General features: G+C 34.2%; 7 protein-coding genes, 2 long non-coding RNA genes and 2 pseudogenes across 28 annotated transcripts; 6 read left to right on the top strand and 5 right to left on the bottom strand.

Moving 5' to 3' along the window:
* LOC111313043 (pleiotropic drug resistance protein 3-like) overlaps nucleotides 1-9,573 on the top strand; it is a 12,683-nt pseudogene extending 3,110 nt beyond the window's left edge.
* A 3,979-nt stretch (nucleotides 9,574-13,552) lies between these two features.
* On the top strand, nucleotides 13,553-23,100 carry LOC111314033 (pleiotropic drug resistance protein 3-like). Of its 2 annotated transcripts, XM_022915014.2 has the most exons (24): nucleotides 13,553-14,004; nucleotides 14,439-14,562; nucleotides 14,932-15,017; nucleotides 15,152-15,236; nucleotides 15,423-15,582; nucleotides 15,664-15,740; nucleotides 15,844-15,897; nucleotides 15,982-16,072; nucleotides 16,254-16,555; nucleotides 16,634-16,915; nucleotides 17,009-17,322; nucleotides 17,417-17,577; nucleotides 17,657-17,760; nucleotides 17,854-18,007; nucleotides 18,110-18,250; nucleotides 18,392-18,462; nucleotides 18,545-18,877; nucleotides 19,236-19,526; nucleotides 19,975-20,058; nucleotides 20,275-20,408; nucleotides 20,810-21,037; nucleotides 21,949-22,120; nucleotides 22,220-22,474; nucleotides 22,734-23,100. In XM_022915014.2, exons 1-24 carry the CDS (start codon nucleotides 13,613-13,615, stop codon nucleotides 22,998-23,000), a joined length of 4,362 nt encoding a protein of 1,453 aa, XP_022770749.1. In that variant the 5' UTR covers nucleotides 13,553-13,612; the 3' UTR covers nucleotides 23,001-23,100. The 2 variants fall into 2 exon arrangements, with proteins under 2 accessions (XP_022770749.1, XP_089608581.1); XM_089752455.1 differs by having other exon boundaries at nucleotides 17,657-18,007.
* On the bottom strand, nucleotides 14,580-22,026 carry LOC111314035 (uncharacterized). Of its 2 annotated transcripts, XR_016332524.1 has the most exons (8): nucleotides 21,912-22,026; nucleotides 19,225-19,422; nucleotides 18,404-18,844; nucleotides 18,092-18,302; nucleotides 17,646-17,889; nucleotides 17,392-17,505; nucleotides 15,141-15,285; nucleotides 14,580-15,054 (listed from the first exon to the last, which is right to left on the bottom strand). It is a non-coding gene; the product is annotated as an uncharacterized LOC111314035 (long non-coding RNA). The 2 variants fall into 2 exon arrangements; XR_016332525.1 differs by lacking the exons at nucleotides 17,392-17,505; nucleotides 17,646-17,889.
* An 825-nt stretch (nucleotides 23,101-23,925) lies between the features above and the next one.
* LOC111314034 (squamosa promoter-binding-like protein 1) lies at nucleotides 23,926-30,499 on the bottom strand. Of its 2 annotated transcripts, none has more exons than XM_022915015.2 (10): nucleotides 29,312-30,499; nucleotides 28,988-29,169; nucleotides 28,107-28,603; nucleotides 27,547-27,621; nucleotides 27,356-27,463; nucleotides 27,141-27,258; nucleotides 26,874-27,015; nucleotides 26,440-26,590; nucleotides 25,151-25,786; nucleotides 23,926-24,698 (listed from the first exon to the last, which is right to left on the bottom strand). In XM_022915015.2, the coding sequence occupies exons 1-10, from the start codon at nucleotides 29,911-29,913 to the stop codon at nucleotides 24,249-24,251; spliced, it is 2,961 nt and encodes a 986-aa protein (XP_022770750.2). In that variant the 5' UTR covers nucleotides 29,914-30,499; the 3' UTR covers nucleotides 23,926-24,248. The 2 variants fall into 2 exon arrangements, with proteins under 2 accessions (XP_022770750.2, XP_022770751.2); XM_022915016.2 differs by having other exon boundaries at nucleotides 28,107-28,579.
* Nucleotides 30,500-35,195: 4,696 nt separating this feature from the next.
* On the top strand, nucleotides 35,196-39,503 carry LOC111314030 (protein CYTOSOLIC ABA RECEPTOR KINASE 2-like). Its single transcript, XM_022915004.2, has 8 exons — nucleotides 35,196-35,415; nucleotides 36,611-36,739; nucleotides 37,099-37,349; nucleotides 37,443-37,569; nucleotides 37,779-38,052; nucleotides 38,355-38,487; nucleotides 38,584-38,670; nucleotides 39,152-39,503. The coding sequence occupies exons 2-8, from the start codon at nucleotides 36,655-36,657 to the stop codon at nucleotides 39,266-39,268; spliced, it is 1,074 nt and encodes a 357-aa protein (XP_022770739.1). The 5' UTR covers nucleotides 35,196-35,415; nucleotides 36,611-36,654; the 3' UTR covers nucleotides 39,269-39,503.
* A 1,298-nt stretch (nucleotides 39,504-40,801) lies between these two features.
* LOC111314029 (uncharacterized) lies at nucleotides 40,802-48,105 on the bottom strand. 15 transcript variants are annotated; one of them, XR_016332519.1, is made up of 12 exons: nucleotides 48,015-48,105; nucleotides 47,630-47,722; nucleotides 46,584-46,614; nucleotides 44,591-45,927; nucleotides 43,806-44,492; nucleotides 43,627-43,710; nucleotides 43,350-43,425; nucleotides 42,897-43,213; nucleotides 42,556-42,775; nucleotides 41,371-41,397; nucleotides 41,158-41,290; nucleotides 40,802-41,065 (listed from the first exon to the last, which is right to left on the bottom strand). XR_016332519.1 is itself a non-coding variant. In XM_089752461.1 (10 exons), exons 5-10 carry the CDS (start codon nucleotides 45,923-45,925, stop codon nucleotides 42,587-42,589), a joined length of 2,688 nt encoding a protein of 895 aa, XP_089608587.1. In that variant the 5' UTR covers nucleotides 45,926-45,927; nucleotides 46,068-46,194; nucleotides 46,584-46,614; nucleotides 47,630-47,712; nucleotides 48,015-48,105; the 3' UTR covers nucleotides 42,407-42,586. The 15 variants fall into 15 exon arrangements, 7 of the variants coding, with proteins under 7 accessions (XP_089608589.1, XP_089608587.1, XP_089608583.1 ...); XR_016332521.1 differs by having other exon boundaries at nucleotides 44,591-45,903; XR_016332518.1 differs by lacking the exon at nucleotides 40,802-41,065 and adding an exon at nucleotides 42,343-42,380 and having other exon boundaries at nucleotides 41,169-41,290; nucleotides 41,371-42,150; nucleotides 42,506-42,775.
* Nucleotides 48,106-50,466: 2,361 nt separating this feature from the next.
* On the top strand, nucleotides 50,467-52,668 carry LOC111313375 (putative pectinesterase/pectinesterase inhibitor 21). Its single transcript, XM_022914045.2, has 2 exons — nucleotides 50,467-51,630; nucleotides 51,708-52,668. Exons 1-2 carry the CDS (start codon nucleotides 50,661-50,663, stop codon nucleotides 52,403-52,405), a joined length of 1,668 nt encoding a protein of 555 aa, XP_022769780.2. The 5' UTR covers nucleotides 50,467-50,660; the 3' UTR covers nucleotides 52,406-52,668.
* Nucleotides 52,669-54,169: 1,501 nt separating this feature from the next.
* LOC111313042 (peptide chain release factor 1, mitochondrial-like) lies at nucleotides 54,170-56,300 on the top strand (annotated as a pseudogene). Its single transcript, XR_016332367.1, has 8 exons — nucleotides 54,170-54,188; nucleotides 54,299-54,347; nucleotides 54,452-54,530; nucleotides 54,710-54,784; nucleotides 54,857-54,932; nucleotides 55,166-55,283; nucleotides 55,787-55,878; nucleotides 55,962-56,300. The product of XR_016332367.1 is annotated as a peptide chain release factor 1, mitochondrial-like (transcript).
* A 1,602-nt stretch (nucleotides 56,301-57,902) lies between these two features.
* LOC111313374 (protein RADIALIS-like 3) lies at nucleotides 57,903-60,360 on the top strand. 2 transcript variants are annotated; one of them, XM_089752958.1, is made up of 2 exons: nucleotides 57,903-59,034; nucleotides 59,883-60,360. In XM_089752958.1, exons 1-2 carry the CDS (start codon nucleotides 58,748-58,750, stop codon nucleotides 59,923-59,925), a joined length of 330 nt encoding a protein of 109 aa, XP_089609084.1. In that variant the 5' UTR covers nucleotides 57,903-58,747; the 3' UTR covers nucleotides 59,926-60,360. The 2 variants fall into 2 exon arrangements, with proteins under 2 accessions (XP_089609084.1, XP_022769779.1); XM_022914044.2 differs by having other exon boundaries at nucleotides 57,920-59,034; nucleotides 59,898-60,355.
* Nucleotides 60,361-61,140: 780 nt separating this feature from the next.
* On the bottom strand, nucleotides 61,141-62,451 carry LOC149512102 (uncharacterized). The gene is made up of 2 exons (XR_016332753.1): nucleotides 62,001-62,451; nucleotides 61,141-61,334 (listed from the first exon to the last, which is right to left on the bottom strand). It is a non-coding gene; the product is annotated as an uncharacterized LOC149512102 (long non-coding RNA).
* A 777-nt stretch (nucleotides 62,452-63,228) lies between these two features.
* Nucleotides 63,229-66,143, bottom strand: LOC111313373 (uncharacterized). Its single transcript, XM_022914043.2, has 4 exons — nucleotides 65,677-66,143; nucleotides 64,805-65,385; nucleotides 63,722-64,234; nucleotides 63,229-63,634 (listed from the first exon to the last, which is right to left on the bottom strand). The coding sequence occupies exons 1-4, from the start codon at nucleotides 65,924-65,926 to the stop codon at nucleotides 63,509-63,511; spliced, it is 1,470 nt and encodes a 489-aa protein (XP_022769778.2). The 5' UTR covers nucleotides 65,927-66,143; the 3' UTR covers nucleotides 63,229-63,508.
* Between the last annotated feature and the right edge of the window lie 2,689 nt (nucleotides 66,144-68,832).

Raw genomic sequence — 68,832 nt, 5'->3', positions numbered from 1 at the left:
CTGCTGTGCAATGGAATTGCAGAGTTGCCATTTTCTGGTTCAAGGCTTCCCATATTTTACAAGCAAAGAGATTTCTACTTCTATCCAGCAAGGGCTTATTCAATTTCTTCAACAATTCTGAAGATTCCACTTTCATTGCTGGATGCTGTTCTTTGGACATTTCTCACATATTACGTTATTGGTTACAGTCCTGAACCAGGAAGGTATGTTTTTTAAGGACAAGTATTCGCCATTATGTTATATGCAAATACTAAACTCTATCCTTAATTTCTAAGCCCCGGTGCTGCTGTCAGGTTTTTCCGTCAACTCCTACTGCTTTTCCTTGTTCATCAAGTGTCGACATCACTATTCCGTTTCATTGCTTCAGTAATTCGAAACCAATCCGTTGCAGCAGACTTTAGTCAATTTACTATATTGGTACTATTTTTATTTGGTGGCTTCCTAATTCCAGGACGTAAGGCCTCTCTTTTTTGCTTATAATAAGAAATTCTGAAATGCCAAGCATTCATGCCAATATAATTTATTAACCTCTCCTCACTGCAGCATCTTTACCTGGTTGGGTAAAATGGGGCTTCTGGCTTTCCCCAATCACGTATGCTGAAATAGGAGTCTCAGTAAATGAATTTCTTGCCCCAAGGTGGCAAAAGGTGAAAGCAAACTATTAATCTCTTTCCTTCAAATGAATTTATGATCAATGTATCTTTACTTTCTCACAGTCCATGTTTGCTGGTGCTGGACATTGAAACTTGCAGGTTTCATCTTCAAATGTTACTTTAGGGCAGCAAATCTTAAGGAATCGTGGCTTAGATTATAGTGACTACGTTTATTGGATATCAGTTGGAGCTTTAATAGGATTCTGGATAGTTTTTAACTTCGGATTCACCATTGCACTAAGTTATTTAAAGCGTAAGTTGTAACATGCATGCAGATATAAGAACAATAAATGATTCAAGCACCAAACTGGATATGTGAAAAACTGAATTCTGTGCAGCTCCAGGAAGATCTCGGGCTATTATTTCTTACAAAAGGTTTCATCATATGAAGGACAAAGCAGATTCAAGCAATGTAGTTCATCAGGAAAAGGAATTGTCTCCTGTTGCAGCTGTGAAAACTGTTAGAGAAACAAAAACTATGGAGATGGTTTTACCTTTTGAGCCCATAACTATATCATTTGAGAATGTGCAATACTCTGTTGATACTCCCCAGGTAGCAAATGTTATTCATTAGTCCCCATTGCATTCCTCATAATTTTGAATATGTAAGATTCTTTTTCAAATGTCTTGCTATATCTTTGCAGAAACTGAGAGAGCAAGGGTTCCAGCAAAAAAAACTACAGCTCCTTCAAGATATTACGGGTGCATTTAAGCCTGGAATTCTTACAGCTTTGATGGGCGCTAGTGGAGCTGGGAAAACAACCCTGATGGATGTTCTTTCTGGAAGAAAAACTGGTGGTCATATTGAGGGGGAAATAAAAATTGGAGGATACCCAAAGATGCAAGAGACATATGCCAGAATATCTGCTTACTGTGAGCAAACTGATATACATTCTCCCCAAATTACAATTGAGGGATCTGTAATGTACTCAGCTTGGTTACGCTTGCCAGAAGAGGTTGACAAGCACAAAAGATTGGTATGAAGTTCTCCAACTTTACATTTAGGAAGAACTTGATGACGTCTATTAGACTTTTTAGACCAAACTTGATAACAATATGGTAACCTTGGGTGAATAGAAATACAGTTCTTATTCATGGCATCAAACATTTGATTACAAATGTTTCTTTATTTACTGATAAGAAGATCTAATTTAATTGGATATCCTTTAAAGGAAGCCTATAAAAACTAAAGAAGCAGCAAGGAGGAAGTTGTAGTCATGTAAAGTTAGCCTAAAGTACCTTTGACTTGAAGAAATACTAGAATTATGGCCTGTGATAATGAAAGGGAATTGCTTCATCAGAATATTTCATTTTTCTTCCTTATTCTAACAGGAATTTGTGGCAGGGGTTCTTCAAATGATTGAGCTTGATGAAATTAAAGACGCTATAGTTGGAATCCCTGGTGTTAGTGGAATATCACCTGAATAGCGTAAGCGGCTAACTATAGCAGTAGAGCTCATTTCTAATTGTTAGAAGATGTGTTTAGGACTGTTAATGTGGATTCATGAATGTTGCTTAGTTGAATGTTTCATGTTATTCCTATTTTTTTGGTGTTGATTATTTTTTTTTGTTATTCATGCTGGTGGTCATGGCTTAATCTTAGGATTATGATTTTAGTGGGTAGTTATTAATTAGGTTTTAAATTGTAATGTTTCTGATGTTAAGAAATGTAACAGTGAGTAAAGTTTTCTTTGCTTCAAAAATAACAATATTTGGTATCAGAGTTATCTTCTTAAGGGATCTATGTGTGAAATTGATGCGTCATGGAAGCTGAAGCCAGTTTCTCCACAATTGTTCCGGCGGTGTTCGACGGAGACAACTACCAGATTTGAGCAGTACGTATGGAGACATACTTGGAAGCTTTAGATCTTTGGGAAGTAGTGAAAAAAGACTATGAAATTCCTGCACTTCCAAACAATCCCATCATGGCACAGATTAAAGCATAGAAAGAAAATAAGACAAAGAAATCAAAGGCAAAGGCCTGCTTGTTTGCTGCAGTTTCATTCATCATCTTCACTCATATCATGTCTCTGAAGTCAGCAAAAGAGATATTGGATTATCTCAAGAATGAATATGAAAGAGATGAAAGAATTAAAGGGATGCAAGTCCTTAACTTGATTAGGGAATTTGAACTTCAAAGAATGAAGGACTCTGAGACAATTAAAGATTACTCTAATAGGCTTCTGAGTATCGCAAACAAAGTAAGACTTCTTGGATCTAAATTTACTGACTCAAGAATTGTAGAAAAAATTTTTGTTACAGTACCTAAAAGATATGAAGCAACCATCACTGCCTTGGAGAATACAAAGGATCTGTCAAAAATTTTCTTAGCAGAATTGCTTAACGCTTTGCAAGTACAAGAACAAAGAAGACTGATGAGGGAAGATACAACAATTGAAGGAGCTTTGGTAATTAAGCATAAAAAAGTGGCCAAAAACAAAAGAAAAAAGATTTTGAAGGAAATGGGGCAAGTACTGCATCAACCAATGTAAAAGGAAAGAATGAAAATAAGAAAAAATCCTATTCATCTTACCAACATTATGGAAAGAAGGGTCATCTTCCATTTAGATGCTGGAGAAGACCTGATGCTAAATGCACTAAATGTAATCAGATGGGGCATGAAGCTGTTATCTGTAAAAAGAAAAATCTACAACATGGTGAAGATGCAAAGATTGTTGATCAAGAGGAGTAAGATCACCTATTCATAGCTACATGTTTCTCTGGCATCAAATCAAGTGAGAGTTGACTTATAGATAGTGGTTGTACTAACCATATGACACATGACAAGGATCTATTCAGGGAACTAAGCAACGCAAACTCATCGAAAGTTCGAGTTGGTAATGGTAAGTACATAACCGTGAAATGAAAAAGGAAAAGTTGTAATTTCAACTTGTTCAGGTACAAAGTTCATTTTTGATGTATTATATGTCCCTAAAATTGATCAAAACTTGTTAAGTATTGGACAACTAATTTAAAAGGGTTATAGAGTTGTGTTCGAAGATAAAAGTTGCTTGATTAAAGATGCAGTTGGCCAAGATATTTTCAAAGTAAAAATGAAAGGGAAAAGCTTTGCTCTAAATCTATTAGAGGATGAGCAAACTACTTTCTCAATAAAAAAAAATATCACTGAAGTATGGCACAAGAGGCTCAGACACTATCATCATCAGGGGCTGCTGCAGATGAAATCCAAGAAGATGGTAAATGATTTTCTAAAACTTGATGATCATATTCCAAACTGTAAAGCATGTCAGTTTGGAAAGCAAAATAGGAAACCATTTTCCAAGACAACATGGAGAGCATCAAAGAAGTTACAATTAATTCATACTGACATTGCAGGCCCACAAAGAATGCCTTCTCTGAAAGGTAGTCTTTATTATGTTACATTCAGTGATGATTTCACCCGTATGTGTTGGATATTCTTTTTAAAGTACAAGTCAGAGGTGGCTCAAGTCTTTTGGAACTTTAAAGCTAGAGTTGAGAACGAGAGTGGCTATAGAATTCAAACTCTTAGATCAGACAATGGCAAAGAGTACACCTCTGAAGCATTCACTCGTTTTTGTGAAGAAGCAGGCATCCAACATCAATTAACCACTCTATACACTCCACAACAAAATGGAGTAAGTGAAAGACGAAATAGATTCATATTGGAGATGACAAGATGTATGCTACATGAAAAGAACCTGCTAAAGCAATTTTGGGCTGAAGCAGTAAATACTACTATTTTTTTACAAAACAGGCTTCCCACAAGAGCAGTGAAGGATCAAACACCCTTTGAGGCATGGTATGGTTATAAACCATCTCTGAATTTTTTAAAAATATTTGGATGTTTGTGCTTTACTTATGTTCCACAGACCAAGAAAGATAAATTAGATAAAAGAGTACTTCCAGGCATCTTCATTGGCTACAGTTCAGTTACAAAAGCTTATAAAGTTTTCCAACTACAAACTAGAAAAATTATTATAAGCAGGAATGTGCACTTTATGAAAGATGAAAAGTGGAACTGGGATGATGCAAAAAAGATGGATCTAACCTTAAAAGAGCACAAGCTCAAGTTTTCTAGCATTAAAGACTGGGAGAATGAAATGGTGGATGACAGTTTTATCAGAGGTACAAGACTACTTTCTAATGTTTATCAAAGATGTAATATTGCTGTGTGTGAACCTATAAATTATGAAAAGGCCAAGACAGATCAAAATTGGATTGTTGCAATGAAAGATGAGCTATTCATGATTGAAAGGAATGAAACATGGGTGTTGGTTGATCGACCCCAAAACAGAAAAGTAATTGGAGTCAAATGGGGGTACAGAACCAAGCTTAATGCTGATGGCTCAATCAACAAGTATAAAGCTAGACTTGTGGTCAAAAGATATGGTCAAATACTCGGTGTGAACTACTCAGATACCTTCGCACCAGTCGCTAGACTCGACACCATCAGGTTCTTACTCACCTTTGCAGCACGAAAGAATTGGAAAGTGCACCAATTAGATGTCAAGTTAACATTTTTGAATGGTTTTCTACAGGAGAAGATTTATGTAGAACAACCAGAAGGCTATGTCAAGGAATGAGAAGAATACAAGGTTTATCTTCTTAAAAAAGCACTTTACGGATTGAAGCAAGCTCCAAGAGCTTGGTATAGAAAGTTTGATGAACATTTACAGAACTTGAGATTTGTCAAAAGTTTATCTGAATCAACATTATATGTCAAGCACAATGGAGCTGACATTCTTATCATCTCACTATATGTGGATGACTTACTTGTGACAGGAAATAACACAAGTATTGTGGAGAAGTTTAAGCAAGAGATGATGGAGTTTTTTGAAATGACAGATCTTGGATTGATGACCTTTTTTCTTGAAATGAAAATCAAACAGAATGAACATGAAGTCTTCATCTATCAGAAAAAATATGCCAAAGAGATTTTGAAGAAGTTTAAACTCGAAGAATGTAAAGAAATGAGGACAGTCAAAGGAAAAGCTCTGTAAACAAAATGGAACAGAGAACATTGATCAAGCATATTTCAGAAGCCTGATTGGTTGCTTAATATTTCTCACAGCAACTCAACCTGCATTTTGAATGCTGTAAGCATTTTGTCTCGGTTTATGCATTGTGCAAGTGAATGGCATCTCAAGGCTGCAAAAAGGGTGCTTAGATATGTGAAAGGCACAAGTGATTTTGGCATTAAATACACAAAGAGCAAAGAGTTCAAGCTGGTTGGTTTCTCAGACAGTGATTGGAGAGGTTCCATTGATGATATGAAGAGCATTTCAGGCTATTGTTTCACACTTGGTTCTGGTGTTTTCTCATGGAGCTCGAAAAAACAAGAAATTGTAGCTCAATCCACAGCTAAAGCAGAGTTTATTGCTGCAATAGCTGCTGTTAATCAAGCTTTGTGGCTAAGAAAGATTTTAATCGATCTTAACTTAGAGCAAGAGAAAAGCACGAAGATTCTTGTTGACAACCAAGCTGCTATTGCTATCTCTCAAAATCCTATGTTTCATGGGAAAACTAAACATTTTAATATTAAATTATTCTTCTTAAGGGAAGTACAGAAAGATGGAGCTGTTGTTCTTGTCTATTGCAAAACAAAAGATCAGGTTGTAGATGTTTTCACCAAGCCACTGACAGTTAGCAAGTTTGAATTTCTGAGGATAAAACTTGGTGTTTGCAGCTCCTAAAGCAAGGAGGAGTGTTAGAAGATGTGTTTAGGACTACTAATGTGGATTTATGAATGTTACTTAGTTGAATGTTTCATGTTGTTCCTGTTTTTTTGGTGTTGGTTATTTTTTTTTGTTATTCATGTTGGTGGTCATGGCTTAATTTTAGGAATATGAATTTAGTGGGTAGTTATTAATTAGACTTTAAATTGTACTGTTTCTGATGTTAAGAAATGTAACAGTGAGTAAAGTTTTCTTTGCTTCAAAAATAACAACACTAATCCATCCATAATATTTATGGATGAACCCACCTCTGGATTAGATGCTAGAGCAGCTGCAATTGTCATGCGTGCTGTGAAGAATATTGTTAATACAAATAGAACAATTGTATGCACCATTCATCAACCAAGTATTGACATATTTGAGTCATTTGATGAGGTAAATATTATAACACATTCATACAGTACATGACAGTCATTTCCTGCAATGAAAATTGCATCAAAGCTGACCAACGAATTGATTTTTCTCTTTATATTGTTTTATATAACATCAATGCATCCTACAGCTCATTTTGATGAAAAAAGGACTGATAATATATTCTGGGGAGCTTAGTCAGCATTCAAGTAGACTTATATTTTGAGGTAAGCTTGAAAACATCAATAGGCGAGTTCTGTTTTATGGCCTCATTTGCATATTTACTGCCTTTCATTTTAGTATGTTCTTTCCGTCGTTAGTTAGAAAAATCATAATATTGCAATAAGAATGATCCCAATGAACAAAATTTAGAAACAAGGCTTCCTTAATGCAACCTGCATACCTTCAACTCATAAGAAACTATGATAAATTTAAAATCCATTCGACAGGGTATACCAGGGGTAGCAAGAATAAAAGAAAACCACAATCCAGCAAGATGGATGTTAGAGGTTACTACCTTCTGCTGAAGCTCAACTTGGAGTAGATTTCGCCCATCTCTACAAAGAATCTCATCTATACAGGTAGGTGCCATGTAAATTAGTCCGAAGCACACTTTAATTGATCTATCAGAGACCTGTGATCACATCTTAGAGTAAAATACAATACCCTAACAAAATTGTTTGTGCTGCACGTTTGTCTATGATACCAAGTAAATAGTATATCTTACTTTATCTAACTTTTTATGTAGGAGAAACAAAGAGCTGAGTCATCCTGCAGAGGGCTCAAAGCAACTACAGTTTCACACACGCTTTCCGCGAAATGGATGGGAACAACTCAAAGCATGTGTATGGAAGCAACATTTGTCCTACTGGAGAAGTCCTGGATATAACTTGTCAAGGTTGATATTACTTGCAGCATCTTCTTTCTTATATGCAGTGCTTCTTGCGCAGAAAGGGCAGAAACTGTAAGCTGCTTACTTCACTATAGCAGATAAGACTTGCTTCATTTATGGCATCAACAAAATTCATGTCACAGGGTTGACAGAGTTCGTGTACCATTGTACTCGAACTCATAAATGAGGGTCACAGCTATTTCTTACAAACTATTGCGAGACATATTCCATGATGAATTGTGCCAGTGGAAACTACTTAAAAATTTTTGAGTGAGGAGCCAACCATTTAGAGTACATTTATTATAGAACTTACCTGACTAAAATTCAATTCAAGTAGGAATCTGCACCCCCAAATTTTATAAACGCCAAGTTCGTGGGAATTCTATAGTTTTACCTTCAAATATACTGAAATTCTTATCCTCTTTCTAGGGATGATGAACAGGACCTTTTCAACATAATAGGATCGCTGTTTGACATTGTGATAAGCATAGGAATAAGCAACGGTGCATCGGTTCTTCCAATCGTGGCTGCTCAGCGTACTGTTGTGTACCGAGAGAGGTTTGCAGGAATGTACTCCTCCTGGGCATATTCGTTGGCACAGGTCAAAATATTTTCTATAGCATTTCTGAGGATTCCAAGAGCTCTATAATAAATCCTGAATCTCTAGTTGTTCTAAATACATAAACTTGCACTTTTATTTTTAACAGGTGATTGTTGAAGTTCCATATGTGTTGCTTGAAGCAGCTTTGTTCTTGTCTATTTCATATCCACTTGTCAACTTCTATGAATCAGTTCACAAAGTATTTTGGTACTTCTACGTCATGCTATGTACTCTGCTCAACTTCAAATATTTTGGCATGATGCTTGTCCCTTTGACTCCAACTCATCAAATGGCCGCAATATGCGCCAGTTTCGCTTACCCATTGATGAGTTTGTTCTGTGGATACCTCATGCCAGGGCCTGTAAGCCAACTCTATCTTTTTCTCTCTCGCCATGATAAAATTCCAGTTACTATTTCTCACGAAAATTCATCAACTAGGCCTGTGAATCAGAATAAAGACATATATATTCGAATAACTTGTAATCATAGAGCCTAGAATAGTAAACCTGGAAGCATGATATAGAAGAATTTCGAAATAGATTTTCATTTTTTTTCCTCCGTGGGAATTATTCTTTTTCTCTTGTTACAATGAAAAATACTTGATTGATCAGCATATATAGATGGTAATCTACATGTTGCTTTTCACCGTTGCAGAAATTACCTAAATGGTGGGGTTGGATCTACTGGATATCTCCAATGTCATGGTCCCGAAAGCTTTCCTTACTTCACAATATGGAGATATAAACCAGGAAATGATTGCATTTGGAGAGCGGAAACCAGTGAGCGCCTTCTTAGAAAGCTACTATGGATACAAACATCAGGATTTACCCATCATAGCCATTGTTCTTATTGCTTATCCAATTTTCTTTGCATCCATTTTTGCTTTTTGTATAGCTAAGCTAAATGTTCAAAGGAGGTAAAATAAACAAATTCTTCTGTTTCAGTTCCCAATTTCTGATTCACCTTTTCTACATTTTTCGGAAAGAAAAATGTATCATATCAACGTTGATAAAGAATTAGTACGTGCAATTCATAATTTTTTTTATTAATAAAACTAGTTATAACAAAAACATCAATCAAACCCAATATAGATGAACTTAATAAAAGAAAAAAAAAAAAATCTCTTTACACCAACAAATTTTTATCATCTATCTCTTAAGTACTTCAAAATCTTGTGCAATTTTCTCATCATTCTTTCTCTCTAGGCACCATTACAATGTTTTGACAATCTAAACCCATGGTAGAACAACTTGACATATCGATTTGTTTCGAAATGCTGATCTCTAGGGAGCTTGGCCGGTGTGGTTATAATTGCTGTAATGATCAATATTAAAACCCTTCAGATTTTGTCCCTTTTTTTAAGTTTTACAAGGTCCAATGTTTCTTTATTATATATATATATATATATATATATTCTTCGTGTCAGCTCAAACTAGCTCTTCCTCCGGCAGCATCAGATTCTATCTTGCAATAATTTAATTATCTCTGAATCCCAAGTGCTGGTATTTCAACGAGAGAAGTTTCCAAGAAATGACTAATGAGAGTAAATGTTTAAAATACATAGCCTGATTCCCGCGTGAACATTTGAAGTCGGCTTCATTTATTATTATTGTTGTTGCAGACAGTCAACCAAAGGGTTCGCTTGAAATTAACGCACGAATCACAAAAAATCCAGACAAAGGAAAGTAACTTTTGATTCTGCATGCATCACGATTTTGCAAATTTAATAAGAACAATTAATTGATTTTGCATGCACTCTTTTGAAACCTGTTAAAATTTTAGGGTTGATTAAGTTAAATTTTAAATTTAATTAATTTTTTTCTTGCGTATTTTAATTAAAATTTAAAACACGTTAAAGACAATTTCAACTATTATTGAATTTATATTAATTAAGAATTTCGAATAAATATGTGCACTTACTTTCTAAATTCACAAAGTTCCAGCTAAGTAAAACAAATCATCCTACTTTGAGAGATTTCTTAAGCTATTATACGAGAATAATATGTGAAAACAAATCAACTAATAGAGCTAATTAAAGTGGTTCATTTTATTTTTTTTTTGCTTAATTAAGAATTTCGAATAAATATGTGCATTTACTTTCTAATTTCACAAAGTTCCAGCTAAGTAAAACAAATCATCCTACTTTGAGAGATTTCTTAAGCTATTATACGAAAATAATATGCGAAAACAAATCAACTAATAGAGCTAATTAAAATGGTTCATTTTTATTTTTTTTGCTTAATTAAGAATTTCAAATAAATATGTGAATTTACTTTCTAAATTCACAAAGTTCCAGCTAAGTAAAACAAATCATCCTACTTTGAGAGATTTCTTAAGCTATTATACGAAAATAATATGTGAAAACAAATCAACTAATAGAGCTAATTAAAGTGGTTCATTTTATTTTTTTTTTGCTTATTTTGTACTTTACTGAAAGTTCAATGGAAGGTCCCATTTGTTGAATAGAAGACCGCTTCCTCAGGAGCAAAACTCGTCATCCCCACCCTGGAAAATTTACAAAAATCTCTGCATGCCAATCGAAGAAGTTTAATTGGTGATTGCATGAATTTCACATGTTAATAAAAAAAATTAAAAAGAAAAGTTGCAGTCTAGCAATGTTGTTGGTATCGACAAAATGATAAGATATGGAACAGATTTTCTGGTGTAGACGATATGGTTTTATAATGGGATTATTTTTTTATTATCAATAAAAACAACTGATATGCCACATGAATGAACTGGAAAACAAAAAATTAGCTGAGTCCTCAACTTAATTACTATTTTTTAACTCAATCTTTGGTCTTTAATTTCTTGGCATTATTAGAATTTAGGCCGTCTAAACTAAGAATTAATCCATTTTCTTTTCCAATGCTTCCATATGTATTCTACAAAAAAGCTAAACCCATATGAAACCCAACTTCCATTTTTTTCTTATTTAATTTTTGTTCTAATCCTTGAGAGTATTTTTTAAGTCGATTTTTTTTGACAATTTTATTTTATCATGATCATAGATCGTTGAATGTATTATTAAGTAATCAAACAGGAACTACATTTTCATACTTGTTCAAATGCTGTGTGTGCAAGTGTGGAGTCATTCTTTCTTTGAACGAAACTGATCTTCAAACAATAAATTGTATTTTGACCAAAAAAAAAAAAAAAAAAAAACCAGCCAATGCTCAAGATTTTTGTTTTGTTGTTGACTCATAAGATACGCCAGTATTTTTATATAAATATCTACGTACGGTTAAAATTAAAAATTATAGTATTAATCTTAATTATCTTTTTTACATTCATCATTCATCATTCGAATTAGGAGATAAAATTAATTATATCTCAATTTAATATATTTATTTCGAATAAAATTACATTACTATTTTACACATACACGTTCACATTATCCAATATTCCTAGTGTTATAGATGCCTAATGTATATTACACTTACTCTTTGTATATATACAAGCAAACTTAATTTGCACACGTGTACACATTTATTATAATTTTATAAAATCTAAAATACAAATTATATCATGAAAAAATATATATAGACAATCGAATCGAATGTGACGTTGACGTATATATAACTTTCTTTTTTGTCAAAAAGGCAACTAACAAAATCAACAGCGTTTTTAGCTGTACCACAGCCCATGCCATGCCAAATTTCTTCTAGCTTTGCCATCCTCTGCTTGTCCGTCTGACATTTTCTTCATCAAAAGGACCTGGCGTAGCTGTATATTGACCCTCCCACACTGGACTGCAGGTTAGGCAGCCAGTTATAAAAGCCAGATTCCTATCACCCTGAACCTCAAACCTTTCCTGTAAAAACTTCTTACGTTCGCCATAGAAAGAAAAATTAATTAGGCCATACTGCTAAGTAATTTAGGTTCAAGAAAGGATTCCTTACCAAAATCATCAACATTTCTAAAAATTAATTAGGCCATACTGCTAAATAATTTAGGTTCAAGAAATGAGAAATGATTCCTTACCAAAATCATCAACATTTCTAAAAATTAATTAGGCCATCCTGCTAAGTAATTTAGGTTCAAGAAATGAGAAATGATTCCTTACCAAAATCATCAACATTTCTAAAAATTAATTAGGCCATCCTGCTAAGTAATTTAGGTTCAAGAAATGATTCCTTACCAAAATCATCAACATTTCTAAAAATTAATTAACATTTCTAAAAATTAATTAGGCCATACTGCTAAGTAATTTAGGTTCAAGAAATGATTCCTTACCAAAATCATCAACATTTCTAAAAATTAATTAGGCCATACTGCTAAGTAATTTAGGTTCAAGAAATGATTCCTTACCAAAATCAGCAACATTTCTATATATTATCGGAAAACAGTAGAGTGAGCAAACAAATGAAGGCAACTAAGATACCGTAAAAGAGAGAGGGAATCAAACACGTATGGCTACATTTATCATGAACATGTGATTTGATCTGATATGAGGCGTCAAGTCCTCAAATCAACTACAGCCTGTCTTTGACTCTATTACATAGTTATATATTTGTAGTAATTATTTTCGTATGTATATACGTATATATGTATGTTTTTTATTTACAATTAAGTAGACAAATTAATCCCTACACGTAATTAATATCAAAAGATACGTTAAACATTCCTTACTCTAATATCTTATTATGTAGAAATAAATGTAAATAGTATATCATCAGTTATCTTTTGATATATGATAGTAGTATAAGATTTTTGACATGTATTGTACATGTCCCATAAAATACAAAATGGAAAAGGGGACTCGCTTTCAGACTCAAAAAGGGGATTCACTGAAATATCTAAAAAAAAAAAAAATAGCTGCATCTACAAGAAACGGCAAGCATATATATGAAGATAAGCACTGGAAGACAAATCTTGTTCATTGACCAGTGTGGAAGGAAACAAATTATATCACGACGCCTAAAATTTGTTTTTATGATAGCATATCACTTATAATTTTTTTATTATAATATTATAACTATTTAATCAAAAAAAAATTTTATAATTCATCACTTATAAATATAAATTTTATATAAAAGTTTAATAAATTTCATATAATTTCAAATTGTAATTGATTAATTATATTAAAATTATTATAGGTGAGATAATTATTTGTATTATTTTGACCAAATAATTATTGTGGAGAGCAAAAACTAGGCAAAAGAAGCCCCATTTTTCATATTTGCTGGCATTATTTTGTGTAATTTGACCGAAACCGCCCCCCCCCCCCCCCAAAAAAAAAAAAAAAAAAAAACAAAAAAGGAAAAAGAAGGCCCCCATTGCATTTAACGTCGGCTTTAATTCGTATATATAGAGGCAAAGGGAGGCATGCATGACTACAATTCTCATTTCTCAAGCAACTCCTTGAAACTCTCTTTACGTTGAAAAAAAAAAAAGCATGGGGCATGAACTAGGGAACGATGAGATAGAACAGCTGGCTGAGACAGGGAGAAACCTCAGGTCATCTTTCCGCCAGTTCTCTTCAAGCTTCAGGAGTGCTACCTCCGTTATCGCTGAGTCGTCGTCGTTGAGAGAAAATAACGACGATGAGGTGGAGTTGCAGTGGGCTGCAATTGAGAGATTACCCACTTCCAAGCGCCTAAGAACGTCATTGTTCGATCACAAGCTTTTAAATGATAGCAAAGAAGATGATGGTATAATTGGCAGAAAGGTGATAGATGTTGCAGAGCTTGGAGATTTAGAACGCCGCGTTTTCATCGAGAAACTCATTACCAGAATTGAGGATGATAATCTCCGCCTCTTGAAGAAACTGGAAGAAAGAATACACAGGCAAGAACCACCCTTAAAGTCTCTTTCTCGCATATATCTAACCATTTAGTCATCCATGCATAAAACTTTTGAAATATATATATATGTGTGTGTGTGTGTTTGTTTATAAATTCAATCTTTTCATAATTAATTTGCAGATTTTACAAACTTTTCGTCCTTATTCTATACGTCTAGAAGTAGATGCGTTATGTTTTGATCCTTTGTCCTATAAGTGGCAAATGACAAGGGAGATTTGCATCAGTTGAAAAATGAAAGTCAAACTTATATTTAATCAATGGTGACAGAAGCAAAACCTTAAGCATGATGGAATGTTTATGCATGTATCTAATTATGATTTGTACACAAACGTGCAATTGATTCATGAATAACTCAATAAAAAATAAATTATTTATGGATTAATGACTCACAACTGATAGTGACGTTTGTGCTTATAGAGTGGGGTTGGAATTGCCAACCATTGAAGTGAGATTCCAGAATCTGTCTGTGGAAGCAGAATGTGAAGTAGTTCAAGGAAAACCCATCCCTACTCTTTGGAACACCATCAGCAGTGTATTCTCTGTAAGTTTTAATCCCCAGTTGTTTGCAATATGTGCCAAACTGATAGAATATATATTTCCAAAACATTGAAACTTCTATTCATAATCGCTTACATTACATACTAAAGCAAACAATAATATACAGTGGTTTCCTGCTATACTAATAAAATACAACGAATGTCTTTGTTTCAGAAAATTAAATAATTGGAATCATCTTCTTCTGACTAAAACACTTCACCTTAATAATATTTAAAATAGTTATACATTGGTTTGACCTTCATGAAACCCCTCTTGTTCACTACAATCTGGAGATATACATTTATATATTTTTCAAATACTTGTGATAGCTTGATGTTGTCCGATAATGAAGGAGACCTATGATGTTGAACAGGCTTTGACAAAAGTTAGCAGATGCAAGTCCCAATCACACAAGATAAAAATTCTCAAAGATGTCAGCGGCATCATTAAGCCCTCAAGGTTCACCCGGGATGTTGACTTTACACGTTCATGTCATCTGTGCAGACCTATGAGTTTAGGCTACTTTTATGGAGAACAATAGTTTTACTAAACATAGTAATTGATAAGCTGTCATAAACTCACTTTTTATGCAGGATGACTCTACTGCTTGGCCCTCCAGGCTGTGGAAAGACCACTTTGTTGCAGGCACTTGCTGGGAAGCTTAACCCATCTCTCAAGGTTTTTTACTTTTCCTTCAGACCCCTCTTGAAGTAGCAATGTGAATAATCTGCTTAAATTGACAAAGGCAATATAAAGCACAATTTTAATGATTGATTTGAAAACTACAAGCAAATGATATAGTATCTCATAAGTTTTAAAATAATGACATTGAACAACAATCTTGAGGCATATTTTTTATTTCAGGTCACAGGGGAACTATCCTACAATGGTTACAACTTCAGGGAGTTTGTCCCTCAGAAAACATCAGCTTACATAAGTCAATATGACCTACATATTACTGAAATGACTGTAAGAGAAACACTTGACTTCTCAGCTCGTTGCCAAGGCATTGGTAGCAGAGCAGGTAGATATCACTTTGTGTCTTGTACGAACAATCATACCTTCATAACAATAAACTAATCTTAAAAGTTTTCTACCGATGAAGATTTGTTAAAAGAAGTCAGTAGAAGGGAGAAGCAATCTGGCATTGTCCCAGAACCAGATATAGACACGTACATGAAGGTAATCAATTTGCAAGAAATGGCTATCTAGTTAATACTTAAATTAGCAGGAGCTGGATACCATTTCCTTTGGGACCTTCTCTGACAATAATCTATGTTAACAGGCAATTTCTATTGAAGGATTAAAAAGAACTCTCCAGACAGACTATATATTGAAGGTAATTCTCTCAAAAGAAAAGAAATGTATAACATGAAATCCATATTCTTTTCTAACAGTTCCACATCCATTCATTACCATTCAGATTCTTGGATTGGACATTTGTGCCGATACTATAGTAGGAGATGCAATGAACAGAGGAATCTCAGGTGGTCAAAAGAGAAGGCTGACAACAGGTTTGTGCAGTTTTATCACCTTTCTAATAAAGTTATAAAATTAAATAGAACCAAGATTAATGTTCCATAAAGCCCTCACAAATGACAAGGGACCTTGATGAAAGCCTAATGATCAGGATAATTCCCAGACTATTACTAAATCATGTCATTCTAATAGGTCTTCTATGTTCACTTTTGACAGGGGAAATGATAATTGGTCCAAAGAAAGCTCTCTTTATGGATGAAATATCAACTGGCTTAGACAGCTCTACCACCTTCCAAATAGTTACCTGCCTACAGCAACTAACCCACATTACAGAGGCCTCACTTTTAATATCACTTCTTCAACCGGCACCAGAGACATTTGATCTCTTTGATGACATTATTCTAATGGCAGAAGGAAAGATTGTATACCATGGACCATGCAGTTCTGTTCAAGAGTTCTTTGAACATTGCGGTTTTAGGTGCCCTCCACGAAAAGGCGTTGCTGACTTCCTCCAAGAAGTATGTATCCTTCTTTAATCTACCTAGCACATCTGGCATTTTCCTTGAACTGATGTTTAAAATATATAAATCTAATAGGTACTTTCTGAAAGGGATCAAGCGCAGTACTGGTATCGTAAAGACCAACCTCATAGTTATGTTTCTGTGGACAACTTCATGGTTGCATTCATGAAGTTTCACTCAGGGCAAAAGCTAAATAACGAACTCTGTACACCTTTCAATAAATGTGAGAGCCATAAAAGTGCCTTGTCATTCAACATCTATTCATTGGGAAAATGGGAATTACTCAAAGCATGTATGGCAAGAGAGTGGCTTCTCATGAAGAGAAACTCATTTGTTTATGTCTTTAAATCAACTCAGGTAATACCAATTCTAATAAGTATGAATTTATAATATCTAACATTGGCAACCCAACATGCCTACTAACCAACCTTGGATGCTTCCTACATGCAGCTTGTAGTTATTGCACTGATAACAATGACGATCTTTATTCGCACTCAGATGAAACTTGACATGGTCCATGCAAGCTATTACCTAGGTTCCCTGTTTTATGCACTCATAAGACTTATGACGACAGGAATTGCAGAGTTGGCATTAACCGTTTCCAGACTTTCAGTATTCTATAAGCAAAGAGATTTCTACTTCTACCCAGCATGGGCTTATTCCATTCCAGCTGCTATTCTAAAGATTCCATTTTCATTGCTAGATGCTTTTCTGTGGACAGCTCTTACATACTATGTGATTGGTTACAGTCCTGAACCAGAAAGGTTTATTTTGTTAACAAAAATTTTCGTTTGTTGTGTTAAAGTAGATAAAAATTTAACAAATGTTATCACCTTTTAAGCCAAGTATTATTTTCAGGTTCTTCCGCCAACTCCTCCTCCTTTTCCTTGTTCATCAAGTGGCAGTATCACTATTCCGTTTGATTGCATCAGTTGTTAGAGATCCACCTTTTGCAGCAAATTTTAGTCTTTTTACGTTATTGGTGATATTTTTATTCAGTGGCTTCATAATTCCACGACGTAAGGCCATTCATTACTTATATGAAAAGATTAAAAAGATGTAAAGCACTTATGTTAATATTCCAAACCTTTCCTGCAGCTTTACTACCGGCTTGGGTCGAATGGGGCTTTTGGCTTTCACCACTTGCATATTCTGAAATAGGTGTTGCAGTAAACGAATTTCTGGCTCCAAGGTGGCAAAAGGTGAAAGACAAACCACTGATATTTGTTGGTCAAATGCAGATTCGAATATCTCTCCTCACACTTTTATGTTTGCTTGTAATTGTTCACTTGCAGGTTTCATCTTCAAATGTGACCTTAGGACAGCAAGTTCTAGAAAAACGTGGGTTAAACTTCACTGACTACTACTATTGGATATCAGTAGGAGCATTGATAGGATTCTGGGTGATTTTTAACATTGGATTCACCTTCGCATTGAGCCTTTTAAAGTGTAAGTTGTACCTTAACATGCACATACAAGAAAATAATGATAAAAAAACAAAAACGAAGTGAATCAAATCTTTAAAGTACTAACCTGTCTATGCCGTTGCAGCTCCAGGGAGTTCTCGGGCTATTATTTCACATGAAAGATTTTCTTACCTAAAAGAAAAAGAGGATTTGAGAGCCAAAGTTCCGGGAAAAGAACTGCTTACTGTTGACTCTCTAAAAGCTCAAGAAGAAACAAAAGTTATAGGTGAGAAGCTCTTGTTGTTCGAGTAGTACTACTTTATATGATAGAGCATTTGCTGGATGTCACATACAATAAACAAATAATATAGGTTAGCATGTAATATTTTCTGTACTATAATTGAACAATCACATTTCTATACTACAGGGATGGTTTTACCTTTTGAGCCCATGACGATATCATTTGAGAATGTGCAATACTTTGTTGATACTCCCAAGGTAACTATGTTATTCCTCAAGATATTTCCCCGCATTTTCAGATATAAATAAAATATTTTCCAATTTCTTCTACATATTCCAGAAACTGAGAGAGCAAGGGCTTCCACAAAAAAGACTGCAGCTACTTCATGATGTTACCAGTGCATTTAGGCCGGGAATTCTTACAGCTTTGATGGGTATTAGTGGAGCAGGAAAAACAACACTAATGGATGTACTTTCTGGGAGAAAAACCGGTGGTCATATTGAAGGGGAGATAAGAATTGGAGGGTACCCCAAAGTCCAAGAGACATATGCCAGAATATCAGCTTACTGTGAGCAAACTGACATCCATTCTCCACTGATTACGGTAGAGGAATCAGTGATGTACTCAGCTTGGTTACGTCTGCCAAACGAGATTGATAAGCATAAACGATTGGTAAGACATGTTCAAACTTTATTCAAATTTACATAGTTTAATCATTAAATGGCACATACTTGCTAGGCCAAGAACCAAAACTCAGACCTATCCTTACCCATTGGGTGACCTTTGTATCTAGAGAGGAACAGTTGAGGCAGTGCTCTTACTCTTTTGCATTGAACTGGTAAAACTGTATATGCTTTATGTCGCCAAAAAAGTGTAAAAAATTGAACAAAGAAATAAGTAGCGGAGGACCATCACCCGGGTTGTATAACTCACTTACCTATGTCCCTAGGACTTGTATGCATGCTAGAATTATATCATGATTATGAAAATAAATGCTTCAAAATGTTTAACTCACTTACCAATCTAACAGGAATTTGTAGCAGAGGTTCTTCAAATGATTGAGTTGGATGAAATTAAAGATGCTTTAGTTGGCATCCCTCGTGTAAGTGGAATATCACCGGAGCAGCGTAAACGGCTAACTATAGCAGTAGAACTTGTTTCGAATCCATCTATAATATTTATGGATGAACCCACTTCCGGTTTAGATGCCAGAGCAGCTGCAATTGTCATGCGAGTTGTGAAGAATATTGTTAACACAAAGAGGACAATTGTATGCACCATTCATCAGCCAAGTATAGACATATTTGAAGCATTTGATGAGGTAATTAACTGGCAGATTCACATCAATGATAATTATTGCATGTAATAAAAATTAAATGTAGCCTTCCAAGAGAATTATTCTGATGTTGTTCCATATTTTAAATATTTTAAACATACTACTAAATGTTATTAGACATGATTCAATCAGGCAGCAAGACCATAATCACCAAAGAGAAGTTGTTATAGCTTACTTCTTACATGTTTAGCTCCTCTTCATAAGCTAGAGAATATAAAAATTCCATTGGTTGGGCCAATTATTATGTTAATAGAAAATTTCTCACCAAAGTTTTGCTCATTAGATTCAAGTTAATTTTCATTTTCCTTCCAGTTTATGAAACTACTAGAAGTGGAGAAAGTATGTTAATTTAATAGGATGGAAGCATTCATGCCCAAATAAGTATTGTCAGGTGCCATATTTGTTTTTGCATAACATGCGCATATCCTTACAGCTCATTTTGATGAAAAGAGGAGGACAAATGATATATGCTGGAGAACTGGGTCAGCATTCAAGTAGGCTTATCGAATACTTTGAGGTAATCCTAAAAAACAATATCACCATGTAAATTTTATTTTGCATTATATGTTTACATTCTTTCTAGCTAGTAGCCTAGGACATTCTTTCCCATGTTAGTCATGAAAATGATATTATAATAAAGAAATAGCACCATACGTAAAATTAATGGCATTTCTATAGAAATTCTCTCTAACTCGTCCTACACTCATGACAACATTTTACGCCCTTCTGGCAGGGTATACCTGGAGTACCAAAAATTAAAGAAAACCATAACCCAGCAACGTGGATGTTAGAAGTCACTACTCCTTCTGCAGAGGCTCAACTTGGAATAGACTTTGCTTGTCTCTATAGAGAATCTCATCTCTACCGGTAAGTTCATTATCATAAATGAGTTAGAAAAACTATTAAGACGTCAAGGTTTCACCACTAACCCTATATTTTTGGGTTCACATGTAGCGAAAGCTATTGCAGATATCACATTTGGGTATTTTGCAGTTTTTCCTTTGATTTTAGTTGAAGGAGCCATAAACACTCTTACAGAGTTTTTTTTTAAAAATATTTTTCAGTTTTTCACCCCATCACTGCAACCATCCCTATTTAGTTTTTCATAAAACTTCCACATTCATTTAATTGTTTCAGCATCCACCCTCTTTGCTTTCTTACACCACCTCCCCACCACAAAGTAACATAAAAATGCTTTATCAAATAAGGTTTCTGGTGCCTAACTTTTGTGTATCATACCAAGTGATATAATATTCCTTTCTCTGTAGGAGAAACAAAGAAATAGTCAAAAGCCTAAGCCTTCCAGCACAGGGTTCAGAGCAACTTCATTTTTCTACACCCTTTCCACAAAATGGATGGGAGCAACTCAAAGCTTGTCTTTGGAAACAACACTTGTCCTATTGGAGAAGTCCCAAATACAACTTAGTGCGCTTGGGATTTACTGTTTTATCTTCTTGGTTATATGGAGCATTGCTTTGGCAGAAAGGACAGAACCTGTAAGCTACTTTCTAGCTAATTTTTTTTCCCTTTTAATTGCCAATCATTTAAACACAATGATCACAGCAATTCTAAGAAATGTTTGTTTATGAAGCATGTCCAAGAGTTATGTCATTGAGTTAACATAAAATGCATCTTCATATAGTAAGTTGATCATCAACAAGCCCTAAGAAATATGGTTTTTGGGCACTATGATATTACTATTTAAATTTGCATATTTTCACTTGTCTAACTTAATGAAACTTTTGTACCCCAAAAAAGAACCATTTAATGAAATTTTATTGTATCATTTTGACAGTCTAACTACTCTAAAGCATTCTACCAATCAAACTACATCTATATATAAATACCCATATATGTATTCTCCTTCGATAATGAAAGCTTTATACTTATCATTTCAAAATAATAACTATAACAAATCTTCTACTTGATAACCATTTGCACACAAACTTTCCTGTTCAAATTGGTGACTTTGTTTACAAGGATAGAATTCAATGCTAAAAGAGACAAGAAAAATGTATCACTAAAAACTTGTTTGCTCATGCTAAATTTAAAGAGGATAGAGAAGGCAAGAGTAAGAGAAGTTAGTAGAGACATACAAACTAAAATTTAACAGATTAATAAAAAAATTAAGCAGTGGCATTAAGTAATGACTCATCATAACAAGTCAATTAGTAAGTGTCATTTAGCATACCCTAGCAACACATATTCCAAAAGAATGCATTAAATATCCTAGCACATAGTTAAGAAAGCTACTCGGTGGAAAGAGAACAGAATCGGATTTTATAGGAATTTCACGGCAAACTAGAATCATATCTATTGAGAAACTGAAGTAAAAACTACAAAAGTTGATTGCTTGAAGTATAAACTTACTGTATAACGTGCTGACATTCTATTCCCCTTTCTGAAGACATGATGAGCAGAATTTTTTCAACATAATGGGATCGATGTATGTTTTCATGATATTCACCGGAATAAGCAATTGTTCATCTGTTCTTCCATTCATAGCTACTCAGAGGACAATTGTCTACCGCGAAAGATTTGCCAGAATGTACTCCTCATGGGCATATTCATTGGCACAGGTACAACAATTGATAAAAAGCCTTCTAAGCATTTACAAGAACTATGAGATCTTTGAAGGTCACATATCTTAGTATAAATTTGCTCCTTCATATTTGCAGGTGATTATTGAGATTCCATATATCTTTCTTGAAGCAGTATTATTCCTGACAATCACATATCCGGCTGTAAACTTCTATGTATCAGCTTACAAAGTATTTTGGTACTTCTACACCATGTTTTGTACACTGCTCTATTACAAATATTTAGGCATGATGCTGGTTTCTTTGACTCCAACTTACCAAGTGGCTACAATATTTGCTAGCCTCTGTTACACATTGATGAGCTTATTCTCAGGGTTCCTCATACCAGGACCGGTAAGCAAATTCTATCTTATCTTGCTGAGGAAACCCAATTTCAACTCATAATTTTTACAATTCCCAATAAACTAAATCGGTTAGGCACCTTTAAAAAGTAAATTGCAGAATGATTAGATTAACAATAAGGAGAACATTCTTCAGCTTAAATACTTTATAAACTAAATCGATGCTTCATATGCATTACAGCAACCATCAATACTTCACTCATTTTTAATGATAACTTAAGTAACCCATATCTGCTAATTTTTACGTGCAGCAATTCCCTAAATGGTGGGTTTGGGGCTACTGGATTTGCCCAACTTCGTGGTCCCTGAAAGGTCTGCTGACTTCACAATATGGAGATATAAAGGAAACAATCATAGCATTTGGAGAGCAAAAAGCACTAAATGCCTTCTTGGACAGCCAGTATGGGTATAAACATCAAGATTTACCTATCATAGCCATTGTACTGCTTGCTTTCCCACTTGTCTTTGCATCTGTTTTTACATATGGTATAGCTAAACTAAACTATCAAAGAAGATAAAAACATGCTTCTGCTTGAGTTTCAACCTCTCAGGCAAGCTTCTGTAAAATGTAAATTTATTTTGCCAATTAATTGAATATATATCCCTATAATCAGTTTCTGCAACCCTAGCAAACAATTCTATCCTCTATATATCTTAACTGTTAGTCTAATGAAGACTATATCTGCCGTTGAGCACTTGTCAAAGTCAATGTCATCCTAATCTGTTTAATTATAGTTTATGTTATAATTTTTCATCTTCCTTCTAAAATTTGTCATAAAAACCAGAGAGAACGCACTAAAAATACCAAAATTATGCAACTGAAATATGTTTAATCAATCATAAGGGGCATTGCCATTGCCATTGCCATTGCCATCGCCATTTTAACGAACAGTTAAAAGGGCATAAATTATTTTACTGCAATTTAACGGGAAACAGTTTTAAAAAAGAAAAAAATTTTGAGTGAAAAAAGCTCACAGAAGAGGAGGCTTTATCTTCACGTGAATTATCTTTCTGGCAATTGGTGGGTCATTCTTCACAAATTAGCTCTGCTGCATTTGTCTCTGAAAAAGAGATCTTTCTCTCTACATGTTAGAACTTGGAGCGGACATTGCCGGACTCTGTTGGGGACCCTGGCCTTTGGCTTCTACTTTTAATGCACTTTGTTTTGTACACAATTAGCAAAACATTCACAGAAGTCGCCTGGAGCAAAATGTCGACCATCCATAAGACTAACCTCATCTATCTTCCCATTTGCTAACAATGATCAATGAGTGCTGCTGAAAACCCCTTTGAGTTTTTACCCAGAGGAAAACATAAAACTGAACCGTTGGTTAGGTATTTTCTTCCCATCCTGGATCAGTTAGTCTGTACTACATCGTTGAAAAGAGCAAAAGATCACAAAAATTAAAAGAAAGGGAGTAATCATCCTCCTCCAGAAATTGCTTTCTGCCGCAGAAACACAGTTTAATTATTATGATAAGATAAAATAATGGTTACAGTGCTACCTCTCCCGCTATCAATGTCAAAGACGGGAACCTTAGACCCCAGAGAGAGACCTATGCATGTGTTATTATGTTAACACCCTGATAACATTACATTGATGACTGAACAACAAATAAATATATATCAACAATATTACTGAGTTCCAAACTCAGTCGAAAACAATGGTGTGATACACCAAATCTCAACTTCATAGTCCATTACAAACGGATTACAAATAGAAACCACCTATTAAACATTACCGACGTAGGAAGAGTTGCTGGACTTCAGCTTGTTCCGTAGTCCAACAATTCCCATCTGAAGGGACGGAACACGTACAGAACTTCGGGATAGCTCTTAAATAGAAGAGCAACACAGACGCATACTGCAGCAATTGCTACCATTGAGAGCATTGCAGGCCTGTAAACCAATGACTTGCTGGTTGTTCCATAGCCAGAAGCCAGCTTCTGATCACAAAGCTTGCAATGTTGCTTCATGGATCTCAGTTCAAGCTGGCCAATCTCAAAGCTGGAAGTTGACTTGTTGTTTTGCTTCTCATTTGTGCTGCAGTCAGAGAAGGCACCGGGAATGTCAACCACCACATGCCCAGAAGGAGGTCTCTTATTAATTTTTTTCTGTACCAGGTGGATGTATGAGTAGTGGCCGCGTAAGCGAGCATAATCTTCAGGTGTAGAGCCAGTGCTGTCTCGAGCACTCTTCCAAGCATCAATGCCAACCTGAATGAAAAATACACAATATTTTTTCAAATGAAATTTAACCCCAAAAAAAGAGAGAAAGGAATAGAACTATGTTCAGATTTAAACACTTTCAGTCTTAATTTCAGAGGACATTTCAAAGCAAAGAACTTATGTTCAAATCCTTTTAGAAGAGTTGGGGGAGTGCATTGGGCAGTTTATCACAAAAGTGTACTCGTTGGATGGGCAAAAGTATACTCCTCGGATGGGTAAGTCCTAGCAATTTTGAATCAAGCAATTGCATTCATGGCAGGCAGTCTTGCACTTTTCAGCCCAAACTTAGAGATAGACTATGGCAGACAAAATCCAGATTGAACGAGGTACAAAGGAATGCATTTCAAAATATCACCAAAATTCATGCTAGAGAATGGAAACAAAAATTACTGTAGTTCCCTTCCTGGCATGCTCAGAAATACATCAATACAAGGGATTACCTTTCCAGGATCATCGGTTAATGCATCCAGCACATCCTCAGAACCATCTTTACCAGCAGCAATGTGAAGAGGAGTCAAACCTGCAGGGCCGAGGGCATCAGGTTTAAACAAGAAGCTTTTATGAATACCACCAGCTACTGTTTCATTTTCAAATCCTAGTCTATCTGAAGCTTTGTCAGGGACAAATCTTAAAAGGAGCTCCACTAGAGGTCTACAATTTTTCCTAACAGCTCTGTGAAGAAGACCCATCTCTGTTAATGCAAGGTTAAGGGAAGGCTGCTCCCCTGAATCCACTATTCCATCAAGAAGAATATTTAAGAGTTTCTTCACTACGGCACACCATTCATGGTCCATAGAGAACTCCACAAGCCACTTGAACCGCCTTAGAGAAAAGGGTTCTAGGTTAGGATCCAACTGGCCCAATCTAGACTTCAATTGACTTCTATGAAGAAGCCAACCAACTTCATGAATGAAGGCCATTGCTTGATTTTTGGCTTCCATTTTTCCGGTTCTGCCAACATCTGCATCAGTGTCAATAATCTCCAGTACATTCTCAAGCATACGGATCTCTGAACAAACATCATCCTCAGCAACTATAAAAGGGTAGAAACTGCTATTAAAACCATGGTCTTCAATCTGGAGAAGATCAAGGGAATGTCAACTTCAGCTAAAGAAAGGCATATTCAAAATAAATTATATAAGATGCATCTTTTATTAACATGCATGCTTGGAAAAGAAAAAGTACAAGAAGCAAAGACATATTACAGTAGATTCTATTTATTTCCTACTCCATGAAAAGAACATAGTGACTGGAAAATAAAATGAAACTGGAAAACCAGAAAGAGTCATGCTTCTACATCTTTCTCTACAATTTTACTTTAAACACAATAATACCAGAGCCAGCCATGAAGTTATAAAAGCTATGGAAGCAAACCAGCATCTTCTAGGATCCTCTACAAATACTTTCAAGGATTTATATAAAGTTCACACCATTCGTCTCAAATATTCATCATTCTAGGACCTTCCTCTTTCCTCCTCCCACCCTCACTTCCCAAAATAAGATGGAATTTCATGTAAAGAATTACAACAGTCCACCTCAAAGAAGTACTAAAGTTAACACCAAACTTGGACATATTTACACTAAACCTATTATCCACAATCTACATTGTAAACTCTCCCTCCATTGAAAGGAACTTTACTAGAATTCACATATAATCCGTGTCAAAGATAACAGCAAGGGATGAGGGGGAGCAACAGGATCAATTATAAGAAGTAGAAGAAAAGACCACCTCAATGAATCCTCTTCCAGTCACAGTAGGGATAGAGCAAGAAAAGTCGACACACTGAAGCTCATCTTGCTCCTTGAAGTCATCATTGTCATCCATCAACTCACTAGTAGCTGCCTGTACCAGATACTTCCCTTCTACTGCACAGAGCAACCTAGGATAGGAAATCCAAGAATATAAAAAGCTCTAGAGCAACCATAGAAATCCAATACAAGACATACAATACGTAAAACTAAATCTAATTTTATATACACTCCTAAGGATCAATTCAATCCAAGAATATCAAAGGCAATAAAGCAACCATAGAAATCCAATACAAAACATACAATACAGTATAACTAAATCTAATTTTATATACACTCCTAAGGATCAATTCAAGCCATTGAGGATTAAAATGACACAATAAATATTGACTCCAAGAAGAGAGTAAAGAATACCTTATGGCTGGCTGAGACAGATTGATACCTTTAACTGAAAATTGAGCTCTCTCAGATGCAGATATTGCAATTGGTTTGACGCTTATAATTTCACTATAATGGTTGCTTCTGAGATGTAAAGATGTATCTATGACAACCTGACCTGCAGCATAAAAATAAAATGGTCAGAAAATTCATCCTGCAGACAAAAGTGCTTTTGCTAGCCAATTATTTGGTCATATCAATTAAAGAAATACCAATAAAGATAAAGATAAAGACCAAACAAACCATTATAAACGAATGCTATTTGATCTTGCACCCCTATACAAATCCATCCAGTACTCCAGAAAGTGTCATCTGAAGAATCCAGAAGCCGACTCAAACTGAAACTCAGATCACCACGAAGCTGACAAAAAGATGATAAAGGGTTAAAATTATGAAGAAATTAATATAATTTAAAAGCAAAGAAGATAAAAATCATAGCTTCATGCAAACAAGCTTACTTCATCCCATGCAGCCTCAGCTTGACGAAGATAAATTGTCAGAACAATGCAACCAGGCCTAATATAGCTCTCAATGTCAGTGGGACTATGAGATAGCCAATCAAGAATCTGGAAGTTCAAACATTTTACATAAGTATACTTTCTGAGGAAGCAAACCCCAAAGTACAGTCACATTCAAAAACTTTAAGTACCTGTGCTCGCAAGACCAGAGGAAAATCATTTGGTTCTTTCCCAAATAATTTAAACACAATCCTATCTGTACGGCTCTGCAATGATCAAAGTCAAAAACAAATCATCAGAGGTTAAACTTTTAATAACATATAATTTTATGACGCTACGCATATTACTTAACAGAGGAGATCGATCATCAAAATATTCAGTCTTAATTGCTTGTCATGAGACAAAAGATAAACTCCCTGCCTAAGTTATATTCATCAGAAACTGTCTAGAATTCTTTGAAGTAACTAGTTGAGGTTAGCATAATCATGCTAAAGTTAGCCATGCATGATAACTTAATGAGAGCATAACCTGGCTCATTCTACACCTTCCCCAGTTGTTCATGGATTGAGGTTCAGAGATGAGACTTGACTGCTTAACTATTAACACTCCTAGAACATGAACTTGGGGAAAATTTGAAACTCCTCCATAAAATCAAGACATCTAGCAGATGTCCTATACCTCAGAGTAGTACTCACGGAATTTTAGTCAACAAATGGAATGCAATCATGCATATTATGTAACATAGAGATACCTGAGCATCACCACTGGAACTAGAAGGTGATTGGGCAGATGCTGAATCTGAATTCCTACTGGTCTGTGGTGGACTAGACTGATGAGAGTCCTGTTGGACCCAGGAAGGGCAATCAAGAGAGCTAGTCCCTGCATTCAAAGGTGCAGGTGACCTTTCTATGTCATCGGTGCCCTCATCCAAGTCAACATATATGTCATTCAAATCAAAATTATTCATCTTGACTGCTCCAGCTGTATTGCTTTGGACTTTGGCACCCATAGTATCACAAGAACGTACTCCTTTCTGTGGCATCTCTGAGGCAGGTTCAGTGATATGCTGCTTGAAAGGCTGAGGAGGGCCTTGGCCATTCAAAAACAAAGTCGAAACAGCTTCTGAATCTTGAGGTTCCGGCAAAACCCCAGTTATGTTTCTTCCCCCTTGTTCACCATTATGGTTTGCAAGGCTCCTTAGGAGATTAGATAGCACATCCTGATCTGTGGTTTGGTCAGATCCGTTAGCTGTAATTTAAGAAAAACAGAATCATTCACCCCGTGTAATGAAAAAGCAAATACAAAATATTCCAGGCAAAAGTATGATAGCTATAATCATGCTACTATCGAAGTATGATGCCAGCTTTTTTATGTCTAACTTCAAAGTTCACCTAAAACATAGATTTCACAGAAAGTGCATGATAAACTAGCTGAAATTTCCTTTTGCATTGCTTGTTTAAACATAGCCATCAAATCATCTTACGTCTCCAAAAAAATTAGGGCAAATGATTGTGAAGTATGAAAACCAATTGCGAATTGAGCCCCATTGTTCAGAGAAAAAATGAAAGGTTATAATCAAAAGACATAAACCAACTAGTATTGGTAGCATGGGAAAGCCATTGAGTTACTTACAATGCATGCCAGAAAGTATCCTCAAAAGACGTAACAATAGATAACCACTAGTCTGCTCATCATTCACTGAATTGCCATTGACAATAGTATCAGGATTTGTTTTCCTCCTCCTTTTATTGTGGCCAGCCAAACGTCGGCGACAGCTTCTCTTACCTTCATCAAACTCTTGAAGGACATGAAACCTACCAAAAACCAAACATCATGTCATCCAACAATATGATTTTCAGCTTGAAATACATAAAATCTTCAAGACTTCTATCAGAATTTATACAAATTAAATTAGCCTCTCATTTCAGCAAAGTGCTGCAAATCATAAATGCTTACCTACTACACTGCTGACAAAATCGCTGCATGACATTTCCAACCAGAGCCTTACTTGCCTTGGAATGCATCTCACAAACCTTATGCCGTCTATGATAGTCCTTGGAATTGCTCAGATCAGCCCCACAGTCCTCAACCTGACAAACTGCACACTTTCCAGAACCTCCGCTCAACTTAGTCTTCTTCCCGCTGGTTCCCTCCCAATTTCTCATCTCCCTTTGGCTGATTGGATTACCATGACCACCTTGGCCCCCAAGCTTCAAAGTAAGGCTACTTGCTTCTTCATTCAGACTGTCATCTTCAACCACAATAACCCTCCTCTTCTTTTCCAATTCCCTTTTCCCCTTTTCAGTTTCCGGATTCGCTTCATCAGAGTATGACGATGAGCTATTGGACGAATTCCCAGGAATCCCAGACGCCAGTGGAAAAAACTGCCTTCCCATGCTATCAGCAGACACCGGATTTATGGAGCTAGCAATGAAAAGGTCACCATCCCATTTCCAACCATTTAAATCCCACTCCAACGTCCTTTTCCCTACTGCCCGCAAATCCGCCCGATTCATACCATAAAAATGATGAGCTTCACTTCCAAATCTAGCCTCCATTTATCAAAACGCAGATAACCAGAAGATCTAAACCCAGCAATTTAACTTCAAAAAGGACAATTTAACAACAAAAACCAAAACTTTAACCCTATTCCAACTACAGATCAGAGCTCCTAAACCCCCAAATAGAAAAACTATACTATTAATTACAACTAATCAGCTTCAGTTCTTCCCCAAAAGTCCAAAAAGAGCACCCCAACACATCCATGATTCCAATTAAGAGCAACCCACATACCAAATCAACTTACAAAAAAGAGCCCAATTGTCAGTTAACCTAAATTCAAAGCACTGAATTTTTTTTTCAAATCTCAGAACAACACACCCATATAAAAGCAGAAAATTAACTAAATTTTAAACAAGCAGAAAGAGTGAAAGGTAAAGATTAGCAGACTTAATGGTTACTTGCGCAGATGACAGACGGCGTAAGGAATAGGGAAAGTGATTGCCGGAAAGTGATCGGAAGTTAAGACTAGTTGCAAAAGGTTTTCTCAGACGATGATGAATGGGGAATGATGAATGATGATGGTGACGACGATAGGAACGAGTTTGTTTTTTGTGGGAAAGTGTTTGGGTAATTGTTCGGTGTGGTATGGTACACAAAAAATCATAAATTTATTAATTATTGATTTTAAGACATCAAATTGATTAAAAAAAAAAAAGAAAAAGGAAATGCCCTTTTAATTTTACTTGTTTGACGAAATGCGTAAAAGAGAAAGGGAAAGGAGAGAGAAAGAAAGAGAGGGAAGGAAAGGAAACGTTCCAACCCTTGAACAAAATGGCGGGACCACTTGCACACCGCGTGTCTCACACACCCTTGGCTCTCGATAATATAATCATATTAAAAATAGTAGCCCACCCCACCTCCTGCCTTTTCTTTTCTATAACTTCTACCCGTCTCAGCGAAGTTTCTTCCGGTGCTTCACGCAATTTGGCAAGTCGATGCGGTGAACCTGTACGAAAAAGTCGAAAAGTAGAGTAGTATTTCGCTGCGACCGAAACTATAATAGGATCCGATTTAAAGCTGACGCGATGGAGAAATCACAACCCTTTATCTTTCCCTGTCGTTCCTGTATCTGACTCCTTCCATTTCTATCGGATTACTGGCGTACAGGATCACTAGATTCTCTAAGTAAGTCAATCTTTAGATTTGAGTGAAAAGAAAGTTTATGCGCGTTATGAATTTTTTACCGAGTAAATCGTAACTTAAAATTTAAAAATAATTGCAATTTTTAAAGACTGTTTTAAATTAATTGAATTAAATTTTATATTTTTATTAATAGTTATTAATGATAAAATTTATTTTTTAAAATACATACAAATATAGTAATTGTAATGCGTAATAAATTATCGCAAGACTTTGCCACTTGTTGGTTATTAAAAGTTGACCCTCCTATCATCAATACACCAACACCATGATTATTGTGTTCCTTTTACAATCATTGGTAGATTGTTTGCATTGACCATCACATTTTGCAAATTTAATATTTTATTGTTCATAACGGTGAATATAAGAAACTATTTGTGATGTAAACAAAGTAATCATTTAGATGAATACAAACAGTAGAATATTGTATATGTTAGCTTTATTAAGTTTAAATAGTAATCAATTTACATACATATATATATAAAGCTAAAAGTTTAGTCAATTTTTCATATAATTTGTAACATTCAAAATATATAATTTAGCAACAAATAAAAAATTAATTATGTTACACTTTAGTGAATTGGTAAACAATTAAAATTTAATCAATATAATTATTTTTTTTATCATCCGAATAATCAAGTCATTTACCTGACTCGTTTATTATCAAATGAAGGATTTGTTCAAAGTTTGGCTAATATTAAATAAAATAATTATTTTGAAATTGATTATTTAATATTTAATTTATTTAAAATCATAAAATGTGATATACATTTGATTAAAATTATTAAATATAACTAATAATTATTCACATAAATTATTTTCAAACTTCATACAAACATCTCATCAATTATTAATTATATCGATCAGATCATTATTACTTAGTTTGAGACATAAAATAATTAAAAAATCAAATACATAAAAAAATTAAGTCGAAGAAAATACCTAATTAAACTACACACACTCTTTGAGCTTCATCTAATGAAGCTTCTTACACACATGGCATCATATGCATCTTCCTTATTTGCATTTTTACCTAACCTCAAATAAAATATTAACTTAAATATCAAAACACACCTTAGAATAACAACTTTGATGTCTCATAATTGTGTTATTTAATTATATATTACAACTATCATTTCCTTTCACCTCACTCCTTTTTTTTTAGTTGGGACACCCAAAAATATCATCAATAAATTATAATCAAATTTATTAATTTTTGATAAAAATCTTTTCATTTGATAGTTAAAAATAAATATTTTCATAGTGTGTAATTATCTTGTGATTTAATTATAAGAGTATAATATAAATATTTTAATTAAAGAGGTAAGACTGTTTCCGTAAAAGAGTCATTCCCATGATCCAAAATAATTATATCTAGTATTATGGAGAGTGGATAGTATAACTATTTTGTCTTTGGAAAAAAGAAATATTCTATTATGTATGGAAACTTCGCCCCCCCCCCCCAAAAAAAAAAAAAAGTGATTAATGAATTAGAGGGATGATTCAGTGCATCTGCATTCAATGATGTTCGAGAGCGAACAGAACTGTCGGATCAATCAAGAAGCCCATTTGCATTGACTTTGACCTTCACCGAAAGCAAGAAATAGGTTTGCGGAATGGTCACAAGGTCAAAATCAAGGAGTCTGCAGGTGATCAGGTAATCAAGTGTGGCTAAGTCTTCGGGCCGCAGCCGAAGTCTTGTCGGGATCCGCCATCTGCCACGTAAGTCGTCCGCGATGGGCAACTTGGATACCTGTTGGCAAAACAGAAAGGGCCAAGATAATCTCATAATTTTGAGGTGGATTGTAACAGTTATAATTATTATATTATATTAATAATTATAATTTAAAATTATTTAAATATTTTATATACACCATTATAAGTTGTAAATTTTTTATATATTCTTATTATAGTTAAATAATTATATGATTATAGTAAAAAATTATAAGTGGAATTCATTCAAATTAACAAAATATTTTCGTTGGTATTTGGTAAATTAAACAAACTTATTTAAATAAAGTATTACCTGAATTATAGTGTGAACTGTGAGGCCAATAGATAAAGAAGCTTGGGTCTTTCTATTGGTTGGGTTATGGCTTGTTGGTGGGCACATGAGCCCACGAATCCACCGAGGGGTGCAAATCTTTCGCCATTTCCTCACCAACCTGTCTGTTTTGTTATGTCTACAACCAGTTTAAACACCCACATGATGACCAGCACCCTCAAATCTAACCTTAACCATGCGTATATATTCTCTGCTTAACACACTTCTAGCTCCCTGCAAAAGAATCTCCAGACCAAAGGAATAAAATCAATACTGAAAGAACAATTAAAGAACAATAAACCTTGTTTTGTATCTAAACCAAGAATTAATACTCAAATCACATTTTTATTACATTATTTTATTTTTAATAATTTAAAAATCATATATGATAGTAGTGATCTAAAGGGTGAAAAAGTTTTATTATCATGCAAAATTAAATTTTAATATTATTTTTTTTTATTAATTTACTTTGATAAAAAATTTAAAAACATTACCTTAATAAGCTGGTCAATGAAAATTTTTAAAAGTCAATTTTTCTAATCACTTTTTTTTTATTATAATTAAATAAATGTTTATTGATTAAAAAATACTGAATATATTTAATAATTTAATCAAAATTGACTTATATTTATAATTTTTTATAAAAATAATATTTTAACTATTTTATAAATTATTAATTCAATAAATATTTAATTTTTGCTTTCCTTTTTGTATAACTAATTTAAATATTTTGTGTTTTATAATTTATTTTTCATATAATATCAAATACAATAATTTAAAATTAATAATATTTAATAATATTACATAAAATGATAATTTAATATTACTGATGATCAAATAACTTTGATGATTTTATCATTATAGTGATTAGACCATTATAATAATTTTAAAAACAACATCAATCATTATCTTAATGTAACTTTTTTTTTTTAACAATACATATTTATCACGTCGAATTAAGTCAACAAATGAAATGAATATATAACAACAGAAGAAAAAGTTAGAATAGAATATGAAATGCTATTTGCATAAAAAAAAAGGTGGCGGCCACAACATTCAATTTGGCATTAATATAAGGCATATAACTTTGGTGGATGGTTGATTCACGTGAAAGAAAAGCTAAAGGGGAAAATGGGTAGGGCATAAATAATAGTAAATGATAAAAGTTGAAAAGAGATGATAGAGACATTCTTATATAAACCAAGATATCACGTAAAAGAAAAAAAAAAGATTATTCTATTTTCAAATTTATGGTAAAATATCAGAAGATTAAATTTAAAAAATATTTAAAATTAATATAAAATAGTTTTAAATATTTTAATAAAATAAATCAATATTCCGAAATTTTGTTTAAAATTTATCGTCAAAAATTGACCAAGTATTGCTACCAAAACACAATTTGTATCTTACCAATTTTTAAAGATTTTTCATTTTTTCTATCTTTCCGGAAACTCGTTTTCTTTATTTATTTATTTTTCATAATAAAATAATTAGGATCCGTTTGGTTTTAAAAAATATTTATTGTTTTAGTTTTTTATTTTTATTTTATAAAAAACTTTTGTTCCTTAGAAACTGTATTTATAAGCGAAAATAAAAGTTATTTTTTAAAAATGTAAAAATAAATAAAAATTTAATAATAATATTATTAATATCATCTAATAATAAATATAATATATATTTATTAATTAATGATATTAAAAATGTTAAAAAATGATAATTTAAAAAATATAAAAAAAATAATATATATCCCTAATTTTTATAATTAAAAATATTTTTTTATTTTCAAATTTCAACTTATTTTCATTTTTATTTTCAATTATCAAACATATTTTCATTCACATTTTTTATTTTTTAAAAAATTAAAAATAAAAAATAATTTATTTTCTGAAATCAAACATTACTTTTAATTTTTTTTTTGGGTTTTCATAATTCAATCCGATAAAAGATAGCCACGTAACCTTACCGGTGGGCTTGAATTCCTCCAAGTCCAAGTCCAATCACAACTCACCTGACGCTGGTGGAGTCCAGTCTGGCTAGCTCAGCGTACGACAACAAAAGCAAAGTTAGTAAGAAAAAGGAAATAATAATACAATTAATGTAAAATTAAAAAAAATAAATCCTGTAATAATGCAACCTAAGGGAACTGCCAACAAAGTCAAGATTCCGATTATCTCTTTTATCCTACGCACCCTTCGGTTCTCTTAACCTACACATCTTTCGCCGGCTTCACCGTCGACTCAACTAGTACTCACAGTCTCTTATCGGACTGGACCGAGTATAAGTGCTTGGTCCACTTCATCGGCGCCAAATTCAGGTGATGTTTTGCACTATTTTTTTTTTTTTAAAATTTCTTTGACTTTGTCTTCGTCTTTGATTCTAATACTAGGTTTTAATTAACATGCATGCGGATCAATGTAACTAGTTGCTTTTACGCAATCGTGAAACCGTTTGATTTTAGAAAATTCTGATCAAAGAAATGGTCGTTGAATGTTGAGTTTGACTGTTCTTTTATGCGTTAAATTGTACTTCCCCAAAATTTGACCTTATAAGTTATAATTTTCTTGGTGAATGGTTGATCTGCTTGGTTGAGTGGTTGAACATTTTAAAGAAGATTTAACTTGGAGAACTGTGCGTCGTTGTACACGGAAGAGTTTGTGGAATAGAATTTGTGATCATACGTGGGTTTTATTTAACTTGGAACTGAATTACCGTGCTGGGAAACTTTTAGGTGTGTCATGTCGGTGAAATTGTAGATTTGTGCCATTTTCATTTTACTAACAGTTGCCGCAGCTAAAAAAACTTACCAAGCTTTATGCCAATATCCTTTCATGCATGTGCCATTTCAAAGTTGTGGTTGTGAGCATGAATTCCATGTGATTTCTTTGGATGTTTGCATAAGCCTGGCTGCATTTTGATGATCCAATGAAAGATTTAACTCATCTTGCCTCTCATTTCGTAGGGAATATTATGTGCAAGAATGAAGTGCTGCAATTCCATGAATTTATGAAATTGTTCTCGAATGCATCCCTAGATGGTTTTTTTTGTTTCTTCCCATTCCATGTTTAGTATCTTGAATGTATATGCTTATTATGCAAAAGAAATGAGAGTCTTCTTTGGAGCCTGCTATTTAGATTTAAAGACAAAAAATAGATGGCAAAATATGTTATCTGGTTTAGAATACTAAAGAAATGCCTCACATGGGCAGATGGTAAGACACAATCAAAAGACTTTCAGTTCATTAATATCCTGACCACAAACCAACTTGTGGAAAAACCAGATGCATTTTGCTTCTGCTTTTTTTTTTTTTTCCTGGCAATTACTTTCATCTATCTAACCAAATACTTGTGCTCTGCGTATTTTGCAATTTTGTTGTATCTATTTGCAGCTTCTATAACTGCAATGCTTGTAAAAACTCGGTGCTGGTTAAGCTTTTTTTTCTTTGATTTAACAAAAAAAAGTGAATTATTTTTTGACATGTGTACTTATTCTTATGCTACCTCGAATTTTAGATTTGGGTTTTATAAATTTGAGATAATTCTCAAGGGATTGAACCATGAGTTGCTTTGGCTGTTGTGAAGAGGAAGATATCCACAAAGCTGCTGATAATGGAGGCCAACACATGTTTAAAAATTCAGCAGGTAATCCTGTGGTTGAAATTTACATCAAGGCTGATAACATTGCATCTTTATGAATTTCACTTGGATATTTCTGCATCATCAATACAGTGAATTAGTTGAATGAATCATGATAAGTAGGATGGCGTAGACTCCTTTGGTGGTTATGCCCATATTCATTTAGAATTTAATTATAATTTTTTATTAGTTTTATTTCTGTGCTTTCTGGATATATATATATATATATATCTGCTATTTAATTTCCGACCTAATTTATTTTATTACTTATACTTGTTACATGTTTATTGCAATCTTATCTTTTGCATTTTATGGTTTGCTGTACTGAATCTATTGCTGTAATCTGGGTTGAATTGGCCATTCAGGAAATGATGGAGGTTACCATACATCTGAAACTGCATCAAAGAGTGCTCAAACTGTGAAGGTTCAGCCTATTGAAGTCCCTGCTATTCCAGCAGATGAATTGAAGGAAATCACAGATAACTTTGGTACAGATTCTTTGATTGGAGAAGGTTCATATGGTAGAGTTTATTATGGAGTCCTTAAAAGTGGGCCGGCTGCAGCAATCAAAAAGTTAGATGCCAGCAAGCAACCGGATGATGAGTTTTTGGCCCAGGTTCAATCAACTGCTATAATTCATTGCATTTACCACATCTAGGTATTTGTTTTAGAGTTTCAGATTTATATCCATTGATGCATGGATTTTCAGGTTTCCATGGTATCAAGGTTGAAGCATGAAAACTTTGTACAATTGCTTGGTTACTGTGTTGATGGGAGCTCACGTATACTTGCATATGAGTTTGCATCTAATGGATCGCTGCATGATATTCTCCATGGTATGTGTGATGATGCTTCATTTATTGCTCCAGTTATACAAAAGTTAAAACCCATTGATGAGGGTAATGATGCTTGAAGCAAGGAGCTATTTTTAGGCGATTATAAAATTTAATTAAAGTTTCTTCCTCTATTGGAAACAAAGTCTCTGGTTTGTAATATTTACTTGTTGTGCTGTTAATATCGCAATGTCATTATTCCTTTAATGCAGGGAGAAAAGGTGTTAAGGGAGCTCAGCCAGGCCCTGTTCTGACATGGGCACAAAGAGTAAAAATTGCCGTAGGAGCTGCTAAAGGGCTTGAGTACTTGCATGAGAAAGCTGATCCTCACATCATTCATCGTGACATTAAGTCCAGCAATGTGCTAATATTTGATGAAGATGTGGCAAAGATTGCAGACTTTGATTTATCTAATCAGGCTCCTGATATGGCAGCCCGTCTGCATTCCACTCGTGTACTTGGAACCTTTGGTTATCATGCTCCTGAGTAAGTAATTTGTGGGTTCTTTTCATACTACCATCTATCATATTTATTTTGTCAAAGATCATTTTTGTTGTTGATAACATGCGACTATGGACGAACTTTGTTGTTGAACTTGTTATGACGTGATGTTTATGAATCAATCACGAATTGCTCTTTGGAAACTAAAGTAGAGTAGTTTTTCATTTGACTACTAATATATTTCAGGGAACAAGCATAAGTTCAATATCCTAAATTTTTCCTTCTATTTAGCTTGATTTGAGAATGAATGTGTTGAACATTGACTGTTCTGTTCTTGTGGTTGGCAGATATGCAATGACTGGGCAATTAAATGCCAAGAGTGATGTATACAGCTTTGGTGTTGTGCTGCTTGAGCTTCTGACTGGGAGAAAACCCGTTGATCATACTTTACCCCGTGGACAACAAAGTCTTGTGACATGGGTACTTTTCTGCTACTTATTTTCCTATATCCAGCTTGTTTTTCCTTGTTAAACTTTTCAGACATGGCTGATTAATGAGAGTTTGGAATTGTGTTAGGCTACACCTAAACTTAGTGAAGACAAGGTTAAGCAATGTGTTGATCAAAGACTAGGAGGAGATTATCCTCCCAAGGCTGTTGCAAAGGTACTAATATGCTTGGTTGCTCCTGGTAATGTTTGTTTTTATTAGCACATTTTCTCTGTTAAGATTTCTCCTTCCCTTGGTTATTGAATTTGATTCTAGATGTCTCTGTTTTTTGAAAATAATTTTTGAGCTTCAAGAAAAAGTGTACCGCATAAGCGGTAAGAAGTAAGGTTAGATTAAAAAATGTTATGTGACAGCACCAAAGAGGTGTTCATGTGTATAAAGAGTGTTTCTTTTTGGATAATTGACATCTCCCAGTAGGAGTGGTAGAGAGTAGCACTAGTAATGATTAGGTTGCCAGTGAGGTAAATCAGAATAAACGAGAACTGGAAAAATAAATTCTTTTGGATGGCCTCTCGAGCTCCTCTCAACAACATTGTTTTAAACCTTGAACATATCTTGGCCTGACTTTCCACGACTGGTGCCCTCACTGAATGTCAATTTCATCCGTGCCTAAAGCATTTTATTGGTTTGATTGTAGATGGCTGCTGTTGCTGCATTGTGTGTGCAATACGAAGCTGATTTTCGGCCAAATATGAGCATTGTTGTGAAAGCTCTTCAGCCCCTGTTAAATACCCGGCCTGGACCTGCCGGTTAAATACCAAGCACATAACTTTATCTCTCACTCTCTCTCTCTCTCTCACACACACACACACTCTTCCTTTCTATCTCTATGTGCCCATGTGTGAGGAAGTGTTCACGCATTCAAGCATCCAAAATATATGAAGGGACAATTTTAGAAGGTGATGATAATTTGTTTGAGTTCCATATGCATCCATTATATACTATGTATTCGATTTGTACATAATGTGTGAGGTTTTTTTTTTTTTTTTTTTTTTTTTTCCTCTCTTGCATGTCTGTTCGATGGTCTTCGTATTTAACACCCTTTTTCTAAATTTAATCTTAACCTCTCTTCCTTTCATGAAATGGTTATCTTTTACTTTTTCTTACAAATGGTTATGCACATTTGATTGCTTTGATTACAAGAAATCCCCAATAAACAAAGAAAAGGACTGCTAGATGCTTTAGCCCCCCGTATGCCAGATGGCATGTAGAAACTTCTTTCTTCGGTCCCGTTAAAATCTTAATCCCTAGCTAGCTGATTAGGTGAACAATTGAATTTTTTTTATATTAATAATAATAGTGCTATAAATCATAAAGGACAGAGTGTAGGAATATTATTAGTTGGGATTATTACGCCAATTTGACTTCAACACTTTGAGGGGTGGGTTGGCTAAAATTCATTGCGTGAACAATGGGGGTTAGAAAATTAAATCCATGAAACCACTTGTACTCTATATTACATCGACCGGCCAATAATACCAAAGAAAAAACGCATCGTCTTAACAACTACGAGTACTAATCCAAAACCCCTAACCTCACTCCAGACAAGAACCAATGAAGAATAAGAAAAACAACAAAAAAGAAAACCTCAAAAGAGCAGAGAAAAGCAACAAAGAACCAAAGCCAAATTATTTTAGATGCATTCGTCCGCCTAACTACTTTTATCGTTCTATCTTGCCCAAACGTGGAAGAAGTAACAGGAGCAATCACCAACGCCACCGTCGTCCCCAGCACGGCAGCCCCACCCTATGGTGGAGACGCGACTGAACCTTAGTACGCTGCGGCGAAGACGTCGGTTTGTTTGGACAGAGAGAACTGCCAGGTCCCCAAAAACAGCGACCAAACGCGATCGCGCAGAACATTAGTTCGGCGCTAGTTAAGATGAACAGTCCACCCATGCTCAAAATCCTTCTAGTTTGTCCTCGCTCAATTGGAGAAGAGTTTAAAACAAGCTCTATCGAGTGATTGGCTAATCAAGCTGGCCTAAATGAACCACAAAAGAGCCATGTGCAGCACGGTAGCCAAGCATGTCACCATGATACTTATAATAATAGGTATCCACGCGGTCCTGAACATTAGTCAGGACTCAGGATGGCAACCAATTACAGTTAACGAATCCGAAGACTAAAACAGAAATGGGTACTGGAACAGCAGCTTGACCTGATCAAGAGTGGTTTAGGTATTGAAAGTGGCCCTGACTCCTAAGGTGGTGAACGATGGTAAGAATTGGGCTTGGAGAATTGGGGGTAAGAAACAAACAAGGGTCACCATGGCAAAAAAAAAAAAAGAAAAAAAGAAAAAACAATTATCAAATATCAAGAAAAATTATTTGCATGTCAACATTTAAACAGCTCAAGGTCAAGGTATAATTGAAATCTGAGTCATACTTATAGCACATCCAATAACATCCAATACAGACTAAGGCTCACATTAATTGAAGCTTTCCACAATTCATACCACATCAAAAGCAGCATAATTTCTAGCTCGGAATCTTAGTCAGGGGAGGAATGGATTGTGAGAAGGACATGCCTCTTTTTGCTTTCTATAAGCCCTGAGAAGACGAAAACACACTATTTAGACCCAAAAATGTACAATCAGCCAAAAAGAATAAACATCCTCATCATGTTGCTAGGTGCTGGCTACCTGGAAGCATTTAATCCCCCAAGTCCAATAGTTCCCAGAACAATAAGCAGGAAAGGAATCTGAATCAAAGCACGATTTCTTCTTCCCCCATGAACATTTGGTACTCCCGTTCTCACAACGTGTGAATATGTAGCTAAAGATGAAAGACAACGTCTGAATAGCAAAACAAAGAAAGAACATATAGTTGCTAATTCTTTTTGAACAAGAAATTACCTGAAACTGAACCTTCTCCTTCTGAACCTGTGATAATCATTACACAGAATTTCAATAGCATGTAAAAATAACCGCTATTGCTATGTTTTTACTTGTCTAATGTACTTATTAAGAAGATGGAAGGATCTCAATCAGGTTTGCAAACTCAATTCTACAAGTTATGATCAAGAATAGTTGCATCCACATCTGAGTGATTAATTTTTAACCAGTTTGCGGTCAGTACACCTATACTTACTAAATCCAATCCCATCTAGTGGAAATCTAGGATTGAGGATACAAGATGAAGATCCTACAAAAGGTAAATTAAAAAAAAAGAAGGCTAAAAGTGGAAAGAGAATGCTACAATATATCAAGTAGAGAATTTTTATCATTGAAATAACACCAATTTAATAAATTAAATCCAAAAAATACCAACACATCAAGTACCATGAAAAGAAAAAGTGGGTTTAGTGAGAATGCAAAGAAGAGAGTACAGTTGTATAAGCTAGATAGTACCAATAGTGGCGATTGATGCAGACACAGGTGCACTCTCCCACTAGATCCTTTTATCATTGAAATAACACCAATTTAATAAATTAAATCCAAAAAATACCAACACATCAAGTACTATGAAAAGAAAAAGTGGGTTTAGTGAGAATGCAAAGAAGAGAGTACAGCTGTATAGGCTAGATAGTACCAATTGTAGCGAGTGATGCAGACACAGATGTGCTCTCCCACTAGATCCAATTCCATCTACTGGGAATTTATGATTTAGGATAACAGATGACTAATCTACAAAAACTAAATGAAGAAACGAGCGGCAAAGTTTAAAGAGAATGCTGCGGTATATCAAGCAGAGCAATTACTATCACCAATATATCACAAGTTTTAATAAAATAAATCCAAAAATACCAAACAATCAAGCAATAAAAGATGAAAAATAAAATGGGAAACCATAATGATGCAAAGAAGAGGGTATAAGCTTGACAGTACCAATTGTGGTGATTGATGCAGACAGATGCGCGCACCAACTGAAGAATTGGCATAAAAAGAGAAGTAAAATTGAAAACATGCTGATGATGTATTCATACCTCATAATAATATATGGCACAACAAATTACAATATAAGAATTGGTCTTTGACAACATCAAATTACTTTTTTTCTATCAATATCCAGTTACTGGAAATGAGTATCTCATGGCTTACTCCAAGTTTGATGAGCCACATTGAGGATAAACTAATCTGTCAAACCATCATCAAGAAAATCGAGACCATCATCATCAGTAGTAACACCTCCAGCAGCAGGAATAACATCCAATGGTTCAATCAAACCAGCTAATGTGACTATTTCTGGTCTCTTTTGTTCACTCTCATGTTCATCCATATCATCTCCATAAAATTGTTCCACCTCATTATAAATGATCTCCTAAATCAGGAAAAACGATTCAGGAATAGCATTAAAAATCAGCAATTATTCAAATCAAAATACATAGATATTTCTCAAGACTTAAGTTAACAGAAACAATTTAAATGGAAATAAAAGGTACCTCATCTTCTTGCATAGCTTGCTTCTCTGACTCAACAAACCAGTCATCTAATACACTTTCTAACATGGCACTATCAAAGGAAACCAACTCATCAGGTTTCCTTCCTAGTTGGCGTTCTCTCAGTCGCAAGTTGTAGTGAACATAGGTGTGATCATTCAATCTCTTCCTAGACAAACAGTTGTGTCTTTTGCTGTGAACCTGATCAAATGTACTCCAGGAATGCTCACATCCAACTGATGAACATGTCTGGCTTAGTATGCGTATAGCAATTCGTTGCAGCTCTAAGCAATTTATCCCATGTTGTTGCCACCATGAAGCTAATGATCAATCAGTGATTAGCACAAAATTTCAATAAACATGAAATTTGCACCGAAATATTGAAAAAAGAAATTGAATTTATCTAATACAAGTTCTTGAGCAAACAGGGCTGTGTATAAATCCTGGTTGAATCACCTGGATCAAGCTCGCTTCTAGTACTTATGGCCAAATCAGTTCCAAAATCAGCTTTTGCCGACACAAAATCAGGTATCTGATAAAATGACATCAAAGTGTCACCAGAAAAAAAAAATCCATAGTCAGATAACAGGGCCAGTTGGCTGCTTTCACAGCCACTAATGCAGCTCCATGGATAATTTGATCTTGAAAACACAGGAAGCAACCAAATCACTTGTAATAAGTCATCTGATTATCACATTAGATGTAAAATGTAACAGAAATGAGAAACCATTACCTGCATGGATGCAGAAACCCTTTTCCCATGGTCTGCCTCCAATCGAACAATACACTCATTTAGACCACGAATTACTTCAGGATTCTTCAATAACAAAAAAAAAAGTAGAAATTAAGAATGGAAGAAACAGGCAATCAGGAAAAGATAAGGGTCAAGTCACTGTATTTGTAATTTTGTACCATCGAAAAATCCGGGAGGTACCGATAGGATGGATTGAGAAAGTATGCAGCAACATGAAGAGGATGATGGAACAATGAACTCCAATTAGTGTCAATCACACTCCAGAAAGGTCCGTATTTACGCACATCATCACCATGAATGGCTTTAATTGCCAGCTTTGTTCTACACATGTCATTATATATAAATGGCATTGATCGGATTTCGTCACTACCTATCTTTTGAAGAACTTCTGCCACTGGTTCTAAGGATTTCTTCACATACTGCATTTTCTTCCAAAATGTGACATTTAGTACAATTTTTTCAACCTCTCTACCTTCATATAATTTGGAAAAACGGGATGAAAGCCATCTATTTGATTGGAACATTCTCTTAAGACCAACTTTTTGGTCCAACAAATTCTGTAAAGTAAAAAAATTAGTGCCAAACTTTGTGACAGCTGGCTTAAGAAGTTCCTGTCCCTTCGTAAATTCTTTCTTCATAAAATTCAACAACCAGGTATTGTTATAAATAAACCTTGTCACCTTTTTTGCTTTATCTATGCATTCCCCCACCCATTTTATATTCACAAAATCCTCAAGCATTTTATCAATGCAATAGACAGCACATGGCATCCAAAATAAGTTTCTCCTCTTCTCTTCAAGCATCTTTCCAGCACTCCTGAAACTCGAAGTGTTCCTAGTGATCACCTGCAATGAAAGATGTGAGGGAAACAGCTCAGCAGTAGGCACATTCACACAGATATAAAAGTAGATTTCAAAAAGAAACAAAAGTAAAGTTATATAACCTGCACTACATATTCCTCGCCGACCTCATCCACTGCTTTGTCTAACAACTTGAAAAGATTAGCTGCATCATCTATCATATCAGTTGCATCAACAGAAGAGAGAAAATAAACACCACGAGAGCAAGAGACCAAAAAGTTAATCAGTGTCCTCCCCTGTGCATCATTCCAACTGTCAGCCATGACAGAACAACCAGTAATTGCCCAAGATGCCTTAAACTCCGCTAAATATTCCTTAATATTAGCAATCTCCTCCTGAAGGAAACGACCGGATATCAGTCGACTTGAAGGACCTTGCAAACCTTGCCCGTATTGACCAACCAGTTCCAACATTTTATGGAAATATGGAGAGTTTGCTGCATTAGAAGGGATTCCTGCATGATAAAAGAATTTGCAGATGGCGGATATCACTTCCCTGCGAGTTTTCTTCTCAAACCCTATCTTTGCTCTTGTTTGTTTGTAGTGCCCTGATGTCTGGCTCTTCAGTGACTTTAAAAATACCGAATCCAGTCTTGATCTTTTAAGTAGTGGTTGAGCACCATTACCACTACTACTGGGAGATCTACCTCTGACATTATTTCCAATGTCATTATCAGAAACTTTATCCTCAATAGCCAGTATATCCTTACTCATACATTGCAAATACCCGTCCTCCTCTCCACCTTCATCCTCATTATCTGAGTGCAAGTAGAAAGTGGATATCTCCTTGGTATCAGGTTTTCTATGCTTTCTACCAGTTCGGTGCCATTTCATATTTTCTTTGATTTTGAGATATACCTCCTCAGGCGCCTTTTCACAATATGCAACTTCTCCGGGGATCCTAGCAAGATGTTGTTTAAACCGATTTATGCCCCCACTTATTATTTTTTCACAATAGTTGCATTTTACTCTTTTCTTCTTCTCGTCTTGAGCAACACAATGCTCCCATCCCGGGTCCACATATCCTAATGATCGAAGAGGGGTAAACTTGATAACCAAGTTCTTGTCACCCATCACTTTCTTGCCCTTGTGTTTATAACCTGCGGATGATTCTTCTACATCATTGTACTCATTAGACTGGAATTTTAGAGCAGCCTGTTCATATTCTGATTGCCTTCGTTTTCGAACAGAACGGGATCCTTCCAGATTTTTTCTCATATTCAAGCATACTTCTTCAGGAGCCTTTTCACAGTGAGTAACTTCTCCAGACAATCTGGCTAAATGTTGCTTCAATCTGAATATTCCACCGCTGACTATTTTCCCACAGTAGTTGCATTTAACCTTCTTTTTCCTTTCATCTTGAGCAATCCCATGCTCCCATCCAGGGTCAACATAACCTATGGACCGAAGTGGGGCCATCTCTTCAACCAATTGGTAAGTAGCACAAGAGCAGAAAACTTTATATCACAAGGTTGTTCATGATTAAATTAAAAAATTGAAATAAACAAAAGTGAATAAAAGTTTTTAAAACCAGCACACTAGAATCAAATTTCAACCATACAGTGAATTTCGCCGTTTGGAAAACTGGAAATCCCTCTCCAAATGCAAATCTCCTGTTGAATATCCTTCAAAGATCTAGCTCACTTATTTTTATTCCTCAAACCATTGCACGAGTCCTTAAAGCAAGCCTGAGCTAATTACATAACTTAAATACTATGTGAGTTGGGAACCAAACAAGGCAGGCAATGCAAAAAGAAACTAAAAAAAATATCCCTCAGAAACATCAACAGATATAAATAAATCAATCAAAGTCGTTTTGACAGCCAGAAGAGACATCATAAAGTGGAAAGAAGGTAAATCTACTGCTTCCTAAGTGTGGAAAGAAGGTAAATCTACTGCTTCCTAAGTTTAGACAACAAGTTATTACGTCTTCACCAAATGTGCTACCTTTGGAGAATGTTAAACAAGAGACTTCTTCCCATGTGAGACTTTATAGCCTATTCAAGAGTTTGCAAACCATGATTTCTTGGAATAATCTTCAAATTTTCTCAAAAGTATATGTAGATGGGAGAATTACCAGACCGTAGGCAAGCGTAAGCTTCTGCAATCTGCGGAAAATATACATCTAGAGGTTAGATTTCTCACATCCATAAATGCAACAGAGTTATTATTTAAATTGCAGAATACATGATTAAAATTATTCACACTATTATCTCATTTTAATGTTCCTGGAAGAAGGAAAACTTTTATTTTCAGGTACAGCACACGAACTAAACTAAGTGAAAAGACTGAATCTTTATACTGCATTGGTTACTTGTGTTCACAGGTATGTTGACTCTTGTCAATAATGGTGACCTCTATAAGACATACAATAATTTTAGACAGTAAATGGCTCAAAAAGACCATTCAAGGAACAAAGTTCCCACTTAGCTTCTACATAAAAAAAAAAAAAAAAGCATTAAAATACTGTTGCCACTCTAGAGTGAGATAAGTTTCTTTGATAGTAAGGAAACTAAGTCCAATTAAAACTACTAGTTAAGAAGATTAACCCTAGCCTTTACCAGGTGAATTTTAGTTTATCTCCCAAATCCATGGTCAGACTCTGACGGGTCAAGCAGTTATAAATCCAAAAAACTTATGAAAGAATATAATACTAGCAGATCTAATTACTCCCCAAAACATTCTACTAGAAATCATTGCTTGCACCATGAATTTAACCAAAACAAGATACAAATTCCAAAGCAATCCAGCTCCCTCCATGAATTTATAGCAAAATGTAGCAAGAAATAGTCACCAGGCAGTAAATTCTAAGTAGAGTAGAATTACTAACATTCATTAAACTGCTGTAAGCCCTCAAATCACTCCACCTTTAAATTGTAAAAATGCTTTGTTTGTTCAAAACAACCTCTAAAATGCCTAGACTTATTTCAACATGTTTCAACTGTTCCTTTTCAATTCCCTACAAAGGGCGTCGCTAATAAGCTAAAACCAATTCAATAACAAGCAGATTTTAGTTTCACAAACCTAATTCAATATTCAAAGCTGGCACCAACGAATTTGTGCACTCCAATCAAAGCATATAAAAAACAAATATCAAATTTTTAAAGGCATATCGATGCTTACCAACTTGAACTTTGACTCGGCCGAAAGCTTTTCGTGAACTGGAAACAAGTCAGGATGCGACTCCCATACTTTCTTTCTATAAGCTGCTTTAACCTAACCGAATCAGAATTCCCAGTCAAAATTTTAAAAAATTTACAAATTCATGAACTAAACAAGAAAAAAAAAAGAAAAATCGAGTAAATTTGTTAGTCTAACTGATTGAAAGCAAGCAACCAAAGCTACAATCTCCAAAAGCAAAACAACTCAAATTCATAAATTTCAATATAAGCCAACGACAAAAAGAAATAAAATAAAAACCCTAAGAAAAATCAAGATTTAAGAGGGAAATAAATAGGTGAAAATGGAATTATCAAAAAAAAATTACGAAAAAACAAAAGAAGAAAACCTGAGAAGGGGTAGGGCGAGAATTAGGTGGGAAGCCTAGCAAGAGTCTGGCTTCATCACCCTGCATTTCTGTAAATTGGTGGGACTGAGTCGCTTCATGATTTTATCTTCCTGTGCTTTTAAGTTTTCTTTTTTTTTTTTTTTTTTTTTTCTGGTAATATTGGGAAAGTTTTTGGGTGTGAAATGCTCGGATATTTTACAGGTGTTAAATAGCTAACGGACGATCATCAAGATCCTGATCACTGATGAGACCAATATTTCAATCTGATGTAATTTATATTATACATCAGAAAGTTGGAATCTACTTTTTACTGTCGCTGATGTAAGGGATGGACTAATTGGCATTAAGGTGAGAGGTTTGGGAAGCTTTCTCGTTTCAAAGTTAAAATAAATTGCAAGTTTAAGATTTATTGAAATATAAATTAAAAATCAAAAGTTTATTTCAATGCAATAAAAATATATGAGTTATAAAATGAAAAATTTTAAAAGTTTTTTGTTATTACGAGACTTTTGAACTATTTTTCTAGTATTGTATTTTAAATTTTTTTTAAATACATTTTTTAAGCTACGATGAATTTTTGGGTTTAATGCAATATATCATCTCCCACAACTAGTTTAAACAGATTTATTTTCTTTTTCGAAGTGGATATATATAGTTTTAAAATTTTTCATTGTTTTCTTTGAAAAGTTAATTCTTTTCATTGTTAATAAAAAATATAGAAAACTGCAATAAGTTTAAGAATAAATTGTTTTATTTTATTTTTATATATATTTGATGTTAATATTTAATATTATTCATTTTGGTTTATAAATCAAGATTGATTTTTTTTTTAATTAGAATCATAATATATATATAATGAGCAGAATTTTTCATCCACTTATATTAATATAAATGTTACATTCTTAATTTATAAATAAAAATAGTTAAATTTTAAAATATTTATTTTTATATAATTTATAAGATTAAAAATATAACACTTATATTAATGTAACTAAATCTTTATATACATACATATATATATATGTTACATACATGAAGACACACACAAACATTATGTATAGAACAAGTTCTCCATCCAATAGAAATCAGTTATCTGAAATTACTATTGATTTTTTTTTTCTGTTAACTTCAAGAAAAGAGTTTTTCGTTTGCCTACCCCATGTATTTGGGGGTGAAAAAAAAAAAAAGAAAATCGATTTGAAATATAATATTTTATTTTGTTTGGATTAAATTCGAATATTAAATATATATTAAATTTAAATTGAATTTTAGATTGAAAAATAAAAAATATAAACCAAATCAAATTATATATTCTTATTAGTTTTTATATATATTTTAAAATTTTATAAAATAAAATAATTATTTTATACCTAAATCTATTTAAATATATTAAAAATCATATTAGAATAATATATAAAAACAAAAAAATTAAAAATTAAAAAACTACTGAATTGAACCAAATGGAATCAACAGAATTTTGACTTAGTTTAGATGGTATAAAAATTCGAATACGAATTAAATTTTAAAAATTTATAATTTTATATATTATAAAAAAATTAATTCAAATTTGATTAGATCAAAATCATTATTATTTTTATATATAAACAGTACTTATTAATTTTCATAAAGTTAAAGTTGGAATGTTTTATTTAATTTTAAGTTGAAATTTAACATAAGAATAATTTTCTTTATTGTTAATAAACAAAATTCCACTGAATTATATACTTTAAATCGTAATGCTTATAACTCCTCTAGAAATCACTTAAGTATTTCACTTTTCATTTGCATATTTATATATTAATTAATTGGTCAAAATATATATTATTATCATTTTATTGTTATCTATTATTTATAAATAGAGATTCACTTATACTAATATAAGTATTGCATTATTTTTTGACATTTAAATCCATTTATCTAAAAAATATTTATAATTTTAACCATTTTGATCAAAGAATAAAAAAGAAGCAAAACTTATATATATATATATATATATATATATATATATATTCATGGTCTACATAGATGACATTTTTTTTACCTTTTCCTTCTTAAATCATTTAATCATAGAGACAAATTAATTAAGTCTCACTCTAATAAAGATATAACTATACTAAAGGAAAAAAATAGTAATATCAAGGTTTCAAAAAAAAAAGAAAGTAAAAGAAGCATAGATCATGCAGAAATTTATCTCAAAATTATACAGTTGAAACTCAGAGACATCCAAACGTTAAAAAAAAAAAACCGAAAATGAGAGACCGAGACAAAACTTCTGTTTTGTCTAAATTTAAAGCTGATCACCGGTCAAAAGCTTTGTCTCAAACCACGAATTCTGACCTATCCATTGGAAAATACGATAAGCCATTCGATTTCAACGTCCATTTCCATGCAAAGAACCCTAATTTTAGACGGTCCCACTTGCTATAAAAAACCCGCATGCATAATCAATTCCATCAAGCAACAAAACAAAGACGAAGAGAAACAGCACTTTCCAATAAAGTCTTTCTCCCGTCGAGTCCCTTCGAGTTGGTTGGGAATCGGATCGTTGTGCTATAGTCCCCATAGCCAGCCGGAGGGAGAGATTATCATTTATTAAAAAAAAAAAAAGTAAAAAATATTGACTGAAAAAAGAAAAAATTAGCAAAGATGACGGGTAAAGTGATTATTTCGGGGATTTCCATCATTCTTGTGGTGGGAGTAGTCCTAGGCGTTGTTGCTGCAGTTCATCGCAATGGGGATGCTAAGGCCGAATTGTCTCCAAAAATGAAGGCCGTGTCTAACTTCTGTACTTCTACTGATTACCAAGAAGCTTGCCACAAGACCCTCAGTTCTGTCAACAGCACTGATCCCAAAGAGTACGTTGCCCAGGCTATCTTAGCCTCTGAGGAAGCAGTCAAGAAGTTCTTCAACTATTCTGACTCCCTGATCGTTCAGGCCAAGAACGATAGCCGCACGAAGATGGCTTTGGATGATTGTAAGGAGATGATGGACTATGCCGTTCAGTCACTTCAGGCATCATTCTCCGAGGTGGGTGACAGTGAATTGCGCAGCATGAATGAGCGCATAGCGGATCTGAGGACCTGGTTGAGCGCTGTTATCTCATACCAACAGTCATGCTTGGATGGTTTCGAACATGATAACAGCATGAAACAAACGATGACAAATGGTGCTGTTGATGCTAGCGAACTCACAGCCAACGCCTTGGCAATTGTGACAAAGTTGTCGGATATTCTTTCGAAATTTGGTCTCCAGTTGAATATTCCTACCTCACGTAGACTTCTTTCTGTTGAGAAGGATGGCTATCCCTCATGGTTCTCGGCTGCAGACCGCAAGCTTTTGGCTAGGATCGATAACCGCAACTTGAGACCAAATGCTGTTGTGGCTAAGGATGGCAGTGGCCAGTTCAAGACCATTGCTGCAGCCCTAGCTGCCGCTCCCAAGAACTCCAAGGTCCGACATGTGATCTATGTCAAGGCTGGAATCTATGACGAATACATCACCGTCGACAAAAAAACTACCAACGTCCTCATCTACGGTGATGGCCCAAGAAAGACCATTGTCACTGGCCACAAGAACTTCGTTGATGGCACATCCACCTGGCAGACTTCCACTTTCTGTAAGTTTCACCAGTTAATTCATCATATTTCTCCCCAAAATTTTTTTTGATATAATTGCATAATTTTAATGGTGCAGCTGCTATTGGAGATGGGTTCATTGCCAGATCTATGGGATTCCAGAACACTGCTGGTGCTCAAAAGCACCAAGCTGTGGCTCTTCGCATTCAATCCGATAAGTCAGCTTTCTTCAACTGCAGGATGGATGGCTACCAAGATACCTTGTACAATCAAGCGAACCGTCAGTTCTTCCGCAACTGTGTCATCTCTGGAACCATTGACTTCATTTTCGGTGATTCCCCTACCATTATCCAGAACTCATTGATCATTGTCCGGAGGCCATTGGATAATCAACAGAACACGGTGACTGCACAGGGCAAGGCCAACGCTGATGAGAACACTGGTATCGTTATCCAAAACTGCAGGATTGTCCCTGAGCAGAAGCTCTTCGCCGACAGGTTCAAGATCCCAACATACTTGGGCAGACCGTGGAAGCAATTCTCTACAACTGTTGTGATGGAGTCCACCTTGGGAGACTTCATTCAGCCTGCAGGATGGATGCCTTGGGCTGGAAGCAATTTCCTTGACACTCTCTACTATGCTGAGTACAACAACCGTGGCCCTGGTGCTAACACCGCTAGGAGGGTTACCTGGAGGGGTTTCCATAGGATCGACAGGAGGACTGCCATGCGATTCACTGTCCAATCATTCCTTTTAGCCCGCGAGAACTGGGTGCCCTTCACTGGCATTCCTTTCACTGCTGGGTTGAGATATTAAAAAGACATTTGAGCGAGGACAATCAGGACCTGAGAGTCCAAAAAAAATTAAAAAGGAGAGATCAACTGCAAAAGAACCTTATACAAAGAAAACAATTTTATTGTGGTCTCTCAGTATAATATCAAACGGAGGAGCATGTCATCTCAATCATGATTTTCTTTTTGTAAGTTTCTGTTTAGATATTCCTTTCAGGTCTCTTGAGTCCTTGCCTTTGTCTTTTGGTGTTCTACTGTAATTCTTTTATTGATAAAAAAGCTCATTCGTTTAATATATTCCATAATTGAAATTTTAACCTTCAAGTTCTGCAAATGTAGGAATCACTTTTTAAAAATAGAAAAGTAAGTTACTCCCAATTGTATAAAAAATACGATATGCAATTATTATTTTTCGCCAAAATATGCGGTTATTTATGAATGATGTTTTTTTTTTTTTTTTTTTGAGAAAAGAGAATTTGAACTTAGCTTTTGAATTAAGAAATATTATTGAGAAATGATAAAATTCTTTGCAAGTGTTAGGTGAGCTTACGGAAATAAATACAGTTTCATTGGGCTTAAGTCTGAATTTTTGGGTCTCTAACTTTTACCCAGTACCCTAGCAGGCCTGGGTAGGCTGCTCCTGGCCCATAACTTCAAAAACTGAAACCAAGCCTTTGCTTCTTGCGGGAACTGGCCTTTTTTGCTACATGGCCTTGAGCCCCAGCCGCTGCCCGCCTAGCAATGCCAGGTTCCAACGCCGGAAATAAGTTGGCAAGAGAGTAGCAATTCTTCAACCGAAAAGTGAAGAAGAAACAGAGCTCAGCAGTTGAGAAGGCAAAAAAACGAAGAAAAGAAATAATAATGAGGAGACTCAATCGGGGGTTTATTCGGTGCATTCATTCATTGAGGCAACTTGAAGTAAATGATAATCCTTATAATTAAAGATCGTTTCTTCTAACCGAAATTGCCAACATTTCTCTTTTTTTTTTTTTTTTTTCTCGTTATTATTCCACTGGTGAAGCCTTTTTATGTCTTGGTTTCAGTTTCAGAAAAAAAAAATTTTGCTTTCGATTAATTGAAACAATATTTTCGTAATGGGCAGAGTTGCAACCTCAGCTTTCAACTGACCTTAAAATCATAGAACAAAGATTATCCGCTATTAAGCATAGGAGTGTGTTTCTCGAGAATCTAATAAACCAGGTAATATTTTTTAAATTTCTTTTTTTTTAATGTTTCTAATTAATTGTATTTTGAATTTGTTGGTGTTGATTGAAGACAGCCAGAAGCCTTCCCGGCTGAGTATTCAAAGGCTAACAAAGAGCTTTGAAAACTTAGGGACTCAGTGGACCTTATCACTGAATTGAGAACCAAACAGAAGATATATTTGTATTGTCATTTTCTGCCTTTTACTAATGTTCTGTCTTTCAATTTATTGTCTGAATCGATGAGTGAACTTTTGTCTACCTTGGCTGATGGTATCCGTAGCTTTCCTATCTAAGTCTCTAGTTGAGTTGTTGTGCGTCGATAATATAGTATATACTATGGGTATGTTTATGCGTTATCCTATTGCTTTCTATAGTTGCTATTGTCATGTGATTTTGTCCTACAAAGACGCAATTTTAGGCTTTTCGTTTTTCATTTTACATAGGAGATTGATGGTTTAAGGCCATTGATGGCTGAATAATCCGATGATAAAGACATGCTTGGGATGGCAACTGAGGATCTGGGTCTGGCTTTGTAAGAAGAGAAAGGCAGCGGAACTTGCTGCCCAAGTTGTTACTTCCTAGGGATGATGCTGATGGGAGCAGGTAACAAGTGTAGGTTGAGATGGGCACTTAAATGCGAGTTGTTGTCATTGTTTTTGTTGATTATTTTTTTCATACTTTTTGGCATTGAACTTGCCAAAAAGTTTGATCAGTGACTGATGGGGAGGAGGCTTCTTTGTTTGCAATGGAAGTGTTTGAAATGTAAGTCGTTACTCAGTACACATGGATTGGACTGTCTGTGAATCACCTAATTTTGTTTAGAAACGGGTTATCTGAGAATTGTTTCTTTGCTTGTGTTACAACAGGTATGAGAGGTACTCACAGAAGAAGGGTTGGAATTTTGAAGTGTTAGATATAGCAGAGTCTGATTTGAAAGGATAAAAGGTATGTGTTCCATATTTTATCGAGTGTTTTATCTTATGTCTGATTTTAGATAGTTTCTTTTGTTTGTTTACCTGGTGCATTTGCTAGGGTCTCGTTCTTTCTAAAGTTTTTGGGATTAACATTTGGAGTTTATCTTGTTTCTGCATCATTGAACTTTTACTTCTTGTACTCCTAAGCAGGAAGCTAGTGCAACAATCTCAGGAGCTGTTGTTTATGGGAAACTTAAATTTGAGAGTGGAATTCACAGAGTTCAGGTTTCATTTCTGACTATTTAACATGCAATATAAGGCTTAAAGCATAATTTACATGGAGTTTTCTTTTGGCAGCGTGTTCCTGTGACAGAAGTCTGCACCTATCTGCACTAGTGCTGTATCAGTTGCTATTCTCCCTCAGGCTCATGAGGTACTTAAGGATATGAATTTGTGTTTCATTTGGGGTTTTTTTCGCTTTTTGAAAGATTTTTAGATTTATTTGGTTGGGAGTTTTGTTGAGTGCTCTGACTGCTTATGCTAGTTCACTTTAACCTTAGCGTTGGACATTATAGTATCACAATCTTATGTTCTCTCGTTACTAGTTTTGATTTGATATATCCTTTTTGCCTGCTTTCATTGATGTTCGTGTTGAGGTTTCTGCAGGTAGATGTCCAGTTAAGGAATGAAGATTTGAGAATTGATACTTACAGGTCTGGTGGTTCTGGTGGTCAACATGCCAACACTGCAAACAGTGCAGTTAGAGTCACACATTTGCCCACTGGTATAAACAGTATCTATACAGGATGAATTTTAGTCTGGCATTCTTTTGTCTTAAGATCTTTTGTACTGGACTTCAATTTCCCATATTTTGTGATAGTTATTGCCAAGTCAACTACCTTACTTGTTTGTCCTTAGGGAGACACTTTAACAGTTAGAACTTGAACTTTCAACCCGGCGGTATTTTTAGCCAAAAAATTATCTTGGGATGGGGGAGAGTTATCTCCATGTGTAGTTCAAAGCTCAGTAGGCTTCTACATGTATTTAAAAAAGAAAATAATCTTTTGCGAATATCTTGGTATTTCTGTATTGACATGATTGCATCCATGAGCACAGAAAGTTAGTCTTTGAAACTTGGTGATTACTGATATATGCAAAATATTTGAGGTCTCTTAAGTAAGGTATATATTATATATTAGATAGGGATTTTAACTTGAAACCATTTAAATGTGAATTTGCATGGTTTGCTAAACCATTTTCATCCCTCTCATCATCTTCATATAATAGAACAAAGCCAAAGCACTTAAGGCGTTCCGAGTGAAGCAGTATGAAATAGAGAGGTCTAGAATTCAGATGAGTCGAAACTTAAATCTGAACAGGTGTGGGTTACTATTAGATGAAATGTTAGATTTTTTGTTCTTCATTCCAGATGATTAGATACTGATCACTTTGACATGAACAGATTGGCAGCGGGGATAGATCTGAGCGCATTCGAACCTATAACTTCCCTCAAGGGTGTGTCACCGATCATCGTGTTGGCATCATTTATCATGCAAAAAAAGATGTGATGTAGGGAGAGAATCTGGATGTTTTTGTTGATGCTCTTCTTTTGCAACAGGAAATGGATGCAATTACAGCCTTCACTTATGCTCAATGACCTTTTCTAGTGGTCGTAATGTCTCGCCAGTTGCAGATTTTTTTTTTCACTAATCATCATTTTCTAGCATGAAATGGTCATATTTTACGTCGTACTTTTTGTTATCTTGCAATTTGGACCTATAAAATATTCTAATTCTTACTAGTGACGCATATGTTAAGAGACAGGCCATTACACTTCCATGACATATGCAACTGTCTTTCCTTTCTTATTAATTTATAAGATATTATTTATTAAATCTCATGATTTTATTTAAAATAAATGTTTTATAAAGTTAAGGTGCTATAAACATTTATATTTTAAGTCAAATCATAGCACTAAGATTAATAGTTCTTCCAAATCATGACACATCACCTGTTGTAAAGACACAATATTTTACAATATTGTGTACACAAATTCTTTAGATTATAGATGCAATCTGACAAAATTGAATAAATTAAACATTGCAAAAAGTTAAATATTTAACTTTTAATTTTGAATGAATTTAACTATCGAATTTATGATGTAAAAATTGTTAGTAATGTTTGAAAATGAAATGTTTAATAGATGTTTATGAAATTTTTGTGAAAAGTAAAAAATATAATTTTATAATTACTTTTAATTAATAAAAGTTAAAGAGAAAAAAATAAAAATATCATATTAATATAATTAAATAATATTTTTAGATAAAATTAATTTAATGTATTAAGTAACTTTATAAAATTAATAAAAAGTTACTTAACATTTTAAATAATTTTTATTAATTTTTTTTAATTTTCAATGATTTTAATTAAGTGAATTGAAATTTGTTTTGATGCCCCCACCAGACTTTTTGGTAAATAACCCTGTCAAAGTTTCCAACAGCCTTGTATTACAAGTATGCAAATTTTTTTTGCCGCAAAAACTGTGAGACGCGATTGCTTTCTTACTTCTGAGATAATTGCATTCACCGGGGCCTAAAGTCTGGGAGCGCTAGCTACTGATGGGACTAGTATTAATGTGAAATTCATCTCATCCAATCCAGATTATTAGAAGCTCGTGGTCATGAAATTGACAAATAAGTTTTGGGTCAATAGTCTGTTCCTACCCCTCCCTCTCCCAATTTTTTGATCAATGGCTCAACAGCCATGCTTCAATTCAAAGGAAGTGGAGATGCTGCAGGATTCGAAGGTAAAAAAATGGTGGTTGGCATTTCTGTCAATTGGTCTGAGCCATTTGGTCTAACTGACCCACCTAGACACCGACCCTATCTATGCTGGTAAGCTAACACTAATCATGTCGCTTTCGCCAAAGAGAATTGATGGCTCATGCCACTAAACAGACATAAATCTCTGATTGAATCCATCTCCTTCTAAAAATAAAACAAAGATGATAAAATCATAAAATTAATTGCCTTGAGTAAGTCTATAGTTCACCTTCAAAAACAAAAAAAAGCCTGAGACGAATTGACTGGATGAGATTTGTTTGATAAGTGGGCCGTGGGGTACGGTACAACCTTTTTCGGCCGAAATCAAGTTGTGGGGCAACAACTTTAGCATGGAAAATGTTGCCACTTTTTTCTTTAAAATAAGTCTTCTTTTAGATGATAATGCATTTGTGCAGCCACTCATTGTTGAATACACGAGGAAGTACTGTAAGGCTGTAGGCAAAGCCCAGAGATATTGTTCAAATCCCTTAGGATCCAAAACTGTCCGGACTGAAGGAGACAGGTTAACAGTTAACACATCTATTAAAAGCAAACCTTACCCTAAGAAACTCCGCGAATGAAAAAATAGAGGAAGGAAAAGTTGGTTTGGGATCAGTTTTCACTGCCAACGATGGTGTCCGATCAGGAAAAACTAGTAAGAAAAATAAATGTTTTCTTCTACAACCAAGTCATTCCACCCATTAAAAAATCCTTGAAATGATCTAGGTGGTCTGAACTGTAATCGCTTGGAAACTTAGAAAAATCAGCCAATGTGTGATGCTGCCCACAAAAGTCTCTTTCTTTAGTTTCAAGGTAGAAATTTGGAAAAAAGTGAAAAGGGATGATTGGCTTAAGCTAAAATCATGCTTAGATTCTTTTCCATTGTTGCTTTTAATTACTTTAAAATTACATGTAATGCTGTATTTCGGGATCTAACAATATTTAGAATCCGATGCTAGAATTGGAGAAAAGTGGTATTCTACTTACTGCAAGAAATGGTTGGTGAAGTCTTCAAGTTATGTCTGTTTTTGACCTTTGGTTTTCCTGTTTTAGACCAGATGGATTAGTATATTCTTTTATGTAGAGTTTATTTTTGTTTATTTTACTATTTTTCATTGCCCATGGTTAGATCTAGACCAAGGAAAGCCGTGTTGTATCTGACAAAAAGACTCCCTCAAAAAAACAAACAAAAAGGGAAGATTTGCTGCTGAAAACGTTTGTCTGACACCCCCCCAAAGACACGGGTGTTAGAATTTGGTCTAGAGAATCAAACAAGTTAACCCAAAAAAAGATTCCTCTTCAGCTCTTCTTCTTCTTCTTCCATGAATCCTAGAATGTGAAGCAATTATTAACTCTTCCTTATTTTCCTCAAAAGAACCATATCAATCAATCAAAGGAAAAAGCCAAGGTTTTTTAGAGGTGATCTATGGATAACTTTCCAAAAGTTTTATGTGGGTGGAGCTGGGAGGAGAACAAGTTGTTTGAGCTGGCTCTAGCAGTGGTTGATGAGCAACACCCAGATCGTTGGGAAGTGGTTGCAGCCATGGTTGGAGGGGAAAAAAGTGCAGAAGATGTGCAAAAACATTATGTGATACTTTTGGAGGATTTGCAGTTTATAGAGTCTGGCAAACTGGACCATAAACTTGGCGAAGCTCAGTCTTGTATTCAAGTCGACTCTGCTCAATCCGTATGCTGGACTGATGAAGATAACAAGTATGCAATCTTTCTTATCTGCGAGCTTCTTTTGCCTCTCTTCTACCAATTCTTTATATTCTTTCCCCTCTCTCGCCCATCATGTTTCATGAAACTGTCTAGTCCATTTTGATGATTAGAGAGTCTTAATTCACTAGGATCGTTACAATTCATAGCTAACGAGGAAGTAAACTAGGATACACGTGCATCTGAGTCTGTTGACTCTGCAAACTGTATCGTTTGATCTGAGTGTTTACGCATGCATAGCCATCTGGGCTAATTCCCAGTTCAACAACTTGACCTGGCCATTCATAAGGGACAAGTAGAAGGATCCTATGTTACTATGCCTCTCAATCTAGGACTTTTCTTTTTAGCCTTTCCTGCATCATAAATTCATAATACAAATTTCATAGGAAATTTTTTCTCTATTTTATTCAGGATATATTTTTCTTTAGCTAGCATTTTAGGCCACTGAGACAATAACTGAATTGAGAATCATTCTATTTCTGGTGTTATTCTGCAATAGATGTAAAGTAAGCAATTTCAGCTTGAGCAGCTCTAGGCCCGAATTTATTCCTTAGCTGAAAGCCTAAAAAAAAGTCAACTTCTGAAGGGTGTTTTTTACCCTTTGTTTTCTTGCTTTTATTTTCTTTTGGACTGTATTTGAGTAACTCAAGTTTATATCCATAATTGGAATTTGGATGAATGATTCAGCTAATTATGTGATTCTACATCTATAACTCAAGCCTTTACTATAAGCAGATTTAAAGTCCTTGCGTAAGGTCAATCAGATTCAGTATGTATCTGTCTAGCTAACATGGTCATCTTTTTTCTTTTCTTTTTTTTCTTTTCTTATCTGATGGTTATAGTATTTTGGCTTACAGCTTGCTCGTCCGATTGGACATAAATTGATCCCCAGAGCTAGTTCTGGTTTATGAAATTAAAGCAGATTGGTTACTGATTGCTGCCAGAACTCATGCCCGCAAAGAATGCATGGCATATTGACAACCCTGGTTGTTATATTAATGCATCAATTCTAATGCTATATCCGTTGTTCCTAGAGGTAATCAGTCTCTTCATTGTAAAACAAAAATTATTGGAAAGATTTCAACTTTCCGATTTGTGGATGGTAGAAAGGGGTCTGGGTCCTTGTTTGTTGGAAATTTAAGTAGTATGCTGTGTTAGACTTGTTTTACTTGTCTCTTTAAAGATTATGAGTCTCTATCTGGTCACATTGCGGCAACGTCCATCATCTGACTTTCTGGGAGAACTTTGCAAGTTGCAACCACTCCTTTTATATTGCTTAATATGATTGTGATTCTGCTCCTTGAAAAAAAATTGTTTCCCAATTGTGAAATCCACTTAAGGTAGTTAATTACAAGCATAAATTAAACCAATCTATCTTAAACGAACTTGATCTCATTATTCACATAAAGAACATAGGTAAATTACATTTCCATCAACGTACAGGGTGTCTACCGCTAATCGGAGAAGCAGCGATGGAAAGAACAGTGAAAAAGCAGTGTTTTCATGTCATTATTCTGTACGTGGAGTTCAGAATCGTTTGCTATTATCAACTTGAAATCTTAAATATCAAGAGAAATTTCATCTCTATGTACAATGAAATGAATATTCCACAGTATATTCAGAAAAAATAAATACCTAAACTTTGGGTCATATACTCGTATCACAAAACAATGCGATCATATTCATATCTGGTACCACTTCCAGTAACCTCATGCCATGTCAACAATTTTAGAGGGCAGCTCCACTTGGATTGGAAGAATAGTTTATCTTCAACAAAACAAAAGAAAATGTGCAATAGGGGAGAAAAAGAGCTGGGACCGTAGGGGCAAAATTCACCAGACTCACCACATTAGTTTTAGTTTCTTGTTAAACGTAGCTGTCATAAACCTGGATCTAAATTCAATCAATTGGCTATTATAATAAAAGATAAGAGAATAATCCCAACCATAAATAAGATGAAATAAAAGGGAGGAGAAAAACGGAGGAGGCAGAGCCAGGGAAGAGGCAGTGCATGAGAGGAGAAACAACAGAAATCTGTTGGTAGATCCATCCATGCTCAGCCTGTTCCCTGTCTTTGTCTGTCTCTCACATATTTCTCAATCTCTCACTATTGACTTTCACCTCACCTTGTCCCGGTGCATCTGTGAAAGCCCAAAACAAACCTGGCGCTTGCACAATGACCTCAGGGCTCAGGTCTCTATCCTTCTTTTTTGACAAAACTCATAAGCCATAGTGCGGTTTCAGCAAACCTGGGAACTTGGTTTGAGTCTTTGCTGTCATCTCAGCTATTTATGCTACAAATCCAAAAGGATTAGTGGATTACAGTACAACATGTACTAAACTGACTCTGTACTGGCAATTTTGAGTACTGGTTGAAAATATGTTAGTATTTCTGGAAGGACGAATATGTACTACACCTGATAGTACTCTCATATTCTCCAATGATATGGATACTATACACTCTCACGGCCTCTCCCAAAAAATAAATAAATAAATAAATTACTTTAGAATTTAAAGAATTGAATGATGTCATAGCGTAGCATCTCCACGGTAATCTTTGAATAAACAGATTCAGGTTATCACGTTGCGGATTTGGAATGGTATGTTCCATTAATGACGAAAGTCAATCAAGTATGTTTGCTTCTGATAGGAGAAATCGGTATTCTACTACTATCTCTTTTCAGGCAGATGCAGAAAAGCAACAGATACTGATTGAAAGCAGAAGATATTGGTCTATTTCAGCAAAAGAGATTGAGGTCTTGGATTACAAAACTTGGAAAGGGAGAGCTGATGGTGAAAAACAGATGACAAATGTTGCCTGTCGATCTAAGAAATTGCCAAGAACTAGAATGCGGCTGAGCAACCTTAACTACTAAGCCTTCCGAAATAATTTCAGAAAAAAAAATAAACAGAATAAATACAAAAAAAAAAAAAATCAGAAATTAAGAGGAAGCAGTTACCTTCTGAAAGATTGAAAACCCTAATTTCGTAATTGGTCTTGAATCGTTAGCGGTGCATTCTAATTGGAGTTCAAAGAAGGAGAATTTTCTGGGAGAAATCTCGGTTTGATTTTCTTTTGGGCAATTTTGGAGGGAAATTGATCACCTCATTGATCAGCAGGAGCAGGCGAGACATATTGATGGAAGGTGTTTTCCCAAATGCGACATCGTTTAAGAGGAAGTCTGCGGTGCGCAATGATCTGCCTTTCCGGGCCTATTCGAAGAACAGAGAACAACGGATCTTGGGTTTTAAGTTTATTAATAAAATGTTAACCGATCTGGGCTACGAGTTAAGCCTGGATTTTGCATTTGAAGGCCCCGACACAACTCTTTTTTTTTTAAATTAAAAGCATGGTTATAATTTAATCACCTAATGTATTTTATATATTCTTGTTAGAGATTTTAAACTTAAAAAATATATTTATATAATGAGTATTTACTGTCACGTCAACATTTTAATTTTTTTATATAATAATTGCATATTACAAATTTGTATTAATACTTAAAGTTATTGTATGCTAATCAAAATTTATATTAATATGCAAAGTTTATTACGTGAGAAAAATGTATTAGATTAATATATGATTTAATTGTTTTAAAGTTTAATATAAAATTGGAACTCTGAAGATAAAATAATTAAATATAGATCTCAACTGTTTTATTTATATCAAATAAATTTATTCAGAGAAAAGCCTTCAATGGAAATAAATTTTCATTTAAAAATTGAATAAATCTCATTAATATTTACAATAAAAAATATTTAAAATAGTAATTTAAAAATATAATAAACCAATATATATGATTGGTGGGGAAGGAAAGGAGGGATTGGGGTTCACAGCAACTATACGGACACTTGCTCTAGCTGTAATGCATCATCTTCATCTCGGCATCCAGCGAAGGTTATACAACTGTTTTGTCATTTGTGTGTTTATGACAGGATAAATTTGGTGGAATTTAGATGCGCACATGGTAGGACATTAAGACCACCGAACTTTAAAGATCCAAAACTAGCATGATTAATTATGTCAAACCCTTTGACGATGGTCCCATAACTTTTTCCCAACCTTTGTCAAAAACACCCATAATTGGAATTTGGAACCACCATGGGAGGTTCGTTTGTATGTCAGGAACAATCAGGTTAATTAGTCACTTTCTAAACAATAAAAAAAAAAAAAAAGCACTCAATTTTCTGCAAACAAGCCATTTCTTAAGCAAAACTTAACTTCCGAAAGTCCCAAAGATGCAATTAATAAGTAATTTATGGTCCATGAAGCTTCGAATTTGATTTCCTAGAGTAAGGTAATGAAATGAACAAACTTTCAGGATTAGAAGAACCAAGCCCTTCGAGCTTGATTGGCTACTATATCCTTGCACTCTTGAATAATTGGCATCACAAGCTCTTCCTAATTAAGAGGCTAAAAACAACGAAAATAAATAATAAATGGAAGGTGAAACGCTTGAATAAACAATCACATGAGAAGAACATCGAAGTCACTAAGGGTCCATTCTGCCTCTTCATCTTTGTCACTGACAAAAATTTCTGTACCCATGTCGATAGATGTCCATATTCTTTTAGCAGGAGGGGTGTCTGGATCCTGAAATTGAAAAAAGAGCCATAAACGGTCAACAAGGAACAAGATTATTTCGCAGTAACGCGTTCTCAGATAAGTTATACGCAATACCTGATAAAAGTAGAGTCTACTGGCTAGGCCTCCGGTGTCGAGCACCCAAGTTCTTGGATCCCCAACCCAGCCTTGTCCCTTTTCGGTTGGGTAGCCATATTCAGCCCATATGGGGTGAGGCAGCAACTGAACTATTTCTTGCGCTTGAGGATTGCTGTATGGATCACAAAGGCTAACAGGTTCCTCCAAGTGTTTAGCATTGCCAGGAGCACAGTAGTAGTGATAAGCACCATATGGGAAATTGGCAGTGTCATTTCTGTAAATCTTTTTGTTGTCTGGAGTAATATGGTATGGTGGGCAGTTGCCCAAAGCGGTCGGGCTACACCAATCTGGAACATCTGGATTGACGATCATCTCACTGTATCGTGTAACGTCTGTGAGCACATCTCCATCACAAGGCTTACCATTATTCTTCCAGCAGCTGCCGATATCTATCAGGTAGAACTGGCTCTTGGGTCCTCCTCCTTTTTTTACATCCAAAGTGAACCTGACTTTAAAATCAGACTCTGGGAGCTGAAAGTAAACCAATTCGTTACTCTTTCAAAGTGAGAGTGACTAACAAGTATGCAGTGAAAGGAATCAAAAGATCCAAATCATAATCATAGACCACTATTGTTTTATTAAGAAAACTAATTGATAGCATGACAATATGACCTCTGTGGTCTTGAATCAATCTGTTTCAAGGCCTGTCAACTCAGGTACCAGTTCAACCCACATCCAGTTAATGTACAAAGTAAGCAAGGACATGGATTTGGTATGAATTAGTTGTAAAAGTAACATGGTTAGGCCTGATTTGATATCAGCCATGATTAATGTTGCAGAGACACAATTTGCCTCCCAAATAATGACATATTTCACTCACCTGCCACATGAATGGTATTTTCAAGAAGCCAAGAAAATAACACCATCAGCAATTACAGCACTACATTATGTCCTCGAGAATTTAAGAACACTGAGAGATTAGAATAATCTACATTTTTTGTTAAGCACAGAAAATCAAGATTAAAAAAATTGTGACTGGGATCTTAAACTAATTAACCAAGTAAAGCAGTAGTATTTTTCTTCCAAAGAGTTTCAACTTACGGTATTGAGCATTCCTCTTGTTTCATAATGGTAGCCTCCAGAGAATCCTTTGGTTGCATCAGCTCTGAGGTATAGCATCAACCATGGGTACTTCTTTGAAGTCTTGAGCTTATGCTTAAAGACCCAACTTCCAGAAGCAAGCTTCTTCTCCCAAACCACCTCATAAAAGGAGATATTGTCAAGTCCTTTCCCAATATCAGAATCCAAATCATAAGTTCCATTGAACCATCCTCTCATTGTTCCGTCACCTAAGAGTTGTGTCGGTTGATGATTAAAAGTGGGCTGATTCATGCACCCTTCTCCAAAGCAAGGAAACCTCGTTGTAGTAAAAGGAGGCACGAATCTCCCATTTTCAGGACACCAACTGGTCCTTGTGTCAAAGTTGCCATTTTTTAGCATAACCATCCAAAAATGCCATGGCTTTGAATTTTCTGAAACTTCACATAAAGAACCTAAATATAACTCCTTCTCAACTGCATATAGATCTGGGCTGTGCAGTGCATTTAGAGTCAGTCCTTTGAATGATTGGCCTATCCCAAGTCTGTTATCAGCCTCTGATACCTTGTGTATCAGAGTTGAATCTTGCCCCATTTACAAAAAAGAATTAGAACACTAGAAAATTTTCAACCAAATTTAAGAATACTAAACAACTGTTACAATAGAAATCATATTCTTTTGCTAGTTCCAAGGAACAAAAACAAAACTCATGCAGAAATCAATTACTGCACCCGTTCTGATAAAATTATAGTAAATTCTATAAAAAATAATTCTAATTCATCATATCATAAAAGCTTTAATAAAAAGGAAAAAGTTTAAGCCTTTGGTTTACTTTTTGTATGTATGTTTGTTTTTTTAATTATTCTTGTACTTACTTGCAATATCAAAACAATCAGCAGCTCTGGGGCTTCCCATGCCAGGAGCTTCATATGCAACTTCATTGCAAAAGTTCCAAGCTTCAAAGGCCACTCTTAAACCATCTCTTTCCATTCCTGGATCACCCACTGCTGATATTTCTTTTTCGGCTGTTTTCCTTTCTACTACCTTTTCAGTTCCGGCACTAACTCCCCACATAAGCAAATTTACCCACAGAAACATCGTAAGCAAATGCAACTGCTTCTCCATGGTGCCTCTCAACTCTGCCTCTAAAGCAAACTTACGTTGTGATTTCTTAGGTTTCTTTTTTTCCTTTGTATGAAAACATGTATATAAATAGAGATTCGGCCTGAGCTGGTTACCCGACTAATTTCTATCACTAGTATTTACCAGTTATAGGACTTCATTGTTATGTCTAACTACATCTTAACCCGGTCGAAGATCTTTCGTTCCTGTTTTTTCTCCCGAAACATTTTTTTTTATCATACGAACTCTTCCTGTTCCTTTGAAGCTAAAGAAAGTTACCCTTTTGAATTCTAATTTTATCTTTCAAAAGTATAGTTGTTTCATTGTTTGACTTTTAAATAATGGTAAAATTCATTGACCAAATTTCAACATAGCAAAATAAAATAGAGTTAAGGTAGTTGTAACCTGATCTAGCATTATTTTCTCCTTTTTCTTGAAAAAATGAGACATAATACAATATGTTTAATCAAGATAATTACTTAATTAATTAATGCAAAATCAATCTAAATATGCAATTTTATATCTTATATAAATATATAAAAACTAAACTTTTCGATAAAAAAGAAAACAGTCCAATCTGAATTGTTTATATTTTTTATATGTAGATGGATTTAAAAATCACTATGTATTCTTTAATAAATGCATTTTATTTATTTAAAATGTTTTTATTATTTTTTATAGTAATGCTTTTATTACTTAAAAAATAATTAGTTAGACTAAATTAATTACATTTATTACATTTTAAATAACCAATAATTTTACCTTATAGGAATAAGTCACAATTAATTTGGTTAATGATATAGATAAAAAAAGAAAGAAACTAAATAATAATAAACTAATTACTCATGAATATATTTTCATATCTGCTATTACTTATGAAGAATTAAATAAAATTTAATGTGGTAAATAAGGAAATAAAAATGAGTCATTTAACAAGTTGACAATAATGATATCAATAAATTAGAAAAAAATTGTTTTTTTTAAATGCAGCAAATTAAATAAAAATTCACAATTTATAATTTTGAAAGGAAAATTGAATTAATTCTATATATTTTTATTACTTATTACATTAGACAGTTAATGATAGTAACTTTTTAATACATTTACAGTAACGTTTATTGATAGTAATATAAACACAATGTTTTCTCAAAAAGAATATTAACAAATCGAATTTTATTATTCTCCAACTTTTGTTTTACTACTATTTTATCTCTATTATCTTATAAGAAATTTATTTTGTAATCTTGCTTGCTAGTCTTTTGTAAGTTTATGGAGATTTTACCCTTTTTTTTTTTAATTTTTGCAATGGTTAGGCTTTATTTTTAGAATAGCAATTTTATCAATTATAGATTTTAGTATAATTTATTTAATCTATAATTTAAAGGCGAATCTTTGATAATATATATATATATGTTGAATATGATGTTGCTAAATATATATTTTTTTTGCGAGGTATTAATTAGTAGATGCTTAATAATTTTGGTTTATTTTAAGAGGTTATTCGATAAGATTATATTAATTTGCAAAGTTTTATAATCATATGTTAAGAAAAATTTATTAATTTTGATGCTATTATACTAGAAGGCTATACATTGATTGTGTGCCAAATCATAAGAATTCTTAGATATTATATTGTAAGCCAAATCGACCTAAAATGATTTAATTGATTATGACCAAATTAAATATGTTTTGGTCTTAATTGAACAAAAAAAAAAGGTATTTTCTAAGTTCTCATGAGCAAAGCTTTAGATGATGTAAAGGGTAATTAGTTTGTAATTTTTAAAAATCTTATAAAAAATAAATAAAATTTTCAATTTTGTGAAGTTTATCATTTATTTTATTTAACAAGTCATAAAATTTTAAAAATATTAAAACTATAATTGAAACTCTTATACCAAATTTCTTATACTCTTCTATATTTCTTTTTTAGATATTTTTTGTTCAATTTCCTTTTTAGGTAAATAGATATATATGATAAAAATTATAATAATTTACTTATTTATACATAGCACCGGCTTAAAACTAGTATGCCACGATAGGCAAACCAATCCATATTCAATAAGCATTGATTTCATCAACTGCATAGGGGAAAGTTGAATAGTACAGCACTAATTTTCCAATCCATATATATATCCTGAAGAAAAGAAAAAGAAAATGAAAAGAAGCTATTTTTGATAAAATAACTCTCCCAACTCTTTTTATTGAAAAATCAATCTAGCATTTAATCATAAAAATTTATAAATTTAAAGAGTATTTAGTGGGAAAGACTTAGGTAAATTGCTTAGATGAAATTTGTGAATTTCATATTAAAAATGATTAAATAAAAATTAAAATTAAAATCAAAATTAATAAATTAAAAAGTCTTGTTACATAAAGTGTAAAATTAAAAAATAATAATAATAAAATTTGATATATTTTTTAAACAAGTATTTGTAGTAAAAATTTTAACAAAATTTTTATCAATGAATAGAAATCAAATTTAAATTATAAACAACATTTAATTTTTTTTACATATTATCATTTTTCATAATAAATTCTATCAATTTGTTAGTTTAGGCTTTTTATTAAAGTTTTTATTAAATTGTTTTTAGAAAGGAATTATACAAGTTTCATTTAAAGAATTTTATCTAAGTTTGTCTTATATTTTGTAACTAAAAAATTATAATTTAATTTATATTCATAACAAAAAATATAAGTTTTAAAAAAATGACAAAATAATCCTATATTACATGCCAATATAGATAAAAGAAAATTATCTTACGGTAGTCTTAGTCATTTGGAGTGTTCAAATTTTGATTTTAACTTAATCGAACGATTAAATTTATTTAATTCGATTAATCAGTCGACCAACAATCAATTTTAGTTAGTTATTAGAAATAATTTTAAAGAAATTTCAAATTTCAAATAAT

Source organism: Durio zibethinus, chromosome 23 (genome assembly GCF_047325235.1).
Source record: "Durio zibethinus cultivar Kanyao isolate XHJ-2024 chromosome 23, ASM4732523v1, whole genome shotgun sequence".
NCBI lineage: Eukaryota > Viridiplantae > Streptophyta > Magnoliopsida > Malvales > Malvaceae > Durio > Durio zibethinus.
Note: the sequence above shows the minus strand (reverse complement) of the source record. Positions and strands in the feature narration are given on the sequence as shown.

Coding starts and splice junctions, on each gene's coding strand:
- LOC111314033 (XM_089752455.1), top strand. CDS start 13,613: ATGGGGCATGAACTAGGGAACGATGAGATAGAACAGCTGGCTGAGACA. Junction 15,018..15,151: donor GGCATCATTAAGCCCTCAAG/GTTCACCCGGGA, acceptor CTTTTTATGCAG/GATGACTCTACTGCTTGGCC. Junction 16,073..16,253: donor AAAGAGAAGGCTGACAACAG/GTTTGTGCAGTT, acceptor CACTTTTGACAG/GGGAAATGATAATTGGTCCA.
- LOC111314029 (XM_089752457.1), bottom strand. CDS start 48,080: ATGCAGGGTGATGAAGCCAGACTCTTGCTAGGCTTCCCACCTAATTCT. Junction 45,928..46,583: donor TTACGCTTGCCTACGGTCTG/GTAATTCTCCCA, acceptor AATTGGTTGAAG/AGATGGCCCCACTTCGGTCC. Junction 43,214..43,349: donor TAGAAGCGAGCTTGATCCAG/GTGATTCAACCA, acceptor ATTGATCATTAG/CTTCATGGTGGCAACAACAT.
- LOC111314030 (XM_022915004.2), top strand. CDS start 36,655: ATGAGTTGCTTTGGCTGTTGTGAAGAGGAAGATATCCACAAAGCTGCT. Junction 37,350..37,442: donor ATGATGAGTTTTTGGCCCAG/GTTCAATCAACT, acceptor ATGGATTTTCAG/GTTTCCATGGTATCAAGGTT. Junction 38,488..38,583: donor AACAAAGTCTTGTGACATGG/GTACTTTTCTGC, acceptor GAATTGTGTTAG/GCTACACCTAAACTTAGTGA.
- LOC111314034 (XM_022915015.2), bottom strand. CDS start 29,913: ATGGAGGCTAGATTTGGAAGTGAAGCTCATCATTTTTATGGTATGAAT. Junction 27,016..27,140: donor AATAGCATTCGTTTATAATG/GTTTGTTTGGTC, acceptor TTTATGCTGCAG/GTCAGGTTGTCATAGATACA. Junction 25,787..26,439: donor CTGGAAGAGGATTCATTGAG/GTGGTCTTTTCT, acceptor GATCTTCTCCAG/ATTGAAGACCATGGTTTTAA.
- LOC111313374 (XM_089752958.1), top strand. CDS start 58,748: ATGGATAACTTTCCAAAAGTTTTATGTGGGTGGAGCTGGGAGGAGAAC. Junction 59,035..59,882: donor TGGACTGATGAAGATAACAA/GTATGCAATCTT, acceptor TGATGGTTATAG/TATTTTGGCTTACAGCTTGC.
- LOC111313375 (XM_022914045.2), top strand. CDS start 50,661: ATGACGGGTAAAGTGATTATTTCGGGGATTTCCATCATTCTTGTGGTG. Junction 51,631..51,707: donor CTGGCAGACTTCCACTTTCT/GTAAGTTTCACC, acceptor TTAATGGTGCAG/CTGCTATTGGAGATGGGTTC.
- LOC111313373 (XM_022914043.2), bottom strand. CDS start 65,926: ATGGAGAAGCAGTTGCATTTGCTTACGATGTTTCTGTGGGTAAATTTG. Junction 65,386..65,676: donor TGATTGTTTTGATATTGCAA/GTAAGTACAAGA, acceptor AAATGGGGCAAG/ATTCAACTCTGATACACAAG. Junction 64,235..64,804: donor CAAGAGGAATGCTCAATACC/GTAAGTTGAAAC, acceptor GTTTACTTTCAG/CTCCCAGAGTCTGATTTTAA.